The 72,089-nt window shown below is 30.8% G+C and overlaps 2 protein-coding genes across 4 annotated transcripts; both read right to left on the bottom strand.

The window, feature by feature from the left end:
* Positions 1 to 40,965: 40,965 nt before the first annotated feature.
* On the bottom strand, positions 40,966 to 42,485 carry LOC108782259 (small proline-rich protein 2B). 3 transcript variants are annotated; one of them, XM_018550487.1, is made up of 4 exons: positions 42,328 to 42,485; positions 41,992 to 42,132; positions 41,531 to 41,701; positions 40,966 to 41,223 (listed from the first exon to the last, which is right to left on the bottom strand). In XM_018550487.1, the coding sequence occupies exons 3-4, from the start codon at positions 41,687 to 41,689 to the stop codon at positions 40,999 to 41,001; spliced, it is 384 nt and encodes a 127-aa protein (XP_018405989.1). In that variant the 5' UTR covers positions 41,690 to 41,701; positions 41,992 to 42,132; positions 42,328 to 42,485; the 3' UTR covers positions 40,966 to 40,998. The 3 variants fall into 3 exon arrangements, with proteins under 3 accessions (XP_018405989.1, XP_018405991.1, XP_018405982.1); XM_018550489.1 differs by lacking the exon at positions 41,992 to 42,132; XM_018550480.1 differs by lacking the exons at positions 41,992 to 42,132; positions 42,328 to 42,485 and having other exon boundaries at positions 41,531 to 41,756.
* Positions 42,486 to 44,669: 2,184 nt separating this feature from the next.
* On the bottom strand, positions 44,670 to 52,920 carry numb (NUMB endocytic adaptor protein). The gene is made up of 8 exons (XM_018548851.1): positions 52,768 to 52,920; positions 52,226 to 52,297; positions 51,590 to 51,808; positions 50,217 to 50,403; positions 49,296 to 49,553; positions 48,520 to 48,705; positions 47,902 to 48,398; positions 44,670 to 47,388 (listed from the first exon to the last, which is right to left on the bottom strand). The coding sequence occupies exons 1-8, from the start codon at positions 52,903 to 52,905 to the stop codon at positions 47,089 to 47,091; spliced, it is 1,857 nt and encodes a 618-aa protein (XP_018404353.1). The 5' UTR covers positions 52,906 to 52,920; the 3' UTR covers positions 44,670 to 47,088.
* Positions 52,921 to 72,089: the final 19,169 nt, after the last annotated feature.

The following is a 72,089-nucleotide window of genomic DNA, read 5'->3' as shown; positions in this document are numbered from 1 at the left end:
ATTTTTATACATAAATAATTCAGTTATAAAAAAGTACAATTTAAGAAATGTAGAATTTTCAACATAAATTTTATCTTCAATGCAAAAATTGTCGAGATTATTATACATGCAAGATTTGTGCGAAATATAATTTCCCAAATATTATGTCAAAGGACAGCGTAGGACATTAGGAATAATGCTGGCATGCGTACGCGTACTAGGAATGCATCGCCTGCAGCACGTTCGAGGAATTACCAGACAAATTATCCTTCGAGCATGCGTTCGACTCCCTTCAAAACGGAATAAACAGGAACAGCGTAATAACGAAACTTTATTAACGCAAATACGGCTGAAATTAAGCGAATATAAGCTTTCCCTTTTGCAAACACGCTTGCTGCGCTTGAATTCACATGCCGCAAATCCATGCGCTTCATGATAGGAAAAGACTTCCATAAACCACGTTTCAAATATAATTTCAGCAAACATGTAGCATATCAAACGTTTATAATGGGTGCCCCAAATTTAGTCAGGTTGAAAGCTAAATTAAAATTTGACTCGTTTCATCTGCATGAGCTTTCATAAATTTATATAATCGATTTCTCTTTAACAAAAATTAAATGGTAAACTGACATGTTTACTCGAGTTATTTAACATTAACAATTTATATTAATTTTACTTAAAAATTAATATATAAGTTACAATATCTTATTTTATATGTATATATATGTATATTAATAAAAATGTTAAATATTAATAATATATTAATAATATATTTGTATTATGTGTGTATGATATTTCACATATGTTATAATTCGCGATTATAAAAAATCATCTTTTATTCTGCATAATTTACTGTAGATATACAAATTATGTTATAAAATTAATATTAAAACTATTTGTAGAGTCTTTTCCTTAAAGTTAATATCAGTTCCGCATCGACGATTTATTTTATTCAGTTTCTGTTGTACACTTCTATTCTCCAACTGCGATAATAACGCTACTGCGGCAAATACTATCACTGTTCCTTTGACCAAAACATGGCTTAAATTATTTTCGCTTAATTTTTCCTTTACGAGCGAAAAGCAATTATTGTATTCTGTAATATTTCACAAAATATTCTTTGTCTTATTGATTTGTTTTATCTTTGCCATTTAATTTTCATCATACGGTGTGTCATTTCCCGAATTTAATCGAACAAAATTATATAGATATGTATATAAGTATTCTCTGCATTATCTTTAGTTTTATGTTATATGTATATATATATATATTGTGTGCATATTATGTATATATATATATATCACGTATACTATTTTTAAATTTAAATTCAAAGGATTTTATAGAAAGTATCAATTCTTATTTAAAAATTCTTAACTATTCGTGATTATATCTTTTGAAAGTACCAATGCAACTGTAATGATCACACAAAATTTAAATCTTAAAATGTCCGATGTTAAATTTTGTTGTTTTATATTAATTCTTATTCTTTTTGGTGGCCACTGCCGTATCAATTTTATAGCATTTTTGAATGCAATAAAACCTATATAATCCGAATCAGATTAATGACGTCACATATATTTATGTTCTACTTTGATTTCTAATTAGACTCGGCTCTACTTTTGGGTTGACCAATCTGAGTTAGATTCAAACTCACTGTATTCGAAAACGTTATTAGTGTTAATTTAACACATAGTTCCTACTTATCTATGTATGAACCGAGAACATTTGCGATTTTATACACATAGTAACGGAAAATGAGAGAATTGCGAGTTAAGGGTAAGCCGACATTATTGAAGTATTATATATTAGAATAGTGATAATCTATTATTTCTCTCATCCAGTAATAATTTAATACACGCAGTGACATGCTATAACATGGAACGCATGTTTAAGATAGAACGCTGTTTAAGATAAATATCACTACGCATGGTTTCGATGATTTCGATGTAAGAGAAAATAGGGTTGCATATACCTATAGAAAAAGTTAAATGGCCGATTGTTGTTTAAAATTAAATAATTAGAATTTCTTTTGTATAAAAACTTCTATTAATTGATAAACAGAATATTATGAGTTTTATTTAACTTTTTCCTTAAGTATTCATAGTTCTCTCACTCTCCTCAATATTATGTATAAAGTCTAAGAAAGTACCATTTAATTTGCCAAAAACTTTTATTGAAAAACAAATTAATTTTTTTATTGGAAAATGTACTTTAGTATAAAAATTTATTTAAAATTATGTAAAAAATAATAGTGTAATGTGCTATACGTACAGGTGACCGTATATGATAATGAAAATCTGCAGTGTACTATAGTCAAAAAAGATAAAATATGATAATTTAAGCGAAATTTAAAATGTATCTACTTTCTTCTTTATATATACATAATATCTAAAATATTTTTTTTAATAACAATAAGAGACATTAAATCGATATATGAATAACATAACCAAATAAAAAAATACATACTTTATTCAGTCTGAGTTAGATTTTTCTTGTTACTTCGTACTTAATAATATTTTGGTGTAAATTTATATACATATCCAGTTCTGTAAACTATGGGTTAATTTAAAAAAAAAATGTTTTAAAGTAAATTTTGTTCGTACTGCTAAAAGCTAAATTTTCTTTGCCTTCGATCTGTCTACAGTCTATACTGTCGTGTTTGCATTTCGACTTAGCTAGCCTGTTGCAAGCGAGTCGTTATAATTGACGTCCGTTGGCCCACGGTAATTGGCTGCTCGCAATATTGCTACGCAGATAGTGACTGAAAGGGAACGCGGCTATATACACGTTGGCAGCTGCGTCTGGGGGATTATTCTCTGTACGCTAATGCGAACGTATGAGTCTCGGTTTACTATTCAATCAGAAACTGCTCGCAAAGCCTATCTCGGACTTTATGCTTCAAGCGCCTCTGATCATTAGAGCATATTCTATGAGAATGTAAAGCGCTTACAGACGAATATCATGAAAATTTATCGGTACATTCCGTTGTAATTGACTCCATTTCTCTTAATATTATCAAAATAATTTTCTAATCAACAAGAACATTTTCTTAACACTACATATTAATATATTATTAATATTTTATATTAACGTACATAGAAAAACAAAATACTGTATAATAAAACTTGATATATTTATCAAATCGGTTTAAAGTGAGGTCTAATTTAATAAATGATTGAATTGAGAATCCCAACTTAAAAACATTTTTCCACGCGAAGAAATGTGTATAGTTTCTGAATATAGTCTATATTTCTATTGATTATACTCAATTATCTTGATTAGAAAGTTGCTATATAATGATTGATGCAATAATAAAGTTTGTTTTAAAACAGCAAATAATTCATCTCTATTTATAATTATAATCAGTTAATGATTCACTTATATTGTTATGTCCGTTTTACAATTAGCTTTTTTGTATTTTCTAAAATTTACTTTATGATGACTTCTAAAGTCTGTGTAGATTATGTAACTTACAGCATGATTTCTGAAATCTTTACAAAAATTGATTTTACAACATACAACTGAGTTTCATATTTCTTTTTATGAAGAAACAGTCTGTACATACACAGAGATATATGTATCGTAATTTGCCTCTTGTATTCTGCAGTGATAAAATATGATAAGAATTTTATTTTGTGTGCAATATTCATTTGTTTTAATTAAATTTTGTTAATACAAGTTTTGATCTTTCTGATCTTCTTTCTCTATATTTTGATATTTAATATAAATTATAATAATTTTAATTTCTATATATATATATATTTTATCTCAAAATTAAATACTACGTAAAGCTCTAAATAATATTTAAAAGCTGAAAAATATTTCTACACGTATACGTATTTTTCTTAAGGTTAATGACATCATGTGTTAAATTTACGGACGACATATGTATCCAAGATAAATAAAATTGATCGCTTCCGTGACTCTCTTTCCCACAAACTCTGATTTCAGAGTGCTCATTTCTCTCGCGTCATACCTCGTTTACATCGTCGATGCTCTCCTTAAGAAAGATCGATCCTTCAGAATAAAATTTCGTTATGAGCGCTCCTTCTGCGAATCTCGATTTGTCTTTATTAAGATGTCGGACGCGTTGTAATGGCAACGGTAGCGAAATGACGGGCACACATTTCTGAATTAATATTTAAGGGAGAAAGAAAATGTTTCTGTTATTTTCCTTTTATTTTAAAACGCAGACGCGCTTATGTAACGCGAAACCTTCCAGCAATGTTTAATTAAGAATATACGAAAAGATCTGCTTATGAAATGCACGAGCAGATTTGCACGATATAAAACGTTTTTATATAAATTAAAAGAAAAATTTTTTATATTAAAATATCTAAAAAGTTGTTTATATATAATTTTCGCATTTTCTAATTAAACTTTTTTTTTAGCATATTACTGTTATTTCTATTTAAATATATGTATTTTTATCGTTTATAATTAATAAATGCAAAACAAATTTGCATTTTATTTTAAGTATAACTATACTTTACACTTGTATATTAAAGTTTGAATTATTTTAATTCGAAACATGTAACGTAAAAATGTAAAACCTTAACAAATATTTATTTCCTAAAAATTTTTACAAGATTGTAATTTGTAAATATACCTAAATACATTGTAAAATTGAAATTGTAATAAAAGAGTTTGTTCCTTTGTACTCATCTTTCGCACATCGACAACATGTCTGGGCAAAGTAATCCAATAGGAATTCGTTTTTTGTGTGTCAAAGCCTTTATAGAATTTTTCCATACCGTCAAGAACATCTCAAATGGAAGTATGCAAATATACTTCGAGTGATTTGGCCAAAATAAAATATTTGAAGCCTCTCAAAAATGACGTTATCATTATGTCAAATTCATCACAATTTAAATAATAAAAGTTTATTTGACATTCTTAGTTATACACCAAAAAAACAAAGATAAAATTCTAAACAAACCAGATAGTGAATATATCATATTTAAAAACAGAACATGACTTATAAGAGAAATTTACATGAAAAATCTGGCTGCTTAACCTATCATCTGACATGGCCATGAATCTTTCGACAGCAGCTTCTTTATCCAACATAGATGAAATTCTTTCAGGCGAAAGATTTCTATATAGTCATCCATCATGTTTGCGTTTATTTTAAATGCATTTAATGCATTTTACGAATTTCAAGATATTTAAATCTTATTATGCTCACATATTTAATTTTTTATATTCGCAATAAATAAAAATGTTTAAAATAAAAATTGAACAAACACTTTAAGATTTCCTTATGTCGCTTTTTAGAAATTTGATTAATGTTTGATATTAAAACGCGGCTTATTAATTAAAATTTTTTTTTAATAAGTACATATATATACGTATATTAAAGCAATTCCCTTTTTAAAATATTTTTACAAGAATTAATTATTAAATAAATGTTTAAATAAACCAATCAATACTTAAAGTTGTTATTAAATCAAGATTGTAAAATTGTAAAAAAATAAGTAATTTATATGAAATTAATGAAATTTATTCAAACAATAAGTATGTTAGAAGTAATATATGCATAATTTTTAATTGCTTTAATAATTAATTTTACGTTGATGCTGTATAATAACACGATTATGGTAAGTATGGTTTGAAACAAATTATTACTAACATACTAGTCATACAAACATACACTCTGACGATATTACTTATTTTAAAATACGTTGGCATATATAGAGAGCTTACGGGATGGTTCCCTCATTTAGGGTGGCCTTCGCGTAGAGGGGATTATAAAGGATTATTTTCCAGCGTTAAATGAATTCACTGGCGGTGAGTGCCACGGTAAAATCTGCTAATGGATGCTACAAACCGCCATGCATGCAATAAATGTAAAATGTATTATCTGTCAATCAAGAAAGAATTGCAAATGTTATCACCGTCTGATGCGAGCGTCCAACGAAAATTTAATTAAGTTTCAACATATGCTTTATCAAATTGTGCTCATATTTTTATGTAAAAAAGGCAATTGTAAAAGTCATTTTTGTTAAGCAAAATATCATTTTCATATTATTTCCAATGTTTATATACATAATTGTTAATTTTTTAAAAAATTTACTATATATTAATTCACCATAATAGATAATTTTTATATAAAATTGAACATGTCTCTATTAGAAATAGCGTTTAAAGCTTCTTGCAGATATTTTACGTTATAATAATTATATTTCATATAAAACATATATTACATATATATATTTTTAATCTACTGAGTAAACCAAGTAAACAAAATCTTATGTATTATTCATGCCAATTTAAAGATAGATTTATATTATTATATAAGAAGGAATATAAGAACCATCTTTTTGACTTCCTGAAACTTTATTTGTATTATAAAATACATAGCTAAATGTAATACATTTATAATCTGTATACTTTAAATATTTCTAAAAGATGAAATTTTGTAAAATGTCTAATTTTCCAAAAAGTATATAGTTTAAATTAACTTCCTCAAATTTTTTAATATAAAATTTCCATAATTACAGAACAATTCGTAACATCAAGCATTCAAAAGTTGAAAAAAGACGAGATACGTACATAACATATAAAAATATTTATACAATTTCGAAATTCACGTGCGTGTAATAAAGTATTCGTTTGTCTATTCAGTATTTTTCTTTCAAATATCGACATGGGACATACTCGCGCCCTCTCGTTCAGCCGCTCATCCCAGCTCATTCGACTGCCGCATTTTCAGATTTTCCATCTGCCGTCACGCGCATTACGTGGTTCCCGCGAAAAATACCTCGCCACAAGTCGCAACGGTTTATACGGGATTAATGTGGACGGCACAGAGTTCCTCCTGTTCCGCGAAATAATTCGGAAAAAGTCCCGCTGACGAGCCCGCACGGGATTTATTCCGGCGGCACCACAAGAGGGAATGCGTTATCAGCACAGGATGGTAGCGGAAAGAGAAGGACGGAGTGGAAAGAAAAAAGTTGACCCGATGCAGTCGGACACGCGGCGTAAAATACTAACGAGCATGGTCTCATTCACGTGAGTACATTGAAAGCGAAATATATCGCGGCTTATTCTTGTTGTATCGACAATTTAAGATAACTAGCATTGAATTAGCAACTCGTTATCCTTCTTTAATTTTTATATTTAGAATTTTATAAAATGTTATTAAACTGGCAGCAAAAGAAATTCGATAAATCAAGAATAGTGTTAAACATAACACTATATTTTAATAATCAATATTCTACGATTTAATATCAAATTTTAAGAGATTTTTATATAATAATAAATAATAAAAATTCATCTATTTAAACTAAATGATTAGAAGAGTTTCTGATATTTCATCAAGAATCCCGGTAATTCAGCATAAAAAGATAGGGATCCGAAAATTAAGTATTAATTTCACTTTTTTATCTTATAAAAATTGATTTTACCTTATAATGACTTCTTTTACTTTTACCAGAAACTTATATGAGTTCTGATACATTTTAAAAGAGCTTTTACGGAACTATCCAGAGCATGTCAATTTTTTACAAAATTTCTAACTTATATTATATAAACTCTGGAAAATATGTCCGCCGCTATCGTCACTATTATTTCTGCCGTTAAAAAGTTTTAATCCATGAAAACTTAAAAAAATTTTACACTGCTCTTTTTGAAGTATATCAGAAACTCTTTTTAGAAAAGAACGAAAAATATATTAATTATACCGATCTTTTTTAAATGAGGTATGAACTTCACAGATATTTCATTGTCTTAAATATTTAAAACTGAACAAAATTGATATAAAAAATATTTTTTTTAAAGAATAATGACATAATATAAATTTATAAAATGCATTAAATAACTATTTTTTATTATTATAACTAAAAATTTGTTACTTGTTTGAATGGTGAGACGTTTTGATTAAGAGATGCTTTATCGTTATTTATTAAAAACATTCTGTACCTTCAGTTGAGAAGATAATGTGTCTTTTCTCCTGTGCAGTTTAAAAAGTCTAAACAAAAACGCGTTCATGTGCAACGCATTCACTTTGGCCGATTCATCCGGGATGATCGTCAAGAGCGAGCAGTATAAATTCGCCTTAAGGCACCGCAGGAATAATTAACGGCGCTTCGGCCGGCAAAGGGAATCGGCAAGCACGGGACTACGAGTTCCGAGTTCTTGTGCAAGAAACACCGTGCGTCGACCCGTCGACGAACAATCGAATTATCAGGCGGTTGCGAGCGCAACGAGGGCCATTTTTCTGCTTCGTTTTTCCGAGGCCCGAGGGCACGCAAAAGTTTCAGTACACGCGTACACCCTTCCCCGTCCATGGTCGAGCCAACCGAACCGCGCGCGGCAATGCGGATCACGGCTGCACCGAAAAAGCGGAAAACACGGCTTCATTAATCTAACAAGACTGATACGCGGAACATATCTCGCCGCGGCATAATGGCCGCCTGGACTGGTTTATATAGCGAATGCAACGGTAATATTCCTCAAAATTTCGAGCGTAATTATACAAAATAATTAAAGTCTAATCCAGAGAGAACTCATAAAATTTATTTAAATAATTTAAAAATAGGCATGCAGCACGAGCCAAATATAGGTACAACATTCGGGAAATCGAATCCATATAGTAAATTAAAAGGAAATTTAATTTATATATTCAATTGTTATATAAGAATACCTGTTCTAATATAAACATTGCAGAAGGTAAATTATAATTTTTTAAATATACATTATTGAATTATTGAAAATTAGTTTGAAAATGCTCTAACAATCCTAGCGCGTATAACATTGTTACTATTTATATACAATAATCAAATTAAATACTGTTCGCGGATAAATAATGTTAAAGTACTTATACATGTACTTATATTTTTATTTGAAATAGTACATTTGATTATAATAGTGTTTTAAGCTCTTATACGTGATGTCAATACAAAATATATTATTAATTATGTTTTATACAAATAATTCGTAAATAGAAGGATGAAAATATTAGGGTATAAGAGAATATTTATACCCTAACATTTTCATCGAATTACACAAAAAGCCACAATAGATGCGCATCCGACCTTTGCAGTTTTGCATCAGATTGCGCAGCGTATAAAGCCCAGGCCCTAATGAGCACCTTGCTTCGAGAACTCGGAAATCTCTCAGTCGGCCCGCAAATGTAATTCTATGTGTGTAGAATGATAATGGCCGGGAAACTTTCAGCCGCGCTAATGCGATAATGAATTAAATTACGAGGATGGGTTGAGGTAACGTGTCTACCACGGTAGGTAATTACTTGCTTCCTTTTTTTCCTATATTGTATTTCGCCATGTATCAACGGATTTTGTGCAATACATATGATGTATGAAAATCCGTTGCTTGCTCTCCAGCCGCGTGTCCAACATCAACATATTTGCATTCGAACAGTGCAACGCACAACGCGTCAATGCGCTCTGTTAAATGTAAGCCGATGCTTATGATCGGCCTTCAATTACATTATTCTCGTGTAATTAGCATCCCTTGTGACGGGGGAACGTCAATATTACGGGTCGGTACCTTCGTCAATATTAAACAAGTTGCCGGCCATTGATGTTGCGAATTAATTAAAAGTACGCGAAAAGAGTCTTCTGTTTTTAATTAAAACTTGCTACATTGTCGGCTGTAATATCATGCGTACGGGAGTGTGCAGCTCTGATATCACATTATTTCAAGTATTAATGCTATGAAATAAGGTTTTTCGTCTTTTTATATTACTTTAAAAATAAGTCCTATTTGTAAGAGATTAATGTGCTTGAAGTCTTCCTAGTTTAATTTTCTAATGTTGATACTACGTCTTTAGGTTTAAATGTAAATTTTATTAATATATTCCTCCTTTTTTTTTTACTAATCAAGATAACATATTATTAAAAAGGTACAGTAAATAGAGAAAAATTAATATAATTTTTGTGCTTATTATATTAATCAAATCTTATTTTTAGTAATAAATTAAACTAGACTGCTAGAGAAATAATTAACGTAAATAACTAAAAAAAAGTTCCAAATATTAAATCTTTAGATTGAATCTTAGTACCTATAATGGTTTTTTTTTTTTTCATTTACTATTTAAATTTGAAATACATTTTTTTCTAAACTACGCGCTAACACAATTGTAAAAGCCCTAAACTGAAGTTGAAATACATAGTAATATCAGAAATCAAATAGATCGTCAATATATAGTAATGATATTGATACACAAGCATTTTAAAACACATTGAACAAAGAATTTAAAAAATGAAAAATGTATTTGGATTTTTATATACGTAGAAATATTATTAGGTATATATATCAAGTTCTATTTTCGAACGTATTTGGTGCTTCTTTACTTATTTACTGTATTCTCATTCAAATTTCATCTTTTAAAACATTATTTGTCAACATTTCTTGAGCTATTTTACCTATTTAAGAATTATATTATAATTACTAATTTTCTTATTAGAAGTAAAAGTATCATCAATAGAAACCTATTGCATGATAAAAGATCTTTTAGACAGAAGGATAGGAATTGAAGAAAATAAACTCTAAGCTCACATTTTGATCAATTCTCGTTTAGTTCACAATTCGATGTTCTTATAACAAAACAATAGATTTCGAATAATACCATTTCTGATATATTACGACGAATCCTTCTATCCCATATCGAATCCGAAAGGGTTTACCTCTCTTCGTAGTATATCGGAAGGGTTTACCCTCGGTTCGTGGTGCACCAAAATTGACTCGTTCCAAGGGATTAAACGTGCACCCCGTTATGCCCAGAAACCATACGTATTCCATCCAGGGAAATTCGTGGCTTCTCTCGTCGTCGAACGGATTCGTTGGCCCCGAAGTAAGCGACCAACAGCCAGTATGCGCATATGCGTGAAATCTATACAGATGAATATCTAGACAGATATATAAAAAGCACATCTTCGCTATCAATTGTATTACTCTTTGTAGATGCAGATTCTACGAAAATAATGTATAGACTGTTAATAATTTCTGAATACTTCCTTCCTTTTTTAATTACTCTTTTTTATAAACTATTTACTTTGAAATGTTTAAAAAGCCAAACTAGTGAAAAAATGTATTAAAAGATTAAATAAATTTTTACATATATATTCAAGGATATATTATATAAGATGTTCAATAATAGTAATCTATCAATGTTTCAATATATGCCGATAGATATCTAACATCACTTATACATACAACATGTTACTGGCTCAAGTCCATGCGCATTTGCTATCGCAGGTTGTTAACTACATGTAACATTAAGTATTTCGGCGCTCGACCAACAGTCGTGTAACTGGTCGACCGTTTAGTATAACATGAGATCCCATTTCTCCTTTCCGTTTTGCTCATTCATCAACCATGAAAGAGCTTCGCGTGCGCAGTTTCAGTCGCGTGCCGCTCGGGGAATCGCGGTCTCGTGCTAACGATAAAAGACCTCATGAATGAAATGCTTATGCTAAATTATTTTTACAAGAGTTTTTACAGTTTATAATTATTTTATCGTTTGGGAGCCGTTACGACGAAAACTTTCTTTTACAAGACACTCTGAAATGACTTTAACAAGTCTTTCCATCTTTTCGAAATCCGATTTTCTTTCAAAATATTAATGTATTTAAACATATATATTTAAAGTAAAGTAAATAAAGACATTGTTATTTCGTTACACACACACACACATTCATCTGACTTAAATTATATTACGTATAAAATTACATAAAAATACTAATATTTTATTTTCAATAATATCAGTAATATTAGTTCTCCAATGGAACAATAATCTCTGTTTCACAGAAATTCTATAAATGTTGTTGAATATAAGAGTGCTTATGTCTTTTTAAAAAATAATCTTCTTTATCTTCTACATTTTATATGTAAATTGATAAATTTATGAAATAATATTTGATTATATATCAACTTTACCGTAAACAAAATATTATACATTTAATCCTTACGTAATTCCACTTACAATCTATTCAACAATATCTTTCTCTCATTTCTACTATTATATATTTATTATAACAAACACAGGTCCTGAATGAATAAATTAATAAGTCAAACTACATGATTCAATATTATGTCTTCCGTGTTGCATGCAAATATACGTTATGTTCTCGTTCATACATCATATTAATAATTCTATTATATTATTATTGTTACCATTATAATTCTTATTACTATTGCCATTATTACAGCTATTATTACAGCGCTGCAGTGTATTGATGTTACGGGTCATCTAATTGTACATGAGTTACACAAGCCATTAATAATCCATAATTATTTCAATAATACAAATATTACAGTCGCTTTCTAAAATTTCATTAAAATTTGGTTTAAACATATTTATGTGCAGGCCAGATCACACATACAGGCGCGTGCGCGCGGAGGAGAAATCTAAAACGATATTTTAAATAAAATAATGATATGAAATAAATATCTTCTTGTTACATTTAACGAGTAATAATATAATATATAAGTTTTTTGTTATATAACAATAGAAAATGGAATGCCACTTGAATATGTCTATATATATATTATAATAGAAACTATATGCTCTCACAGAAAGGATTTCTAGTACTGAGGAAAAAAATGTTCTTGACGTACTTTATCTAGCTCAACCTTATACATTATAAAATTAAGATTATTCTAGATCTTGGAGTATTAGCGTTGAATACAGAAATCTTTTCTGTGAGTGTGCAGACAAAGCAGCTCAATGAATACTCTCAGTAATTCTTTATTACGATTAGTTTCAACATTTATAGATCCAAAGAAGAATTAAAGGTAAAAACTAATCGTCATAAAGAATCACTAAGCACTCATTGAGTTTCATCTGCCGAACGCAATTATTATTCAAATATATATATATATATATATATATACTTACTACTTAAATATACTTATTAATGGCATTCTATTTTCTATTGTTATATATAAAGAAGTTAATATTTAAATTATATTTTATACTGTATTTCGTACTATATTTCATACTATATTATTTTATTTAAAAAATCTTTAGGTTTCTATGGCTCTTCGCGTATTAATATGTAACGTAAACGTTTTAAATATTCTTCATTTATTTACATAGAACACAACTCGCGTTAATTCTCATAATAATTAATGTTAATGCAAACGATTATTTAGGAAATTTTTGAAGTCACCATTTTGACTTGCTATGTAAAAATGCAAGAAAAAACGAGATTTTAAAATCATAAAAAATTTTATAAGCTACATACAAATAAAAAACTAGAAAACAACATAACAGAAGGGTGATCGATGAAAGTCGAATTGCCTATAACTACACCGAGATTTTTAAATTATTTTGATGTCTTATCGAATCTGTTGTTACATAGTAAACGCTTAGGTAACTCCCCACGATCGCCCAATGATCCTCTTACAGTTTCGACTTCATTAGGCACTGTAATCATGTGTGGTAGTAGATACTGATTAAATATAGACATAGTGCGTGATGCGCGCGCGTTGTAATCCGCTTACGGGCGCAGTTGTGCGTGTATTTTAATGTAAAACGCCATCATTGGTTGGTGTGTCATTAGCGATTGCAAAGTAATCGGTGTTGCGCGTGTTTGCAACATCTGTAACAGTAGCATTTCACTGTGAAAGAGCACATTGACTAATACTGATAGCGAATATACGTATAAAATAATGAATTAAGAATATACAAAATATACCATAAACGCGCGTAATTCCAAATTAATTGCACTGGTAGCTTAAATCCTCCTACATTATTTTTTACTCGTTTGATATGCAGAAAGCTGAATTCATGAAAAACATTTAAATAATCATCGTGTATATAATTTCTATATTTTTATATAAAGCCAGAATAACTGTTCTATGTTCATATTTACGTACACCAAAATAAACTAACAGCTTAATATATATATTCGTCAATCATTTCCAAATTATAAGTCATTGAAAAAATTTCAATAAATTCTTTTATTTATATATTGCGTTTGTGATTAATTTCACATTTGACGAAGCAATAATTATTTATAAACATAATTTTTCTGAATGATGTCTGATTGTAAACAAATTACTTCGTTTTTTTATAAGTAAATAATGTATTCTCTAGCTTATATTAAAATGTTACAAAGATTATATAAGATTGTATAAGATTAAACCTGTGCATATATAGAAAATTTATTACATGGCAATAATGCGAAAATATGTTATATTTCTTGATTGAAGTAATCTCATTATCAGAGTTCAACTAATTGCATTGTTCTATTTAATAATTTATTAAGTTTACTTAACTCAAAGGTAATGTCGAATTTAACTCTGAGATTGAGTTGGTTGTATCATCAATTAGAATTGCTTTAACTGATTTTCGAGCCTATAAATTATTATTAAACTTAATAAATTATCAATATATTATGTATGTATATAACGGAAAGATTATCTTTGAAAAATATCGGAATAATTTTTGTAGAAACATCTAACATGTATTTTATTTTAATCGATAAAATTTTACAACAATCTTGTATATTTATAATTCAAATTGTTACGAGTTTAACGATATCGTATAAAATAATGTAGAAGCTCTTAATCACTATTGCACTATTATACATAGTCTGAATAAGATAAAAATAATATTTAAAAAATATTCAGCTTTGTTATATATGCCAAAAAAGACTGTGCTTTAAAATACATATTATAATAAGTTGTGAATGTCTTCAACAAAATCTAGAAAATAACGTGAATGGCAAAGAAAGGAGAAAGAGATAAGAATTTCTTACAGATGGAAAATACGAAGGTGTCATCTCTGGCGATTGCACCGTAGCGACACTCGAGCATTTCCTTCGAGACGGGAAGATGTCTCGAGAGTCTTACCAAACTCCGGCAAATATTTGTAGAGCTTTTGTGCACACGTGCGCTACGCTTATTATTGTTGCCAACGCTGCAATGAGATCTACCACATCCCTTAAATTTTGATATTAGTCTAACTCTTTCGTTTCGTGTTATCTCTATATGACATCTTCGCAAAAAGTTTTCATGTCTTTTTTGTGGTGGATCTTATTTTTAAAAAATTGAGGCATTTATTAGAATTAAACTGAATATGTATTAAAATAATTTTTTAATACATAAAGAATATTTAAATATCAGTAAATAAGTAAGACACAATAGAAGCATTTCTCAAGTCGTTTTATAAATGATTCTTTTTTTAATTATGAGTAAATATTTTTATCAAATACATATATTTTGCAATATTTCTAAATAATTTATGATATAAAGGTATTCTTTTAAAGATTAATATGAACAAATTTCTGTAAACAGTTTGTAAAAAAAGTTGCTGTTCTTTAATTTGTTAAAATAAGGATGTCGTCAATAATTTTTTATTATCTATTAATTATTGTAACAAATACCGGGATTTAATAAAATCCAAATTTTAATTTGTCCTGGTTGAAACAAGCCAAAAGAAATGCACTCTCTCTTGTCGAGAACATCTCGGCGAATATTTTAAACAATCTTCTCTGTCTGCCTTTCTGCCCTCGAGTATGTCGTCAAACAGTCGACTAGTAATTGCGCAAGCATCACCATCACCCCGTCGTCTAGTAATAGATAGTAAACCAAAAAGTGTCCTTCGGTCTGCTTCGTATTCGTCTGCTCAAGGATCAAGTAATAGCCGTTTGCATTTTATTCGTGTCTTCACTTTCCCGTTCCTCATTTTCTCTTATAATTCTCTTTTCTCATTCTACGAGGCTACCTGTCGTCTATACAGTGCAATTATTACGTGAAAAACGTACAGCTCTTTCTCTTCTATAGTATCTTTGACAATATATTAAAAATAATTTTGCTTTACTAATGAAAAACGATGATCCGCACTTCACAATCAACAATGTTTTGTGTTAAATGTATATACATTCTATTATATATCAAATGTTTAATTAAATTATATATCAAATGTACATTTGTTCTCTGTCAACAATGTTGAACTTTAAAGACATAGAAAATTTAAACCTGTAAAAAATGCAGTCCAACTTCTACGACAGTAAAAACTTATTGTTTACTGTAAAAATTTTTCACATTTTTTCTACAATCTAAAACAATATAAAAATCTGCAATGAAGTTTAAAAGTTACGGACGAAGAATAACAATTTCAAATTGTAATTTCTAATAAAGAATTAATATTTTTTTTTAAACTTTGGAATACATAGTAGAAAATATAAAATTTACTTCCAAACTTTTTTTAATTATATTTTTGAATATCCGTGACTAACAATAAGTTGAATATGACAAGCTGACAATAGTATAAACGTAGACATGAGAAGTTGCTCAATTACCGGCGGAAATTCGTACTTTTGTCACGAAGAATACTTTGTTCCATTCTACATACGCGTGTATTCGTATACAATCGCGAGCTCGAATATCGTGGATGTGAAGAACTCATCCGAATCCGTACCGGGGATTGTGAAGTTGTAAATTGGAATGAAATTGCAGTCGCTAATGCGCCGATTTAAATGTAAACGCGCGGAAATGGAGACGTTATAGCCATTCGCAACATCGAATCGAATAGCGATGCCGCCTTTTTATGACCGATTCCCGCAGTTGAGAAGAATACCTCACGCTGACGTTGACGTATACTTTTGGGCAGTTACAACGGTTTCCAGAGAGAATTTCAAGTGTAATTGGATTCTATGTTTGGCTGCGCATGTAAAGCATATGCATTACTTGAATCTAGAATTGAATATTAACATCTCTCATAATATTATACATAAATAATAAATAAACATCAAAACCATTCTTATTAAGTAAATGTATGGATATAATAAATAAAATAAACATTTAAAGTTATCATTGCATAATGCACTGTATATAGCCTATACACATTTCTGAATGATTAACCCAGGAATTGTTGTATAGAATGATTTTATATACTTCAGCGGCATAAAAATTACTGTTACATAAAAAAATAGATATTGTTTAACGTCCCTCCTCTTTCCTTTCTAACAATTCTATTGTTTACAAATCTGTAAATATGCAATTCCATCAAAAATCTGCAATAAAAAAAGCATTTTATTAATTAACTTTTTGTAGAAATATTTCCATAATAAGTTACTTAATAAATTCATATATGTAATATTTATTTGATTTTTAATTACCTTTCAGAGAATTGTGAATAAATATACACACCACACATATCCATAATATTTTTAAATACTAATAAATCGGAAAACAATCAATAATATCAAATATATTGTTAATAATAGTGATTTTAATTAAGATGTAAAAACACTTCAGATGATTGTTTATCTAAAAAAAATTAAGTAGCTATTACTATGATGAGTTAAAATTAATGATTAGAATTGAATGAATATTTTAAGAAATATTCTGAATATATATATATTATCTTAAATAATCTGCATGTAAAAAACGTTTTTACTTACATTGATACAGCATTGTTATTATCATAAAATCTATATAATAATTTTTTTACAAATGAATATTTCATTGAGTATTACGTCTAAGATTGTATGTATCATTGAAGCCAAATTGGAATTTTCTGGACTAGATGATACAATACAAGGCCATTATGCAAATCAATTGAAGCTTATTGTATTTCTCCCAGCATGCAATAAGCGGTATTATAATGGCTTTACGATAAGCGTTCAATAAAGCAGTTCTGTTTGTACCAAACAACCGCAGCTGATAAATCGTAGGTATATGAGTCGATTAAATACAATTCGTATTGACGTAACTTTTAAAATGCATTTAATTTTCTATGAAAAACTTTTTTTATCATTTTTCTTTTATCCTTTTATATTTGAAAAATGAAAATAATAATTAATTTACGCTTGCGCGTTTCCTTCAAAATTTAAATCAAGAAAATTTATCTCTTAGAAATAATAATTCGCTTGTTCGTAGAAATACTATAATTACAAAAATGTATGCATATTTTATATTACATATCAATAATAAATTATTTCCTGATATATTAAAGGATAAATTCAAACTTTGAATATAATTTAGTTATGTATCGTTGTAAAGTACGAATCTATAGAAACCAATTCTATAGAAATTCTGAGCAGCTTCGACGAACTGCTTTGATCGGGTTAGACCCGCCGCGTAACATCTCGAGTTCGCGATAATAACGGGAGTACGATTTAACTTGGTTAAAGTGCAATTACTCAGCGGTTAACCCGAACTACTCCTTCATCTCTGTTTACTGTGTACTCAAGAAATCAGTAGCTGAGTTTAGTCACCATGCTCAGAAATCGTGCGCGACGGTTTGTGCATGCATTAATTAATTGACTTCCCCGACTACGGGTGTTTCTACCGAAATTATAGTAACGACGAATACCGACGCCAAGAAAGCGTTTAATAGAAATATAATTTAAATGTTCTAAATTCCTATAATTTAATTTACATTAATAAATTTCAATTGACAAATATGAACATAATATTATGCAAATAGAAAGCGGCTTTATTCCGTCAGAGTTGAATTTTATGACAACCGGTGGCAATTGACGTGATATTTTCGAATACACATTGCTTGTCATCTCGGTGTTGCAATTGAAATACAACATGGTGTCCCAAGTATGTAAGAAGTATTATTGAGAAACATATGTAATATAATTTATTATTAACATTATACAGTCTCTCTCTCTTTCTCTCTTTCTCGGAAAAGATTACATTATCTACAGGTACTCTTAAAAATAGTGGTGTAATATACCGTGTCTATATAATTTTCACTGTGTTGGTGTTAAGTTAATATCAAGAGTGTTAAATCCACATCGACATTGTTTAGAGTGTACACACACACATAAAAATTCGTTTAATCAATTTATATAAAAAATATTTAATAAATTAAAATATTAGAAAATCTTTTTTGCATATTATGCCTATGTGACATAAAGATTGTAACATAAAGATACACGTTTGTTCTCTGAAAGATTTAAATTCAAATCCAACCAAAATATGTCATTTTAGTTAGTCATCACCTCTTGCATGACAATAATAAGTCACCCCAAAGAATATCTTTACAATGAAAACTTTTTCTATTATAATAGATCGTTCAGAATCAGCATTAAAACTGTAGGTCTTTGCAAAAATATGCAGGAAAGATAATTACATCTCTGAAAAGAAACTATGAACTTACAATTAAAAAAAGAAGAGGAATATAGGATAATTTCTACGGGAAATTTTTAATAAATAATCTCTTGTGTAAACTCTCGTGTTTTGATATGACTTATACTATTGTGAATTAATGGAAGGGATATATTATTATTATAATTTATTCAAAATTACACATTATTTAAAATGCTTGCTGATACGTACCAACCGGTCGAGAAAGCATTTTCAATTGCGAGTCAAACGATCAAAGGATTAATTCTTGAAAAATATTGCATACAAAAAACTATAGGAAAATCTATAAGATACGTCTCATATATTATAACATTTTCGTTGATTGCTATTGAAATACAATCGAATTGAGGTACAATCGAAATCAATATTATAATAGCATTATAAGCAATCGGATGTTAATAAAATCTTGCACATAAAAATTAAATTATCGACTTCGATATTTTTAAATAACGTTTTGAATAATATCAACTCCTTTGTTCTAGAATGACAAGTGAAACTAGGTCAAACGTTCAAAGCACAAAGACAGCCGTTTCAAAATCAGTATTGCGTCGTTGGCACTTCAATGTTCGCAAGTTGGAGCTTCAGAAAGTTGGTATGTACTAGGTATATGTACGATGTGCCGGGTGTACGGAATGCGCTCATCTTTATTAATACGAGGGTGGACCAGCGAGAGAGTTTTAAGTTGGCCTACCCGGAGTAGCTCAGCCAATATTTACGTTTCATTTTGTTGAAGCTCCGCGTCCACAGCCGTTCTCATTCGAGGTTTGATGAAAATGCGTAGCAGCGTTACAACATCACGGATGGTCATTCCTCATATGGTTCTACCTTGTTTGATCAGCATCATTCTCTAAATTTGCACTTTGCGTTTACCAGATTAAATCTTACTTTATTTAATTGCTTACAATTTTGCGTCATCGTCGCAACAGATTTATAATATTACTTTATATTGTCGATATATTATAATATATATTTGAAACTTAATAATAAATATAAGCAATTGTAAAAAAATTTCATCCTTACCCTCTTCTAATAATGTTTCCATCCCTTGTTTGAGAGAGCAATTAGTGGACAACAAGTTTAATAATATGACCCTTAAAATTTCCCTTGATTATCGCAGACTCTAATTTACGCTTTGGATATATTCATAAAATTTAATTAAGGTGTATTTCGGCTATTTATAATTTCTATATTTGTTACAACTTAAGAGGCATCTAATACATAATGTTTAAAATTATTATATATAATAGAAATTTTTTCAATATTTATTTCTTTATCTTTTATTATCTTATCTTTATATAATTTTACAATCAAAATTAATTAAATTTTGTCTTTTAAATACATTCAGAAACATCAAGATTGTTTATTATCTAAAGAAGCATAAAAATAGTGTTCTATTGAATATAACTTTTTATTGAATCTATTTAATAATAGTATTTGATAATATATATATTAATATGTATTGTTAATGCAACAATGTTAAAATGTATTTTAAAGATTTAATAAAATCTTATTTTGGATCCGATCTATTGTGTATCAGAACAGATGTTGAAATTAATATTCAAGAAATATGTTTCCTATTGCTGTGCTCTTTAAGAATGAATATTGCTCAACGTATCAGCACGCGCATCGTAGTCCGAGACGCGTCCAAGACGGAGTTTTCCAATTAGTGCGTTTATATTAAATTACCCGACGGGAGCGCAGATAATGGCTTGCCCCGTAATGAGATTGTCCCGTCGAATGCTCGCTGGTTATATCTCGCAGCAGATAAGGCCACAGTCCCTAACAACGAGACGGTTTGACGGGTTAGAGCCCGTAGAGAAGACGCTCGGTATTCGAACGATCTCGTTTCGGAATAACCGGGAGCGACAGCCGACGAAGTTATTGGAAATTTAAGAAGAGATATTCCTCAATCTACTCAATGTTGGATAAAATTCCTTTTTCTACTAATAGACGGGAATGATCTAATTACAATATGCTAAGTGTATAATTTAAAATATGATAATCAAATAGAAAGTTCTATTCTTCGACCAGCTTGAAATCGATCTTCTTGATTTAATATTATAGTTACTGAAAGGAAACCTATGTAGATAACAACTGTAATTTAGAAAAAGTGATATAATAAATCTCTCAATATCTGTTATGGATTTAGCAGTGGTTATATTGCCTGCGGACATCCTCTACTCCATAAAGGAGATCGAATTGGCACATTTTGATTTATCAATTTTGAACACCCTCCGGTTTTACCCTTCGAGCTAAACTTATTCATTCTTTGCGAACGCAAGAAATTCCGATTGACACATTCAATCTTTTCTTTGTCTACAATATTGCCTCATATTATAAAAACAATTCCATGTTAACACTAATAACACTATGAATAATGTATAACAAACTACTAGTGTTACATCTGATTGTAATCGTATCACACTAATTTTATTAAAAATCTAATAAAACTTATTTATGATATAAATTTATTTAACGATATTGGAAGTTTTATTTAACGATCTACATTTTTATATACAATATTTTAAGAAATAAGTGTCCATTTATAGCATTTCAAAAACGGTAGAACACATAAGTATTCGCCAGAAAAACGCATAGCAGAATGGCAACTTAAAAAGCAATGTAATTGATGTACGAAAGAAGAGATCATTATCCATGGCAAAACTAGAATTATAAAGTTATGTCGACTGAAGGGATCAGCCAGTAAAGTCCGATAATCAAGAATCTCACCGGTCTGAATTCGTAATTCCGTAACATCATAACCGCTTGTATTTAGGAAGCAGCGTGAGCAGAACCGGGATAAATTATGAGCGGCGACCGTTGGAGGTACGATTTACGATGACCGAGTTGTTTGGCGAATGCGTAATGCGTTCGCCTGGTGATTCAATGCGCATCCACCGTCCCGTTTGTACATTAACGTGTGCGGCGTCGACGACGCTAATGATTTTCGTTCTCAGCGTGACACGGTCGTCAAATTGTAAATCTCCCTTCGAACGTTCCAATTTGGTAGGCTTCCGTTTCATAAAACGTCCAATGGAAAATGTGAACGACAAGCAAAAACGACAGAATAATGTCCGAATTATTCTCACAAATGTTCTCATTGGGTTTTGTGAAAAATTACTGAATCTGACTATCGACTATTAAAAATTAATTTGTCCATGCATAATGCTTTGCATTAAAAGACTGAAAAGGTACAACAATTGATACTCTTTGACTGTACATCTTGCATTTCAATTCAGGCTAAAGTAAATTTTAATAAAATTTTTATGAAATATGTTTTAGAAGGATATCACAGAGATGTTTAATTTTAAATATCCAACACATTTGACTAATTTTTTATATTAAAATTATAAATAATAACTTAATACCTTTCATATTTAATAAATATTATATTATATTTAATAAATATTTAATAAATTTTAAAGCAATAATCTTAATTCCTTAAAAAGTTATTAAATATGAAAAGAACCATATTGTTGTTTACTAGAAACAAAATTTTAATATTTTAGTTTCATTATCTGATTCATTAAAGAGTGAAGGCGGAATCACGTCCAAGTAATGTAGTAATTAACGTTTCGTAGCGCTTGGGTTACCAAAATGACCCGCGCTGCACTTTCTATGTAGACCGTTTGATAATTTAACCGTAAAAAGAACGTATAAAATACTTCCTGTTATATATTATCAGTGAATATATTGTTTTATATTATCAGTCAATATAATTATGTGATACAATATTGATACACACATATTATATCTTTTTCACAATAATATATTTTGTAGCATAATGAAATACATTTTACTTAATAAACATAATACACACATACTAGGATATCATCGGTAACTCACGCAGTATGAAGTCACCTAAAATTGACGCAACATGTGTTAAATAAAAAAAAAAAATGTAATATTTAGTTTGTATAATATATATATCAATATCTTATTAAAAACAATTTTGTTCTACCACGGTAAATATTGATATAAATAAAATAAATGTTAAATTATCAATATCATAAAAAAATATTATAAAAGGTCAGATATTAAATAAACGAATAAATAGATATTATTATTTGGCAGTCGTACTAGCAGGAATTACTATTTCGTGTAAAAGAGACGGAAAATAGTACATAAGAGAAAATATTGCTATAGGTTATATTGCAAATATAGAGCTTTTATTATTGGCCATGCACCAGTAAAGAAGCTCTAGATATTTCATGTTACTGCCTATGAAAACCTAATCCACAACGATAAAGCGCCGTCGCAATATGTTACTGTCGCAGAGTCCGAGCCTCGATACCTATATTACAGTTGTATTTCTCGCCTCATGACAGTGAACGAGTGATACAAATGGAAACGTTGGAAACTAATTTCTAGACCGTACAATTTCACGCAATTCCATAATTTTACTGTATATACCTATATTAATGACTTTCGAGTACTTTCACTATACATTGCTGCGCAGTCTATAGATACAATTAACTTCTTGTATACTATATTTTATATATGCATATATTTTAAGTGACTACTTATTTTATTCATTTTATTAATTCGTTGAACACGAATAATCATTGATAATCCATTACTTTATCCATTATGTTATCCGTTGTATTATATTTATGTATCAACAAAAGATTACAAAATTAGTGAAATGAGTAACAAATTTAATCCTGCTTATTGATTATACAATATAATATTACAGACCACTGCGCATCTTTATGAAATATTCATCAGTATGATTGTGACATTCTGTAAATAAAATAAAAATTTAAACATAAACAGCAAAAATTTGAACATAAACATTTTTATTTCTTTTAATTTGTGGTTTTCAATTTGCGATAATAAGAAAAATCACTCCAAGCGATAACATTACATCGTACATTCAGCAACGAATCATTCAAGGTAGATACAAACGGCGTGAAGCAAGTCTTCGTGATCATCGGCGAGAGTATTGTAAGTAGCAAAGACGCTAGTGCGGGAGGAACAAGCAAGGAAAGGCATTGTGGACTGCGATTTATTTGCTCCTTTGTCTCTAACCAGCTCCCGAGGGAGCTGCATCGAGCGATACCGGAGAATGAGAGGATTGTTTGTGCTGTTGACTCAAGGTGGACTTCTTCGGATCTTACGTACTATCTGTGCACATATGTGTGCAATCAGATGCAGTCAATAGGGAAGAATCGCCCTTTCGTCGAAAGTAAGATAGTAGATAGTAAGTAATAAATTTAGATCAGAAATTTTTCTCTACATGATAGTTTATGCACGTCACTTCTACCGGTGAAAATGCAATAATGATTTTATCAAAATTCGCACTTAGGGGTGCCAACTTCACAGAGCTGCTCTGTGCTCTGTGAAGTTGGCACTCCTAAATGCGAATTTTGATAAAATCATTATTGCATTCGTTTGACCACTGTTTGTCCACGCTTGTCCACCCGTTATTTTCATTTGTCCACCCTCCAAAAAATATATATAAAATAAAATTGTAACACCCCCAAGTGATTAGTTTTCATAATTATGTACGGGAATTGTTTGTCCATAACGCGCACGTGATTGTCCACCCATTATTTTCGTTTGTCCACCTTATTTTTATTATATTTTTTATAATAATAAAAAATAATCACTTGGGGGTACTACAATTTTTTTTTGTGTATAACTTTTTTTTGGAGGGTGGACAAATGAAAATAACGGGTGGACAAACGTGGACAAACAGTGGACAAACGAATGCTATAATGATTTTATCAAAATTCGCATTTAGGGTTGCCAACTTCACAGAGCTGCTCTGTGAAGTCGGCAACCCTAAATGCGAATTTTGATAAAATAATTATTGCATTTGTTTGTCCACTGTTTGTCCACGTTTGTCCACCCATTATCTTCGTTTGTCCACCCTACTTTAATTATATTTTTTATAATAATGAAAAATAATCACTTTTAGGTGCTACAATTTTTTTTGTGTATAACTTTTTTTTGGAGGGTGGACAAATGAAAATAACGGGTGGACAAACGTGGACAAACGAATGCAATAATGATTTTACTAAAATTCGCATTTAGGGGTGCCAACTTCACAGAAGCTGGTCAATGTAAAAGGTCAATGGAATTAACCAATGAAGCTGAAGAATGTTTTACCGCAGGCGAGAAGCGATCAGTCAATCTTCTTGAGGTCGGAGCTTATGACGAAATCTATGATGTCGACGTTTCCTTTTCGGGTGTAATTGGATACAAATGTATAAATATTCGAGATTACACTTGATTCATTTTATCTCTAGACAAATAAAATATTTATTTTGCAAGAGATGCACGGGAAAATATTTCAATTGTAATCAAACGTTAATTTTTTCGGTAATTAAATAACAATAATAATAAGTTATTCTAGACCGTGAATAAATTAAATAAGTAGAAAAGATTCAATAGATCTTTTCGATCGAGACTAGATCGTGCTGCCTAATAATACATAAATTTTTAATTTACTTATTATTTTCAATTTATGATTGTGTTTTTCAAATCCGATGAACTAAAAGAGTGCGATTTGTATAACTAAAAGGTATATTTATAATTTTCGTATAAAAAAATATTTATAAACGCCAAAATCTAGCCAAGATCGACTGTATTGATTTTGTTCTTACTTATTTGGTAAATAATAACACCTATTCGAAAAGAACGGTTTTACTAAAGCAGCTAAAAAATTTAGCTAGATAGACATCTAAAAATAATTTTTTTAAATTATCAAAATAAATCATATAAAACTTTTAAGCTAGTTACTAAAATATCCAAATTTTTTGCAACATTGTTTATCATGTTTACGCTTCCTACATAATTATTTTAATAATTAATTCATTTAATCATTTTCAGATATGCATCTAGCCAATAAATTTGTAAATATTTCAGCAAAATTGTTCTTTCCGTATATTTTTATATTTAATATATTTTATTACATATTTTCGAAAACTGTAAAAATAAATGTATCATATTGATTTTAAAATACAATTATATTATGCAACTTTTCTTTTATTGAACATATGAATCATATTATGCAGAGTCACGATTATGTATATACTCTAATAATATCACTCTGTTATAATAGCGTGGCAATTACAAAACTTACACACCATCCTAATATATTGCAGGGTGCGACTTAAGAATTCGAAGCGTCGCGCGTCGCGTGTGCCGTATACCCAACACACACCGTTCGACGCAAAACTATCTACGCGGTCCACGGCGTATAACTCCCCAGGCATGAGCCTCTCTCTCACCAAACTTTCTCAAGACTAGTAAACTACCCGAAGATAAACGAGCACCGCGTAAACTACAAGAGGAGACGGTACGGGTATGCACGTACGATGAGACGCGGCGGGTGTTCAGAATTATTGTTAGACAGAAGAAAGAAGACAACAAATACGAAAAGACGTACAAATAAAAAAACGACGATAAAGAAAGAAACATAGTAATTTGACAAAAAGAATAAAATTAAGAAATTCAGAAGTAGAATATAAACGGGAATATTATTAAATAATCGTAGAAATATTATAATGCAGGCAAACATTTAGAAGAAACAATTTGGAATAAATATTTACTTAAAATTAATTTGTGATTGTGGTATATATATAGAAACTAATAATTCTTAAAAAAAAACAAAGATAAATTAAAACTGTGAAACATTTTAATTAAACAATTCTTTTAGGAGAAATGTATGCAAATCTCGCAAATTAGTGTACATAAAATATATGAAAACTTCTGTAAACGCACAGTTAAAGAATGAATAAATAAAAGTGGAATTGAAAAAGATGAAAATGATATTCAGAGAATACCAGATTCTACACAGCGTCAGACGTGACTTGTGAAACAATCTGGAAAAAGATCATCCGACACGCAACAGCAGCAGATAAAAATTGCAAAATTGTCTTGCAATTCAAGAGAGATATATTTGCAAATCTGCATTTGCGAAACATGTATCTTTTCATTTTATACAACGGAGGTAATGATGTTGAGTAGCATAATGATATTTGGCGCACATGCATCACTAACTCGAAAAGATATAGGTCCGATTAAGCTAACTCTCATGATCTTCCTTTTAAAGTTGTTTACTGCTTCTGATTTGCAATTCACATATTCTATTTAAAAAAAAAAAAAGAAATATTGTATTTTCTACAGTCAACAAATCACGAGAGAAAAGTAAGAGAGAGACAGAGAGAGAGAGAGAGAGAGAGAGAGAGAGATGTAGGTAGATCTAAAATGTAGCATAGCGTTAAGTGTGTGTGTAATTGTGCGTGTATGTATATGTATAGCTGCCTAGCATGCGAGATATTATGATATACGTACACAGTTTGCATTATTAAACTGATGAAACGGACCTCATTTTCTGAGTCAGCTATTCATGTGCTTTTTGTTTGTTAAATATTATTGTGCTACTCAATTTACACTGTACACTTTCCTTATTAGTAATAGGAAGAATATATCAAGAAAGCAAAATAAAAAAAATAAAATCTACAAGTATATGAAAACTGCGAGAGTAGTTCTCAATCTGACTCAGAAATAATACCACAAATATCAAACTAGTACGATTTTATACAAATTTGGAAAATTTCAGATAGACGCGTATCAATTCGAAACGCAATTTATACAATTTTATGTCTGCAATTGAAGAAATGTGAGCGGGTGCATTGTTATGGTGGAACCAAAAGTTGTTTTTATACTCGAAACAAAGAAACTAATGAACGCATCTGTCTGAAATTTTAACAGTAATCCTGTGAAGGATTAAACTTGTATAAAACTATAACAATTTAATATTGTATTTGTGGCGTCATTTCTGTGTCAAGCCGAGAACTTTACAAACTACTTTTATATAAAAAATATAATATATAATTAAAAGTTAGATACAAGAACGAAGTATAGCCATGAAATTACGAACAGAAACACAAAGGACAGACAAGACTATATAAAATGAAGTAATGCCTGGTATCCACAACCTTGCTTTAATCATTAGGCTTTAAGATATAAGAACTAAGAAGTATGTAAGCTATAAATGTTACAAGCTTAACATGTTACATCAAGTAGTCCACAATATGAACATAATTTTTAAGACATCAGTACGTATCAAGCAGCGAGGTTATATGCAACTTAGCAGCATTTAAATATAAATGTGAGATCAATAATATAATATAATATAAGATTGGGTTTGCTTTGACATATTTAACGAGAACCTGGACATCAATTCTGTCAATTTTGCTTTCCATGATGTCAAATATTGCAGATCCCATCACTCGCGATACACTGACATTTAAAACCTCATTACGTGTTGTAACCGTTATTTCTTGTCTGGTTGATGCACATATCTAGGACTTATTTAGCGTTAAGAAATGGGAATTGCCGATTTTGTTACAACTTGTGTTTTACGGATTAAAGTAAGTTTAAGGACGGATATGACGTCGCCTAGCGCTTAAAGTTTAACGCTTACGTCCACTTAAAGCAAGATTGTGGACCGACCATAAGTAGCAATGTAGAATCGCACAGTTTGCGTCATCGCATGACTTCTTAAACTCCACAAAGCATAACGGATCAGCTGCAATGAAACTTATTCCATCGCTTATTTAATGACTTCACTGTGTATCCTTTTCTGCGAACAACACCCTATTGTGAGTATCTTTTTGTCTCCTGCGATTAAATGACTCCTCCGCGACTCTGAATTTTCCAAACTTCAATCGTGAGATTCGCGAGACTTTATAGCTGGTAATGTAAATTCCATTTCTCCATTTTAGCAATTGTACAGAGATACAATATTACCGCAAGATATATCTGAAACGTTTCTATCTCAAGATTGTTAAAAAATCATTTGCCACTTTTTAAATGCAACTTATTATTGAGATGATGAGGTAATGCATAATAAAGTTTATAAATAACAGCCTTTGATTCTTAGTTTTAATTGTCAATTCTTTTTATTTTTTTAAATTATAATTATGAATTTAATACAAGCAAAGAGAAGAAAAAATGCAACTATTATTAATCAAGAAAAATCTAAGTATGAAAATATAGATCATTGATATAATTGTATATTTTTCTTTCTTTCATCGACACATTTAATTTGATTACTTTGAAGAATTGAGAAACCAAAGAGTACTCAAATCTCTTTAGGATGAACTGTGTTACAAGGCATAGGAAATTGATTACTATTTATGTCGCCTGTAGAGACAAGAGGCAAACGTCGAGTCGTGTCCAACATCGATATCACTGAGACGTCGTCGTCGGCTGCTTTTTTCATGCACGCGGCTTTGTGCTCTTATGCTATTACATGGCAGTTCTTTATGAACGAGAAAATGCTTTATGCATACACGTTTCATTGCACACAAAAAATTTCAGTTAAGGCCGGATACTGCGTGTGTGTCAATTTCTTTGAAAATAAAACTATTCGAATGAATTGGCAATGTGATGGCATCAATCAGTTTGCTCGTTAAAAAAAACGTTTCCATCAGTAAAGGTTACTTCACTTTTCAAAAGCAAATGTCGGACTACGAAAACATATCAAAGAGCTAGCAAGAAAGGAATAAACTTTAGAGAATTACGTGACCGAGTTGCTTTTTTAAAATGGAAACCTGAAAAGCTCGATATAGAATTATTATCAGAGTCTATAATGGTCTCATTCGCGTTTGACGGAGATATATAATCTCTACACACACACACACACACACAACACTTTATTCAATGGACATCCTGAGGACATTCTTAGAACGTAATGACATCTTCCAAACATCTTTAGGTCGTCTCTCTTAGTGGCTTCTGTTAATAGGTTCTAACTTAAAATACTTAAAATATATAACTACGTATCTCTATTTTACCGAAATGAAAAATAAAATGTTCCGATGTTATTTTTTTATAAATTTATAAATTTATTAACATATTGTCATATTGATTAGGTTCAGCAAGCTCAACTTGTTTCTAACATGTAGCGACAAGCGTTGAGTGAGCGATTACCAATTGCTGAACGATTCTATTCTCTTAAGTCACATGATTTATATCATTTGTTTACTGTGGTATGATTTTATTTAGGTTAATTGTCATTTTCATCGTTTGTATTGTTTATTCAATGAACATGGATTTATTACATTTGATATATTAATTGCTGCCGATGATGCGGATGATGTGAGAGGTATAAAATGTGTCCATTTAGGTTATATTGTTTATACGTTTCACAACCGACAACATGTTGAGCTCAGGTAGCGGTCTTAAAATATGATGGAAAAATGGGGTCCGCTCAGTAAAGATGTTGCGTATCGGAGACTGATAACAGTGCGTTCAGCAGCTTTTCAATGAACCGTTGTGCAACTGTTGCGCTTGCTGAACGTAACCTGTTTATTGCCATGTAAGAATATACAAAAAACTATTTTTTGAACAATTATAATAATTTATCTACTTATCTATTTATCTCCACAATGTTTAACAAATAAATAAGAATCTAAATAACAAAAATACGAAAAAACGTTAAACAAAAGATTACAATCGATGTGTATACTCTATAAGACACAGTTGACTATACAATAGTAATTCTACCTTCCAAAGAATTGCCTTCTTTTTATCATAAGCATAACGTGACAAAAATATAAATTGAATATAGTGTTTCAAAATATGAGACACAGTTACAATAGTATTATATAAACTACGGAAATTAACAAACATTACTTGATATGTAGTAATATAAAGCAATAATTTCCCTGTGAAATATTAGATCATGTTCTGTAATTGATTTTACTGACAACTAAATGCACACTGAACAATTAACATAAACAGATCACATGATCTGTACGACATACTAATGCTGTTTGTTGAATTGACCGTGTAAATACATTATATTGGATACTAGGTCATATTAGATGTGTGTGTGCACCACAGTTATTTTATATACCTACTTGATATTTTTTAGAAAATGTAAACTAAATGTTACGAGTACACATTTTTTTACCTCAAAAATGAATCACAGATAAATCAAAATTGTCTATAATAATCACATTTGCAATTGTCATTTATTTATTTTCTAATGTCTCTTCTTAACTATCTACTGATTCCGAACTACTCTAACGCAATGCCTCCCTCTTCATTAGATTTTTAGATTTTACATAACTTGACTACGAGAAATCTTATTTAATTGACAATATTGAAGGAGGGGATCAAAACTTTCATCTTTCTATATGTTTCTCATCGTATTAAAGATTATTCGAAAAAACTAGAAGTCGAAACGTCTGCATATCTATATTGTTCGTATTATTTTTACGAAGACTATGTAATTTGTTAATGATTTGTTAATATTTCGGTATCAAAAACTGCTGTGAACAATGTTTAAAAAATAAAATGTAAGCTTCATTTTCTTGCTGCTGGGGTGTGAAAATCACCTCAGGTGACTATTCCTGGATTAAATGAAAGTGATACATATTCTTTTAATATATTTTTATTTATTTTTTTTTCTAATTTTTGCGTGCGCCACTATCTTTGATTAAAACAAATTCATGAACATCTTTTTTCTACATCAGTTAAGCGTTAACAGTATCACGCAGTATCGAAATCGCTAAGCCATAAAAATACACGACGACGCAATGCCCGCGGCGCGCTTAAAAATCTGTTCAGCAGGAGCAGAACAGGTGTATATTTTGCGGACGCCGGTCGCTCGAGGGTAAATTACGTGTAAAGGGAATCGCGGTGGAAGTGAAACCTAATCGGCCGGCAGCAAGATTCCGCTCTGCCGGAATTGGATCCACGAAACTCAACGGAGTCAATTTACCCAGCCGGTTTCGCGTGGAACCGAACGTCCCTTTCGTAACATAGCAATCCCTGGTCCGCCCATATTCGTACGTACTAGTAATCGTAAAGATAAAGGATTTCTCTTGCCACTAATTACATTTCTCACGTTGCCTCGAAAAGGGAATTTCATGCATATTAGTGGTCATTTATCTTGTTAGTGTGTATTAAAACTGATATATACTCATACGCGAATCAGAACTTGAAGCTTGAACGTGATATATCTGTTCTTGCTACATGTTGTTTTAATACAATAAATTTAACTTTTCACATAATATCAATCTTTATAAATTGATGTATGAAAAACGTTATTTAATATATACACATTACCATTATAGTATTGTTTTATTAATACAATATATGTCATTAATTATATACATAGATATTCTTTCATTAACAATTTATTATTCATACATTTTAAATAAGCCATTAAAATACGTATACGTATTTAATATTATTAAATCACTTCTTTCAGTTAATCTACGTTTAATTATATTATACGTTGATACAATATAACTAAAATTCTCTCTAAAAGTCTCTAAATATTAATTATTATTGATTACTTACTATGTAACGTGACACTGTAAATTATACGTCTTCATAAGTTCGATCCGTTCTGTCTACAATGTGAACGCGATGCTGGAGGGGTGAACGTATTGAGAGACTTCACAGGGCTAATTACGTTGCAAATACCTCCTGCGAAAGGGAACGCAATATGGCAGAAGACGGGCGAATTCCTCAGACGAATACTTTGAAGCTAATTACTGATAAATATTTGCAATCTGCTTGTGCAGGTTGCGGATATCCAATTTTAATTAATTACTTGTTAGGCAGTATAATATAGTCGTAGACAACTAAGATCAACTTTACTTTAAAATACCGGTTGTGTTACGCAAACTTGAGATGCTGCGTATCGCGTAGATAATATATAGGCTTCTTCTGATGTAAGAAATATTCTGAATGCCATCAATATTGAGCATGTAAGGAAATAATTTCATTGACAAATGTAAATCCTACTGTTGAATAAATTAAACGTATTATTTTATAGTATATAGTGGTTAATTTAGAAATCAGCGATTTTATTAAAGATATGGTTTGCAAATACGAAGTAAAATATACGATGCTTTAAAAATTGAAAGTTCTGTAAAAGGAATAAATGTGTTATTAATAATGATAATTTTTTACATACTTTTTAAAAACAGATATTAAAAGAGTATAGTAAAATTTGTTACAAAGATATTATATATTATTAAAACAACTATTTCGTTATTTCTAACAATATTAATGTTATACTTTTATTAATTATTTATATTAACAATAGTAATATAAAAGACACGTAGAAAGAATTATATTTATTAAATTATATAATTATTAATTCTTTTGTTAAAGAGAAATCTCACTTATTCATGTAAATATCATGAAATATGATAAGTCGAATCATTAATATAAGCTTTATTCTTTATTTACCATGAGATACGCGGATACAGTTAATTTTATTGTGAACATGTCCAAGGCCCGATTTCTAGTTTATTAAATAGAAGAGGCATCCTAATGGCGTTCGTCATATCGTCATGAAAACGCGATATAATACGCCGATGAGCAGCCGCGTGCCTGTCAGCATTAGTGACAAGCACGAAGCATTATAATGCTGCGTCGCCTTAACGAGACCTGTCCTTTGAAAAGTCCACCCTTCCTTCCTTCCCTCTAGAAATCCCTTCTGCTGTCTATCAACTCTCGAGAGGGATCCCGGATTTAATGAAGCATCGTTTAAATTGCGATACGCTATATACTGGATAAAATGTACGAATTTTCATTTAAAAAGAATCGGCGCTTTTTGATATCCCTACTATACAATTACAAAAGAGGATGATTTTACATAATGCAGATTACAATACAAGCTGATATTATCTCGAAATAATGATGTGATATTCAATTTATATCCAGGTAATCGAAATTGTGAAGTGAAAATATTACGTATTTGTCAGAATTATTATTCGCAATTGCAAATTTCCGTCTATATAAAAAAAGTCAGAATTCAAAGTATTATAACTGTATGCACCTGTTCGAAATGTATAAATGAAACGTGTTATTAATAACGATGATTATAAATTTATAAATATATTAAAACTGAATATATATATAATTTCATAAAAGTCACATATTTATGAAAACGTGAGAATGTTTTATTTATTTGCAAATTAAAAAACTGTACGCATACAGTCTAAAAGTGTACAATATTATCGCGATGCTTTCGTAAATGGCTCGATTCTGGCGTAGCCTCCTGGGAATCCCAACTATCTTAGGGGATTCCGGTGCGGATCCCATTCACAAAGACCTCGACAGCCGATATATATTAAATTTGCATTTTCCGCGTAATTGAGATTGCACGTAATATATCTTCACGCATTGTCGATTAAATTCCATTTTGCCACCCTGCTTCTCCGGCATGCGTGGCCTTGGGAACGGAACAAGACAATATGGTTTGCTCAACCACATGAGAGACTTGCTTGCCAACTGCGTATCTACTTGAGTAACTAATGCAATGCTCTGTTCTATTAAAGAGAAGATACCAAAAGCGATGCAAATATTTGGATATTTTGAAACATTGCTATGTATGCTACTATTTGTATGCAACAATTAAATTTATAAAAAATTATTTATGAGAAATTTGATATAAATTATAAATCACTTATAGTTTTCAGAGAGAAACTGAAACGTTTCCTAGGCTTTAAAAATATTCGATATATGGGAACTTACTTATGGGTTGAATTGTTCCATCTTTCGATAAATTTCAGCTTACTTGCTCCTGTCTTTCTTTCTTTTCGCTGTTTCTTTTATCCATTAGATAAATTACTATATAATTTATCCAAAGATGAAACCTATCATTCCTTAGTAAATAAAACTTACTTAACAGATGTACAAAAGAGTACCTCAGATATATAAATTGTAGCAACTAAAAGATCTCTCTGAGATTCCAATATTGTATTACTAATTATGGTCTACTAAGTTAATCTTAAATTTATTATTTATTCGATTTAAAAACCTTAATTTTCCCAAATTTGAAATTATTATGAACATTATGACATAATTCGACAATTACATATTCTATTTTAACATTCTCTTATTTGAATATTATATTATCAATTATAGTATTTAATCAATCTTTAATTTATCATTTACTTGATATAAATTTCAAGCCTCCATTTTCGTTTTTTTACTGAGTAAATAAAATAAGTATTTTAAAATTATTATTACAATTGAATTTGACAGTTACATATTTTATTCACTTGCGTGCGAATTCGATTCACGATAACGCGCAAAGGACGTGACACTGAGCGAGACATCTTCGCGAAATATGTCGATCTAATTTTCGTCTGCGGCAAATTTTTCTGTGTGGCATGTAACGTCGACAGTCTCTGCGAATGAAGTGACACCTTTCTTCCGGCTTTTCAACAGAAATCCTACTACGTAAATCAGCGACCGATTTACCGTCGATAAACGCGACTAAAGCGACGAAAGTGGATGGCAGTCTTCGCTGGAGAACGCAAGTGAGTTCTCGTGGCTTCTCTGTCGATTTCCGGAACACTCTGCGACTCCCACGTGGATCGGGCGCGTCGCGTAAAGTATAACTCGTTGTCGAACGTCCGTCCGCAAGATCGACAGGTAGGTGCGTTCCCCTGTATCCCCCTATTTCATCGCATCCCCTAGTTTCTTCACATAGCGTAAAGATGTTACATCGTCTCAGAGCCGTCGGGGACCAGCTTTCGCTATGAGAGATGGGAGAATTGTTTTGGCGCCTCGGGACATCTCTCAGAGAGCATAATTGTGTTTTTCAGGTGTATCGACTGTGTCTTTAGTTGAATTGTACAAATAAGTAAGCATTTTTTTTTTTAAATTGTTCATTTGCTGTAAAATTAAATAATTTCAGAACATAAGATGGTATAAGATTAGCCGACAATTAAAACATGTAAAACTATAATTGCATTGTAACAATTACGAATTTCTATTTCAGTTTTTTTGTAATAATATTATTTTTATTGTATTATTCTAATGATATCATTTCCTTTTGCATTTCAAAGACTTTTACGCTTAAACGTATAAAGTGTGATAAAAATTTGTTTAAAAAAGCTATATAATTATCAAATTTACAATAAATTCTCAATGTAATACAATTGTAGTCAATAAATGGAAGAATAGCGTTTATGTATATAGTATGTCAATATTTATAAAAATATCTATTTCAATAATTAAAACTATACATAAAATTAGGCACCAAATTTAATTACAAATTTTACCGGAGAGATTAGGAGGATAACGAATTTAATTACAGCTTTAATTACTTAATCCTTTGAGATTCGCTCGTTTCGCAAGGAAGCCATCTGCTTGAATGCTCAGCTCTCGTGCACTACTGGCTTCCTTAGAAATTCATACCGTTAGAGGTGTTACTTTACATACAAACTTAGTCCTAGAAACTTGTAATCTTCTGCAATTTAATCATTATGGTTTAAAACTTATTTCTCAACATTTGAAAGTTGCTTATGCAATTTTTTTTATAACATTTTAATTTATTCAACAATTATGTGTATATGGTATATGTACACATACACACACGCGCGCGCGTTTATGTATGTATGATGACTGGAATATATTAATATATTCAATATTGTGTGTATAAACGCAAATATGTTTTCAAAAATATAGATTTTTATATAAATAATTAAAATAAATGTTATACTTTGTAGTATTATTCGGTTTTTTAAGTTATAATTCGCATATTTAAAAAAAAATGATAATTACAATGTCTTGGATATTAAACTTTGTTAAAATGTTTGCATTATATTATAATTCTACTACTTTTATCTATATAATTAAAATTGATATCTATTAAATGTGTAGGAAGGAATCATATTAATATCATTCCATATTTTAAGAGATTGTAATAATTATTACAAAATCTTATTTAATATTCGCATAGTATTATTATAGAGGTCTTTTGCAATTTAAAATGAATTAAACGACGGTCTTAAATATAATGATAAACTATATATGATAGTCAAAGATTAAAGATTAAGTACACGAAGATTATATCACAAATAGATTCAAAATGTAAAAATTAATACCTAATAAAAGTTACTAAATTAAAATTTGTTACTAGTACTAAAGAGAAAAGTAACTGTAATATACAGTAACGACATTACAAGTAATGTATTGTCTCTCATTTCTGCAAATATGATATGTATAATTTTTTTTATATCTGCGTAATATTAAAAATTCTCTGTGGCACTTTACGTTTTCAAAAAATAAGATCCATATTTTAAAATATTCTGAATGTACAGATCCAAATTTATACAAATGAATACCGATTTATGAATATTAAGTTTTAACAAGCAGGAAGAAGAATATATATATTTTTGTTTTTAAAAAATCACATTTAGAAAGACAAATTTTTAAGTTATGTAAAATCCCAAACAGAAATGCGCACGTAAGATTGTTGAAAAGACGTTGCTAAATTTGTATTGTTTCCTTATCTTCTTTTCTGTTTGAGAGTGAGTTTCTCCATGCTTGTACGAACTGTTCATTCAATGGTAAGAGAACTCGAGTTTCAAGGACAGTGAAGAAGTGCACAGCTACTGTCTCTGTAGTTTGGTTTGGTTCTCGATTGCATTTTCACTGTAAGCTTTCTTTTGTTTGCATGCGCAATGCAGTATGTACAAAAAAGATACACGTAATCATTTTTATAACATTTTTTCGATTCTACCATAACAGTTAATTGTAATCAAATTGAAAAATTCCCCAGTAATTAACGAATGTATTCTAATAATCACGAACCTGCAACCATAATCAGTACTATCTTAGTCTCTATTATTTTTAGAAAAAGTAAATAAAAGATATTTGAGAAATCAAATCATAATCAATAAAGACTATATAGAAGGATATCTGTAAAAATCTGCAAATCTCGAGACAGATATAAGTTGAAACTATTTTACGTTTATTAAAGGTTAATATACGTAATTATAACATTTACGCATATTTAATGTGATAGGAATTTGGAAAGATAAACTTCATCCCCTCTCCTTTATATATTTCACCATTCTTCTAAATCTTACATTGTGTGAAAAAGTGTTGTTTGCAATGAGACAAGAGTAAACCGACAATCTTAATTATACCTGATGACTGGTTTCTGTACTTTCCCGCCTAAACGCTTTGACATTTTATGCAATTAGCGAACCCACGGAAACCAACGCACTTCAAAGTGCCTTTTTTCGGAGCACAGCGGTAAAGGATACGACGCGACATAGGAAGGACGAGCAGAAGGGAAACGGCTCGTCTGGAAAATAACGTATCCTTCCCATTTGGCTGAATAATTGGGTCCCGCACTTTCTCAGTGTAGGCGTCCTCATCCTTTCTATCTCCCTTTCGTCCTCTCGCTCTCTTCACTCGACTTCGCCAACCTCGCTCGAAAGACTCTCACTTTAATGCACTTATTGTTAATGCGATTCCGCCGGGTTTTCCGCCTGATGGTTACCTACCTTTCGTTGACAACGCAACATCGTTTACTCCGTCGCTACAGCGACGTATGTATATCTACGTGCCTTTTTCATCTCAATCCATTCTAGGTCCACACACGTCAGAAAAATTGGATTTGGAATGTCGAGAGTTCAGATATTCACGAGAAAATTCTCAAACCGCAAGGAATTGCGTCATACTCAGAGATTTTCTTATTTTTGCATTGATAATATTCTCTAATCTTGCAATTATATAATAATCTTAATTATTTTTTTCAATAAAATGGCGTAGAATGTGCGCGTGTATTAAAGAATTAATACATAAAATATTTCTCGCTAAACTAAAGTGTATTAAAAATTTAATTAAGTTAGATCATCAAGAACTGATAGATATGTTCTTTATCTTTTTAAAAAAAATTGTCTATATGTTTTAAATTTTGTTCTTCATTCTTTTCTGTACTGTGATCCTTTTCTTACAAAGTTACAAAGGAAGAAAATGTGTATATGTTGTATGATCATACTTTAAATAAAATTACCCTTAACTTTCTTTATCTCAAAGATTCACGCGGCACGTCGTTGCACTCGACAAAATCCTAATAAAAATCATAATGTTTTATACGAGACAAAACCGACGATTGCCAATAATGGGAAAAGCTCGAGAACAAAGGATCTCTCGTCGGAGTGAAATAACAACGACCAAGGTTTTCCCTCGGCCATTCATTTTCCATTTTATAGCCGGCCACAACGGTAAACGCGCGCGTGCCTGCGAAATCCGAACCGCATAAAAGCACTCCATTCAGTCTATAATGCGCTGTCATGGTCCACGCCACCGCGGATTCAGCTGCATTGACGGAACCTTTTTTTTTTTTAGCGGAACTTCGGGGCGCGGTGGAATAAAAAACGCGTACCCGACGATAGATGTAAAATATGTAGCAGCCGCGTCGTCGGAACAGAAACGAATAAAACGGCTGGGCCGACGGGGAAGGGGAGGGCGAGATCCGGTGTAAAATCGCCGGTCGACGCGCGCTTAGTGACAGATAATGCGGGTATTATACGAAACGGACGATGCTCGCCATCGATCCCGATCTGCCTCGCGCGTGATTGCGTTAATCGGCTTAACGGTCGCCTGCGCGCCGGCCAAACAAATTGCCCGTAAGCGACGTTTCCTCGTACACCCTGCATATAGTCCTCTACGTCCCGACACGACGCGACGTCACCGCGATACTGACATGGCGAAAGAGGGTTTTCGTTTACCTCGGATCTACAATAGATTTTTAAGCCTTATGCCATAAGAAATGGATGAATTACAATTAATTATTCTCCTTGTATTTGACTGTAATTGGTCAGTTTCTTACAGCTTAAGGCTTAAAGCTACCTTTTCTGATATATGCTTTATTTTTATTCAATTTATTTTATTGTTTATTATAGAATTTTTATGCCTATAAACTACAATAAAATTTATTGAAATATTGTGCATGATATACCCAAAATTTGTTAAGATTTCTACAATTTCTAAAAATACATTAATTTGATTTTTTAATATATAATTTTTTAACACTTTTAATATATAATCTTAATTAATATTGTTAAGATTTTAATTAATTATTAACATACTTTCTTTTAAGAGAAAGATGTAAAACACACTTTTGAAATTTTAGTATGTTTAATGTGTTATTATGTAGATTACACACACGTTTTGCAAAACAGTAAATTATATTAGCTAATCCTTGTATATAAGGAAATAACGTTTGCGTAATTGGACCAATGCCAAACTCGAAACTTGGAGTATTAGTTGTAAAACTCATTAGCGCGGGATGTCAACTAATTTTGATAGAATTTCTTGTTAAGTGATTTACTAAACGGCACCCATGATTTATGTCAAACGATTTGTATCAAATGTTTTCAACAAGATGTCACTTCAACAAATATAATTAAGCAGTAATTAATTATGATATATATTACAAAAATTGATTGGATTAAATTGTATGGATTTTGATTAATTGTAATTGGTTTTTGATAAATTGCTGAGTCTTGTGTTTTTTTAATCTTTTGTATAATTAATTTTTTGTTTTTGATAAATTGCTGAGTCTTGTGTTTTTTTAATCTTTTGTATAATTAATTTTTTAGTTCAATTTCAAAGAAATGAAACAATTAAATAAAACTAGAATAATGCTAGAATTAGAATGACGTACTAGAACTGTTTCTTTTTTTGTTATTGAAACTAAAAACACTCGAATAATTTTTAATCTTTGAATAATAATAAATTTAAATATTATACTTTCTATTAATTATTATGTCATTTTATTATTTATTGAGTCTTTATCATAAATAAGCTGAAGTAATAAATAACAAATTTCATTATTCTATAAGAACATTTAATACTTTGTTACTATAATACGATTATGGTAACAATCATATAACTTATTTTCTCGTGGGCAAAAACGTGAAAGATGAAAAAATTTTCTCCATTACCTACAATAATAAAAATTTTCATTTCTCGTGTTTCTGCTTCATGGAAAAGTTACACAATCACCTACCCAAATAGTAATAATAGAAAAAGCTGCTATATTAAATTACAGTTATAAGTTCGTTTTATTTTCAAAAAATTTAAACTTAAAACATTTATATATTCTCGATTCTGTATTACCAAATATGCTGTTAGGTGATCCTAACAGATATTGCTAGGACATTTTGGTAAATTAGACCAGTAGCAAGGATAGCAACTTGATCCTTTGTTTGTGTATCGAATGCAAAATCGAACACAGGAGGATGGAGGCAATATTTTTGGTGCTGACGGGCTACAATATGATTTTGAAGCTGTTTGTTGTGGACAAGGTCCAGCGATGCATATAGTAGGTGGTAATGGCGGTAGCTCTGGTCTTGGTCTACAAATCTATAAAAATAAATTCTGATATTGTAAAAAATAATATTATAATCTCTTTATGTATACTTATCTATAAACATATAATGTATTCTTCTTTATTCAAAGAAAGGCAAAATAATCATATTGTTATCATATTATAAAAATTGTAAAACAAAAGTTATTTTTGCGACAATCTTACTTTTCTTGCTGTACATTAATTAAATTCTATTTATTTAATATTTATCCTCAAATTTCATTTAAGGCAACTGTATGAATTATATAAACTATATCAAATTTACACTTTCATAATATCCTTAAAAATGAATGTTATTTATACCAATGGTGGACACGAAGGTGGGCAATGACAATATTTAGGAAGACTTGGTCCTGGGAACAAACAGCCATTGCTTGTACAACAAAATGGTTTGCGGTGATAACACGGTGGAGGCAATGTACTTAGTCGTTTCTTCTTTTTGTAACCAGTGGAGCAGGACATTCTTATTTTTGACTTGAAAAATTTAGATGTTACATTTCATGAAAATTTTTAAATATCTAATCTAATATTTCTGTCTAATCGATTAACAATCTTTTGTTTGAGAAAATCGATATGTTCCTTTTTATAATATACTCTGTGTAAAATTTACTTTTTTTTTTTAAATAATCTTAACATAACTTTAAAAATTGTCTGAAGTAAAATTTTTTATATTCTAAAATTAATTATACTAAAATATTTTATATCTTTCCTTTCGATCTTTTCTAGGCAATAATATTCTCATATAATTATTAATTGATGATTACGCATGATTATTTTGACATGTTAAAACTGGTTTTCCTGTACAGTCAAACCACTTGAGACAACAGCACGTTACTTTCTTTGACGGTTTTTCAGGAGTATGACAACGCGGAATAGCAGGGAAATAACAGGGAGAATAAGAAATTCTATAAAAAATAAATAAATATGAAAATCCATAAAATATTATAAATTCTTGTAATTATATATGTTATTTATAATTTTAGTCTACTTTTAAATATTATCTAAATGCACAAAGCAAAATTGTTAAAAATTTAATGTAGCTATCAATCTACTCGCTTAATGTAATGTAAAATATATAAGAATTATTTTATATAACATACCTGTCACAAGTATATGTCAACTGGAATTGAACAGCAGATTCATAGGGACGCGATGATACGTCAAATAAATATTTCGGACATGCATAATCATCACGATGTAATCTTGAAGAACATCGTGAAGGAACACTAGGTGGAAATTTTGCAAAGATGTCTTCAAGAGTCGACATGTTAATTTTAATCGTAATATGTTGCACTTTTCTACATTGTAATAATTTTTCGAAAAACAGATTAATTTTGATTGGGCAAATATCAAATGTCAAAATTAATTTATATTGTGTAGCTTGTGGTTTTGCATTATCATGAATTTGGCGAGATTGTGTATATATATAATAATATATATATATATAATATGATAAATTAATAATATCCCCCAATAATTTATTTTCAACGTAAAGAAAGACTTTAATTGAACATAGAAAATGTTGTCATATATAATTTTCTTATATGTATATATATCACCATCTATTAAAAACTATACTTAAAATATATAAATAGATTATATTAGTTTAGTTCTCTATATTTTAGTGTATTATAATGTAATATAATGCTATTAGTAATAATAACTGATATTATCAATTGCTTAACAAAGTGTACAATAAAAATGTAATCTTTTAATCTTTATGTTTTAATGGGAGGAATAACATTAAAAAATTAAAATGTCTTAAACATGAAGCATTAAATATTATAAATATTAATACTTGCATAAATGTGGAAAGAAAAAGGTCATCTTTTCTTCATCTCTTGTGTAATCAATACAAAGATAAACGTATGTCGAGGAAATGAGATTGACACTTCTCGTTAGAAAAGTGCACATTTTGTGAAAAAAAGGAAACAAAAGGCATGTTCATAATCACAACAGATATTATATAATAAACCGTATTTTTACAGTGGCAGATACATACAATGTAAAATGAACAAGGATACCTTTACGAAATATACACGCATTAAGTCGTATGTTGATCCAGGAATCGACCGGCGATACTATGTACAACACAACCACGTAAGCGTGCGCGATGTACCACCATCCAACTGGCAGGCAACGCGGTTGCACTTTTGAATTTGGCACGCGGTGCATCTATTCACCTATATCCTTGTCCCGGCGTCTCCCTCTTTCTCTAAGTACGTGTACCTATGTGTATATGTATATGTGTACGTATGCCACTGTTATCCGCTTGTCTAAATGCACTCGCCTTCAGTCAAACGAGACACCGGAACGTGCGTCTTGGCTGATCTCCTTGTTTCCCAGAAGTGGAAGGAAAAAGACGTCTAACATATTGAAACTCGTTGATTGTGTCGATTAAAAAGTTATAAAAAAGAATTCAATTTCCGAATAAATTATAGACGTCGTAGATGTAGAAATCAGCCAAGACGCCGCTATCGCTCCTCCTCGATCCTAGTCAAATGAACCGTATAAGTTAGCGTACACTGCGTACATCGACTAAGAAACGTAAAAGGAAAACAATAAGTACATAAACATGATAATATTACAACGAATCGTTATGTTGTATTATATATATGTACACGTTTTCTTCTCATACACTTCCTCGGGAAATGTACAGGGAAACAATTGGAGAAACGGAAGAAATGTCAGTCCGAAGAAAATAAAAAACAATAAAAGTTACAAAGACGAATAAAGGAGAAGACATCGACAACGTGCGTCGATTAGCAACGATCTCGCTAACAACGATCTACGTGTGTTAATATTTAAGTACATTGATTAAACGACATTTTTCATAAGTACCACAATAAGTACCTAAGCGATCGCTTCCTTATATGCTGCTTTACAATTATTCGTTTAATTTCCTTCGCTTAACTTTGTTCCTCCTTGTTACCTTTTGATTTTCGGGACGGACGGAAGGTGGCTCGAAAAACCAAGTCCATTTTTGCCGAACAACTCGCAATGACGACGGCGATTTTTCTTATCGTAAAAATCGTATCGTTCGATTTACAGTTAATCAATGATAATTTCTTTTAATCGATTATCCAATTTAGTCTCTTACAATCGAAGCAATAATATTTTAACACTTTATCTGTGTGGAAAAATAGTAATATATGCTTCGATATTTAACGTGACTAAATAAATTATTCGATGCGAGTTAACGACATCAAAAATCGCGCGATCAAAACGATGCTGCATAAATAAATTTATAGTATTGCGGAAATATTTATATATATTTACGTATTCATTTGTTAGAATTACTACGCGTGACAATCTACTACTCTTAAAAATTATCCAAGAATCGAGACCATCACCAAACATATAATTTATATAACTTATAATTTATAATTAATATTTAATTTATAATTTACAAGTGCATAAATGCATTTATAATTTACGGCTGCAGATCTCTCTTACATAATGCAAAATCGTAGCATCATTGTCTTCCCCACATATCGTTTATAAAATTATAAAATACTATTATATAGTACAATTCGATTATTCGCTTCGATTGAACTTGAAGAAGATTTTCTCTCGCCTCATTGCTGAGTCGCCGGCTTAATGAATGATACACGCTCTCTATAACTTCTTCATTCTTCTATACTGTCGCGTTACATTTTAAATAACTAATCTATATACAATGCATACACACACGCCTCAGTTATCCCTCATGTAATATCTCCCTTGGCCTTCCTCGACGTTTACCCTCGATCCGTTTCGAAAAACCGAAAGTGCAGCCATTAATTTGAAAGACAAAAAGCTGCGAGGCGCAATACTGATATCTCACGGGATATTATCAATTACTATACACGGGACTGAGGAAATTCTTTTACTAGCTACGATGTACATAGCTGAGCGCAATCAGATCGTAGATATGAACTCACACTCGAGGATCGGCTCGACAAGCGATTTTCGCAACTATAATTATTATTACAGAGCGGAAGCACCGTCTAAACTCTTGAGAAAAATTGTATTTCGCAAGCTTTATCCTCGTGCGAGAATTTCTATACGCTTTTCGTCATCTCTCTCCTCGGTCCTCATGATAAATGCGACACGATATCGTATGTATAATAGACAACGATAGTGTAAGACATATCTCCGCTAGTCTTTAACAGCTAATCTTAAGTAATTTACGGGGTGTTTTATTACCGGCTAATACGGGATGATAGAGTCTATGGTACCCGAACTCACGATCACTCATTCTGTGCTACCACGCGGTGCGATGACCTTGAGCAAGTTCCTCATGATACTTCGTAATCCGTTCGACCCTGTTCGCTTAAGTACTAGCCACTTCACATCAATATCACAGTCTCCTCGTGGATGTTAACCCCTACTGCATATCCTACGTTCGGTAGAACGTATCTATCCTTTTGAGCCGGGTGAGCTTGCCGGAAATGCAAGTCCCCTTCCTGTGGAAGGTACGATCACCTCACTTCGTGATTCAGGTCACGATTCGATCACGAAGTGATAACTACCCTATGTACTTTTCTTTTCTTTTCTTTTTGATGAAAAAAATAACAGTAAGGGTGCAGCGTAATCTTGAGTGCATACAATTTCGTTTTTCATGCAGAACGACGATAATCGCTCAGTTTGAGCCTAACTCTACTCAAGATAATTAGAATATTCAATTATAATATCGCGTGATAGACATTTAAGTGTAAGATATTATCTGTACTGTCGGGAACTCCGCTTATACGCGTACTTCGCGACATCTATTGCTTCTACTTAATCGGCTGACGAGATGTAGCCTGTTATTATCGGTGCGTGAAACTTTGTGTCCCGTGTCACGTCATCCGGGCGTCTGCTTATGCGTATATGCGTGTTTTATTTTTATTCTTATTGAGGTCGTTAAGGCTGTGCGCGTATATACTTACCTATCTATTAAGTATATTTTACGCTGATATTTGTGCTGGTTCAATTCGCTCCTATCGTCGTTGCTACTAAGCGCCAATTTGACAAGAATAATCTTTGCGCTTTTTCGGCCCAGTTTCTTGATGGATTTCACGGTAAACTTATATCTACTAAAATACAATTGAAAAGTTCCCAAACTAATGCTATCAGGTGAAAAACCATCGGTGTTACAAGAATGGAGTAGAGACCACAAATCTCATAAGTTAAATAAGCTTAATAAGCCATGTAGTATAATGCTGTAATTACTGAATATAGTATTGCTTGCGGTTCTATTCATAAATGTAGGTGCTGTGTGAGAGAGACACAAAATTGGAGTAAAATGTATAATACATCAAATTCTGCACGAAAACATCTCCAAAGTCCATCAAACATTCGATCGTTAAATTAATCTATTGATTCGTGAAGAGAACAATTGCTTAATTGTGGTTTTTTAAACGTTTTTAGGAGTTGTCCATGCAACTCACAAATTTTTTCTAATTTCCAAAGACTTGTGTAAGCATTTGATAGTTTTAACTTCACATAAAATTTACATGCGCGTTACTTCAGTTTTTCATTACCACTACCGTAGATAAACACTTAGATCGTCGAACAAAGGGCAAACATCATAGCGCTTAATAATTGCAACATCATACTACCAGCATATTGATTCATGAGATTTATTTCCACGTTCTGGAATATTCTTGTACTATCGTTCGTTTCCATCTTGCGGTATCAGTTCGAGAACTTTTTAATGACACTTTGCATACCGTTACTACCCATTCGGAAACTTGACGATGTTTATGATCGGGTCGAGGACACGTGGCTCACGTGTAGTATTTTCGATCGTGTGCAAGGTCGGAGCGCGGGCGAACGTGTAGCCGCTATGTGCTTGAGTGGAAATACTTGGCGACATTATTAATAAACTCCTGACGCTACAACTGCACTTGAAACGCCTGCGTCGCATTCGGCATAATAAAGGGATTCGTCGTGGTCGACTGTTGCATATTTCTGGAAGCAATTTCCGCCCATTCTACGTCGAAGGGATCAGAAGGTCCTCTGGAAGTCAGACTCATTGCAGCCGAGCCAAGCGAATGTGCCCTCGTATGAAGAGGAGGTGCTCGCCGAGGACTAACAGTTACTTGCTGTGGTGCCGATGATGGTACAGAGCCAGTTATACTACCCAACCATTGTTCTGGTTTCGGTAAACCAGCTGCTGTAGAAAGCGGTTGCACCTGTTAGATGGAGAAACTCGTGAAAGGATGGTTTAAGTCAATTGAAATTTACGTTATAATATAATCAAGAAGCTAATTTTTATATTGGCTAAAGAATAAAACGAGAAATTTTTAAAGATTAAAATTTAATGCATTAAATATCCATTTTAGAAAGCTTCCAAAATGTAAACGTTCTCAAAGATTATAATAATACTTTGTATTTCAATAAAATTTTTTTCTTTAATGATTTCTGTAAAGATTGTTCAAAGTTTATATATAAATAACTTTAATAAAAAATTTTTAATTTATATTTTAGATATATATGTATATATGTATATCTATACATATATATATATATATATACACTTAGAAAATATTTATTGGAAAATAATTTATATATAAACATAAGTAAATAAAAGTGTTTATATATTACATTTAATTCTTACTTAATCTTGTTAATATAAATTTAACACAACCAAAAAGTTTTGTTAAGATAAAAAAATTATCTTTGTATATAGTAAGTATTTAACTTACTAAAGCCGTCGGGATTCCGGTTGCCGATGAAACTTGAACAACATCAGTCGAGATTGGTACCGCCGGGGAAATAGACGCTATGCTGGTACTAGGAGAACTTGATTTTGGCGTTATCACGGAATTTATTGGGATCGGCGATCTGTTCACGGCCGGCGTAGACGTATTTCCTAAAGAGGACGTAGAAGCCGTGCTGAAAGCAGGACTTGCTGCCGATGGCGGCGTGCCGAAGGCGCCTACACTAGAGGAAACAGGTGCCGGTGTGCTCATAACGACCGGAGTGGGCGCGTTCGTCCTTGGAAGAACGGGACTCAAGTTGCTCGCCTTAAGGAGAGGCGTAAGCCTGTGATTCGACGCGAGAACAGGGGATGCAGACTCTTGCCAACTGGGCGTAACATGATTCAGATTATTGAGCTCTTCATTCTTGTCATTGTTATCGTTGTTATTGATATTGGGACCATTCTGCAGTTTCATCTCATCCAACGAGTTGCTACTCGTTACTAGAATAGGATAATGATTTATTTGTAAAAATTATAATATGTATGAAGATGTCGTCTACATAAGATTATTGAGATAGAGAATTAAATAAGTAACTCTCACAATTTTGTTGAAAAGTCATACCTGGAGGAGAGTTAGTAGTGGTACTGGTGAAAAGCTGTTTAGCTACGGAGCTCGCGGCAGATTGGGACGACGGCAATGGTCCAAAGTCATCGCTGCTCGAAAGTAGAGAAAGTCCTTGAGAAAGCTGCTGACACATTGCGGAAACGCTGTCGTGATCACCGGAAAATATTTCTGGTATTGGACTCACTGTGAATAAAACAGAAGATCACGTTTATCAATACATTTAAGGCATCTCTAATTTTGTGACATGGGTGCTAGGACGTATTCTACAAGAGGCATGCTACAGGACGCCTAAATGTATGTACATATGTTGAGTTATGTAATATAAAGTGAGAGTATGAAGAACGATGAACATACGATGTAAGTTGAATATTTTTCAAGCACAAACAATATAGATACACGAGGGGCGGTTTAAAATTACAAGGGTTCTAGCTACACGCTCGCAGTTTCGTGATACCAGTTTATGTTTGTTAATTGAATTATATGGTGAACCGTGTGCATGGAAAACGAGCATGATGTTCAAGGGTACATCGACAAGCAAGCAACAATAAAGAACAGAATAAGGAGTAATGACCTTCGTCATATCCTTCGAATTCTGTTGTAAGACAAAAAAGTATATTGTTATTTATCGATCAAATTGATTTAAATTAATAGTACATAATCAACGTAGTTGTGCGTATCATATGTTGTAGCGTATTCTCTCATTTATTAATACTTAATTTAATAAGATTGTAAATAAAATCGAAATGAGACATTTCAGAGCCGTGAACGCTCACCTGGGGGTTTCGAAGGTACAATATGCGAATGAGCTGAAGGCATTCGCGCCAGATCCGTTGGCTCAAGACTGTGACTACGTGTGCGTTCAAGAGTACTAGGAAGATCGTTGACTCGTAAACTAAGTTGCCTTTTAAATGGGGATGCTTGACTTAGCTGTGAAAAACCCCGGAAGGAACCTTGCCGCTCGAGCATAGATAAAGTAGCGTGCGGTCTCTCAATTGCAAAAGGATTATACACTTGCCTAACCGGAGGAATTTCTGAAACAAATATTTCACATTATAAATATTAAAATATAAATAAAAAATATATTGCTAATAAAGTAATGAGCAATATTTTTTATAATTTATAGAGATCATATAATATATTAAAAACGAATTAAATTTTATTTAAAACATTTGAAATATTGAAAATATGCTTAATTTTAATTCATTACATTATATACAGGTAATTATTCAAATTGTATAAACAGGCCATTATCGTCCTCTCAAAAGATTATTCACCGCCAATAAATCTATCCAAAACTTATTTCGTGAATTAAACGCTCCCACCTCTTCATCGTCTCGTTGAATGAAAGAGACAGAGAAAAAAAGGGTAGACGTTAGAGCAATCAAATCACTGAACGGAGCTCTAGCGTTTATTTTTATTGTTTCCTCTGTTTCATTCAATGAGACGGTGAAAGCGTTTATTCATGAACTAAGTTTTAGACAGTACTGAACTTCACACCTACAAAAAGTCCAGTACTTCATCGCTTTTAAAATGCATGGTACTATGACTGTTAAATCAGAAAACCATTAAGCATCAAAGAAAGAGAAGACTGGCCTACAGATTAAACTTTTCTTTTTTTTAATTCGTCTAACTATAACTTTATGCATATTGTAGTCAACACAACAGGTGGACGTTTAGAAATTTATGTAACCCACCTGCTGCACGATCACGCGCTTCTTGTAACCGCTCCGCGAGATTCGGTTGCCTAAAGCTGCCACTTCTCGTGAAGATGGAAGTCTTCGAATCGAAAGTCATTGTAACTCCGCATTCTTTGTCTCGCCGTTGCTTCCTCTCCAGGCATGCAGCAAAGGCACAGCCTACTGCATGACTCAATCTTTCTCCCTTGATGATAAAGAACAACTTCATTAAGAGATATGCCCTCATATTATCCTTATATAAGAGTCTTTTAAAAATTAATATATTATTTATATTTTTAAACAAACCATTAAAGTAAACCAAGATTAAAAATGTGCACTTTATATTGTAAACAGAAGATATATATATATTGAATTTTGCATATATATATATATATATAATATATAAAAATTTCAATAGCAATATATAACAACATCCTAGCAAATAAATTGATAATTTAGTTGTTGCCGGGTTGACATTAAGCTGACTCAGAGTTGATGACAAGTACGGTGTGCTATTTGTAACAGCAATAAACTCGTATTTTGCTAGTAAAGCATGCATATTAACCAGACAAATTGACAGTAAAAACCGAAAATAAAACTTTAGTCGGTTTTGGTTTTGATCGGTTATTGCCGTCAAATTGCTGTCAGGTTGTCAGTAGGCTTTACGGGGTTTTACCAACAATATATTCACACACATTGCATCAGCAGATTGTATAACTGCTACTAATTTGCTAACATTATTAAGTATATTATAGAATTTGCGTTAAATTTGGTGCTTTTTTGTCGATATTTGTAACAAGCATTTGATAAAATTTGTTTTTAATAGACTTGGTTGACTGGGATAGAACACGCATTACAATTTTACAAAATTTCCAATTACACAGAATGCTACATTTACGTCTTAATTATCATACTATCTGATGCTATATTCGCATTAATTAGATCATAAGAAAAGTACTCTCATTATCCATGTAAAAGTCCTTTAAAAACTAGTATGTTATTTATATTTTTAAGCAAAAACTGAAACTAAAATATACATATTACATTAAAAACAGCAAGATTTCCAATAACCCAAATAGTAATTATCAATAAATCTATTAGCAATTAGAGACTTATATATATATATATATATATATATATATATATAAAATATATTATAAAATTAAAATATATTATAATACATCTCAATTTAACTTATTTACATATTGGGTTATCATATATATACATATGTATATATGTATATACATTGTGTTATCACCACCATACCGTCTGATGCTGCATATATTTGCAATTCGACTCAATGAATACCCCTTATCGACAGAGTACAGCATCCCTTATGTATATTGGGGATAATTTTCTATTCGAATGGAATGAAATGGCATCTAACTTACCGATTCCTTTAATGCTAAAAATCCGTGGCACATCCACCGCCTTGTCGTACCATCCCTGCAAATGTAACTGAATCCCTTCTCATGATTCCTATCCGGCGCACAAAACGACACCTTTTCGATTGTTTGATCGACAATTAACCCTTTTGTTTCGTCCTCGACAACACGCAATCCGTCACCAGATACGTGAAGTACTGCTCGTACTGGTCTTCTTCTTGAGTTCTGAAAGTTTAGTCACGAATTATCTAGGCCGTCCAAAGTTGCCCTTTGACCTTTACATTGATTTATTTTCAGGTCGCTTTAGTGTCAATGTCGACTCTTTATATGTAAGCCATGCTAAATATAGTCGAGGCGAAAGACTCGGAGAATGTGACATGCTTGGCTTTCGCAAGGCTTATAAAACTTTCTACAGAGCTTCTTGAATATTTGAAAAGTACCTTATGAAAGAACGGTCCAGTTAATTTTAGAAATCATTTATTCTTATATACACAAAAAATAAACTGAATGAACAAAATATATGACCAATGACTATATGCTCGCGTGACGTAGATGGATATAGTTATAAAAGTTAATACTTTTAACTGATCTATAAACAAGTAATATTAACTCCAACAAAATTATTTTGTATAAAATACTTACACGGAGAACTTTAAGGGCTTCTTCGCAAACCTGCATACCCCTCGATTCAAAGACTTCTACACATCCTAGATACTGTCAAAAAATCAATTACATTATTCATCTATTAGTAAAGTATTTTATAGATAAAAATTGATTTTTATAAGGTCTTTGTATAGGAGAATTAACGTTTAATAATTAATACAGCAAATTAATATAAACTATAAAAATACTACTATAATTATACATTCTTGAAACAGAATTATTGAAAAAATGTAATTATTTTAAACAATATTATAAGTAATTCTACGTAAATAATAATTTCTAATAATATTAGCCTGAGAATTAATTAATTAAAGATTTATATACAATTGTCCCTAAAGCAGAAAAATCATGTTAAATAACTAAAATAACGTCAATCATGACGCTAATTAAATAAAACTAATTAATTCTTAGCTCTCATCTTAATAAATTCTTTTATTTCAATAAATTATTAATAATTCTGATACATCTGGTTAAAGATAGTATAATTGATGTACACACTTGGTATCTTTATTAATTTTTACCTTAACGTGAAAAGCACATGTAGCTGAACGCACTGCACTTTCATCCGCTTGCCATTGGTGAGGTTTACTAGACTCGGGCACATGAGGGTCTTTCCGCCGCCGGAAACTATCCCGGAAGCTTCGTCGAAGCCGATCCATTCTTTTTCCCGGCGACCTCTCGCGCTTCTGTAAAAAAAAATAGCGAAACATAAAAACACGTTTTATTTCCTACAATTTGAACAATAGGTCAAACGGTATTAAATGAAGAACTTTCCCTTAGCTATGACAAAAAATGAATTGCCCATGACAAATAAATTTAGAATTGTCAGATGCTAATTTTTATATAATATAAAAATTGTTCGATTGCATAAAATTATCTAATATGCAAAGATATAAACAAGATATTAACTCAATATATAAAACATTAATAATATATTTATTATAAAAACAAAAACTAACATATAATATATATGTATACATATATATGTAGTACAATATTTGAACATCATATAGAAAATATCCAGAATAATTTGACCTCATAAATATTCCCAGTAAACACTAATTAACAGTAATATAATATTATATAATAATTTCCCACTTAACAATATAAATGCAATGCAGCACTTATATTGTTGAATAGAAAATTATATCATTGATATTATATTACTGTTAATTAATATTTACTACGATTTTAATACATAACCATTTATCAAAAAAATTGACAAAATATATTTCTTAAATTTTGTAAGTTTTAAGTCGTGTGATAAATGCAGTGTTATATAAAAATGTTCTTTAAAAAAAATTAAGTAATGTATTACGATATTACATTAAAAAATTTAAATAAATTTTAATTTGAATACAGATGTTAATAATGTTGCTGAGATTACATTTCACCTGCTCATTGTCCAAATTGTAAGCAATTAATAAAGGTCAAGTCACTAGGGAAATCTCGAAATTAGATCAGAGCAACAAACATGGTGTCCACAAGGAACGACGTCTCTGTTAGTTGAAATTATCTTTTGATAAAATTCAACATTCGACAATGTAATCAGTCAAAGCAAAAGCCGCGAGCAAATTCTCAAGGGATGCGTCCAGGATCCACCCGATGAATCGTTAAGAGTGGAGCTTGAGAAAATGTCCAAAACGGCCACTGTCTGGCAACCGTTGCGCCGAATCGCCAACTTGGCAAAGCCCTGTGATCGAATCTTGAGACCCGTTCCCAAAGAATCCTTTATATCGGAACCCTCCTTTATATCGGGTCTCCCCTAACACCGACCGCGGATCTACCCTTCGAATTGGCGACACCCCTAAGTCGACGGATTGCGAACGGAGACACGTTAAGACCTTTCTCGTTGATGTTCTACGTTTTTTCCCTTCGTCATCGACATCTCCCATGCTTTTCGTTTCTTTATCATAACTTTGCAAGGTTAATTGGACAATGTTATGTCACCTAATCAGAAATATCATTACACAGATTTTTATATTATTAAAAATAAAACTTAAATTAATCGATTAAAAACTCGTGTTCTGTTTATATTAATATCATATGATGTCAGGAGACACTACCGCGTCTTCTGACATGTTCAAAAACTGAAGTAATACTCATCTTTCAATTTTTCTAATCAAATTTTTTAAAATCATCTAGATATATTACAATAATTTGATTTTTCCCTTCTTCCCTTTTTTCTGTAAAAATATAGTGAACTTACATATTTCTGTAAATTATTGCTGTATCAAATTAACACATGGTACATATGTACGTAAGCATTTCCACGAGTTTCTGTTCTAGAGAGTTCGTAGACTGACGATGATTAATGATTGGCTTAATTATCTGCTTGTGAAAGATACACTGCGCAATAATAGGTATTTACTGCAGTATACAGAATATATTAATATTATTCATTTTCTCTCAGGATTAAATAACTTTACCAATTTTAAAGTAAATTTTCATTAGCAAAAACTGAATAAGAATCTTTATTTATCACAATTATCTCATTTCAACATTACATTTTTTTTAATTCTCAAAATAGGTACATATTAAAAATAAATAAAAATAAAGATTAACAAAAACAGAATTTAAATAACTACTTTTTAAAATTTTAAAATTTATACATCTTAAATATTAAGTACATAATATTAGAATTCTGTATTACGTGGTATATAAATTCACACATTATAATAAGCATAGTAATCTAGCTTTGACCGTAGATGGCTTAGTAAATCGTAAATTATTACGGTTTCCTTATTCTTGTTGTTTAAGTACATAATATTAAGTGTTTTATGAAGTGTTAATAGAAGAAATTCTAAACTTTTGAATTTTTAAAATTAATTGTAAGAAGAAATATATTTATATGAAATTCTTCAGTGTACTCTGCATTTGTGATATCACTCGCACGTGTTTTGCACAACTGGTCATATAGATAGAATTCGGATGACATCATACATTAGATGACAAGCACATGTATTCTAAGTTTGCGATGGATGTCCAGATATTTATTCGATACAGTTAGACGGGTGTTACTCATTAGAATGTAATTATTCTATCGAATTATTGTAGTTCACGAACTGAGCTGATAAATCGTGAGACTAAACACGAGTAATAAACTTATATAAGCACACATAGATACATAACATATTATAATTTTCGCGTTACTATCCTATTTAAAAACAATCATAAAAAATCGAGAAGTACTTAAGCCAATAAATTTAAAATCGTTATTAAATATATGTATCGTATGCGAATCTTGCACATGATGAATTTATTATTTAATATTATATTATGTGAGATAAATTTTTGAAAAGTTTCTGAAATCTTACGTAAAGCTTCAATGATAGCTTAAAAAAACCACTATCTTATCTCACCCTCGAAATATATGAGGGCGCGGTTTAACTCTATTTTATACGTCGCTCCAGATAATGAATATCAGTAAGAAGATCTAAATATGTCCCTTACGACCGCATCCCCTAAATAACTCCTGGATATGACATGGGAACAGTTATTAAAGAAGACGCATACATTTTGGATTTGTTCCATTTAAATTTCTATAGTTAAGTAACAAAATACACCTTATTTGTATCGGCATTTTAAAAATATATAATGACGTGGTGTTTTTTAACAAATACAAGATAATTTTTATTTAACTAACTCAGACGATAAGTAATTTAAAAAAAATAGTTTTAGTACTTAAATACAATATTACATCCAAAATTATCATCTCGATAAGTGTAATAAACAAAAAGCAGTAACAAATAAAAGGTTCTTAAGATATTTAAATTATTACAAACATTTTAAGATATTTAAATTGCTTCTTTCCACATACCTACATATAGAAAAACAATTTCTTTGAATTTAATAAATTTTATTATATCCAAATAAATTTGATATTTCAAATGGTCCAAACAAATCAATGTTCGAATCAATAAGAACAATTATTTAAATTTGAAATAATATAGGGGGCAGTTGCCAAATAAATATCATCTATTTTTTATTATAATTTCGATTTGGCATTGTTTTGTCAGCAAATAAACGTTTGAAATTGTAGTTTAAAGTTAATTAATTTCGAACGCTTATTTTACATGGTTAATTTTTTACTAATAACAAATTTTAATTTGTTGTAAAAAAATATTATGATTTATAGGCGATCAGTATGCATTCGGCAACTCTTTCCTATAGCCTTGTCTAAAATACCTTATTTATTATTAAATAGACAATGTTTACCTTCGGTATTCGTACGACCAATTTGTACTGTAAGTACATAATTGATATAGCACATACTACTCGTTTAATCTTGTTGTTAAATGTATAAACCGTTGTTTCTGTAATTTTGGCTAATAAAAAATGTTGTTCCAAGAAAGCATTTGTATGTAACAATCTCTATTAATATATTTTGCCATTTTCAAATAAATAATTTATTTTATTCTATGTACTCATTGTATAACCAAATAATATATTATTTTATTAAAAGATATTATTTCAAATAATAACGTTATTTCTGACAAACAATAGATATTTCTCGAATGAACCAATAAAAAGTTTTATTCATACAAATAATGTTTCATACAAGTATATGTCGTTTCAATAAAACAAATTTTGTCAAGTAGGAATACTAAATCCAAAAAGAAATCTTTTTTCTGTGTATCATATACCTAAATGATTTGGTGAATTATATGTATAAACTTTGAATAAAGTTTAGAGTTATTTTTTATTGTACAAAATAACAAAAGTGATTATACATCGATTGACTGTAAATAGAAAACAAGTCGAAACAGTATTTAACACGCAACGAAAGACATATGGTATGTAATAACTATCATTTTAGAATCAAGACCAGACATACACAAGACATCTTCGATAAAGGATATGATTTGCTCGTAAAAGTTACTTTCACCTCGGAGTCTGCATATCACAATCATGTAAGTCTCCATCGGGTAATCAAAACAGAAATGAAAAGGATTGTGTGTGTGTGAATATGTGTGTAGGATAAGATACACTTGAAACAAATTTAATCATACACACACACACACACACACAGAAAGAAGAAAAATCTATATAAATATTTTATATGTATATACAGTAAATTCGGAATTTATAATGTCAAAGTGCGTAATATTGTATTTAACAAAAATTATACAATAAAATATATAAATATACAACCACAGTAAGAAACAATTTTATTACATTTCTATAATAAAATTTACTAAAGTACAGTTATTTCAATATTTTGATGCAAATTATACGAAAGAATTGTTAAGAATTTAGATAAAAAATTAATGCTTTATAATAAGCTTTAATAAAGTTATTATCATCATGGTTATTAAATCGAGAGCACTATCACGTCAAGAGAGACTAACGAAGGTACGATAAAGCGCAGTCCATCAAGGACATCGGTAGATTTTAGATTGCATGTCACGTGTCTCCCATGAAGGACCATCGAGGGAACAGATCGGCATTATCATGCACGAGTAGCTGCATCCCAGGTTTTTTTTCCGAAGCAACACTTCTCCGTGGAAGCGATCACATCTGGGATCTCGTACTCAATTAGAATAATATCACCCAATGAAAATAATCAAACCCCCATGCAACGAAGCGATACCATGCAGCCATCGCACGATAAACTAGTAATAGCTATAACGTGCGAAAGCAAACGCTCTCAACGTAATCGGTTTAGCGAGACTGTTTACTTAGAACGGTAACAGGCTTATCGAGATGCGCTAGGTATAGTAAAACGACTGCATGCTCTACGCACCATACCGTTTTATTCATCACTTCAACGTCATCTGTCATGCGAGAGTTGTCTATCGCGTCTTTAGCAAGCGAGTACCGATCAAGAGGCATGATCATGTCGAGCGAACAATACCACCATCTAGCACCGTACTAAACGGCTTTGATCGACCAAATTAGTCTGCGGCGTTGTAACGCTTTGCAGAGATTTAATTTAACTGTGACGACGCATTTGAATGCACGCATAACTGCTTTTTAATTGGCATGATGGGGAACGTGGCGTTATACTACAACGTAATGATTTGTTGCCTTCTCAATATGATGATTGCGACATAGTAATTTAACAATTTGCCAAATTTATACTCTAATAAACTCGTATAAACATGGGAAGTAGGGGAAATATTACTAATAAAATAAGAAATTTATTTAGATTCGCATATTTAAATAAATGCTATAAGAATGAAAATAATATTTTGGATCAATAATACAACTTCTTCTACAATGTTTTCAAAATCGCTAAAATATTCTTCAATGATATACTGAAAAAAGAATTATTTATTTGACTAAATTAATTTAATTGGTCTTTATTTCTGTAATTGGAGAACGTATGTATTTAAGTGAAAAAACTAACTTAATTAATTTAGTCAATTAAATAATTTTATTCTCAATATACATATATTTGTAAATATAATTGTTAAAAGTAAATAATATTTTTGTTCAATAGATAATAGACATAGACATAGATAATAGAAATAGATAATAGACATTTCTTTATTCTGCTTACTTTTAAGAGTTATTTGAAGTTTTATACTTAACATTTTTATCACCTCTTTCTCTGTGTATTCTCTAATTTAAACACTACGGAGCTCTATTATTATGTCATAATTTATTTGTGACGTAGAATAGGTTATGCTAGTCCGAATAATATAATATGCATTTATAGCATAATAGAATAAATTATATAACTATAATCAATTATTCACTGAACAATGCTAAAATTATTCAATATGAGCTAAATTATTTATTCTGTATGCAAAATCATAATTATTATATGACACAAATGTGTGCACCATTCAATTACTCGTTCATTAATATTACAATATTAAAAGTAAAGATATTACACAAAAAAAAAGATATTCGTCTTCTACGTAAAGTACTTACACGGGATAACGTTATACATGTATTGATCGCGTTCCTTTTTTTATTACAACGTGGATATACATCTCCAACGATCAGGGAAAGATTATAAATATTCCGCGCAAACATAGTAGTCAGGTACCACCATGCACAAACTAAAACTGTGTAAAACGATATTCAATTCCAAAATCGATAAGTAAATTCATTACAATAGAATGTAATAATAAGTAATCATTACAATCGAAACAATTAATTTTTTGATGGTACATGAAATTAGTTTAAACATCACATAGAGATTACATCGATTAATTCCGAATCAGTCGTGTTATTCAACGTATGATATCGAGAAAATCAATATCATAATCAATGCGTATATCCACTTTCGTATATTAGCTATATTAGGACAACTGATTTGAAATTAGTATATACATAATAAAAATGATCTAATATAATTACTAAAATACTACTTAATTACTAAAAACTATTAAAATTAATTCTGAATTTTATAATAATAAATTTAGTATTATAATATACATATAAATATAATGTATACGTATATATATTTAGTACTTATGTATATGATATATAAATCATAAATATATATACAAAAACATTAAAATAATTAATTTTTTTAAAATGTTTCATTTTACATCATCAAGTCAATTTACAAAAAAATAAGAATAATACTTTTTTTATTAAATGCACAATATTACATTGTACAAACAAATTAATTTACATAAAATCACATAACATATTTTAAATATTAAAACATAATACATATACATTTTTAATATTAATTTTCTATCATGTAATATACTACTTCATTATCTTATCCTTTAGTTATTTTATATATAAATTTGTTTATATATATAATATAAAATCAGTTGATTAATAACATTTCAATGATTTATAAGAATATAATGTTATGAGGTAAATGCAAGGATAATAATGTTCTTCGTAGAAAGACATGACGTCAATATAAGAAACTGAGTGAATCACCATCTGAACTTCTCTGATATACTTTCCTTATATTTCGTGAGAATACAGCTTTCTTTTCTTTTGAACATCGTATCAGTAAATAGAATGATGACTAAAAGTATAAGAATTTGAAAGATCCGTGAAATTTATAAAGTTTATATATAGCTATCTTTTTGTTAGAGCATTACCACTTTATTTTATTAATTATTTACTAATGAGATTCATCTAAGTTAACATTTTACATGTAAAGAATTAAAAACACAAGCAAAATAACTAAAAAAACTGAAAGGAAAAATTATTTATGTTTGTGTTATATATGGCACGATTGTGAAGATAAGAGATTAAAACAGGAAAGAGTTAAAACAGGAAAGCGTAGGTATAATTTACAACTATACCAACAAGATTATTGATTATATCGTATAATATACTGACACAGGCCACTTTTAATAGAAGGCTGTCTGTGACGTACTATTTTTAAAGATGGCAGAACAAAAACGTGGATATATATATTTAAACAAAGACTTTGTCTCAATACATACTTAAAAAAAAAATGTTATTCTATACTTTCAATTAATTTTTTTTTTACGATTATAATTATCCTCTTTTCGATTAAATAATTTCTGTTCATCCTGTAGGTATAGAGTAAAGGAGTTGAAAGACAATTTCTTTCAGTAGAAATATACGTAAGATGTACATTAAGTAAGATCCACAAATTTCTTATCCAAGGATGTAAAAGAAATGATACCAATGAAACGACTATTTCCATTTTTTTCACTATAATTATTTTCATTTCAACACTACATGTTTTAAAACAGTAAATTAATTTTTCTAGACTATAGTAAAAAATAATTTGTTTTTAAAATGGTTTAACACCGCGGAAATTATTTTAATTAAAAAATTTTATTTTCTATATTATGAAATCCGATTTACGTAAAAAATATCGATTATGAAGAAGTTTCCACAATTTTAAACCATTTTAAAAACGAAAATTCAGAATATTTTTTAACTGTAAAAAAATTAATTTATTGTTTTAAAAAATATATAAAATAAGAGATATAACTACAAAAATAAAAATGATTGTTTTATTTTATCATTTTTCTATATTTAAGGCCGGAAACTTTTTCATCTTACTGCATACTTTATATGCATGCAGGATAGTTGATGAAGATTTTCCCGGGAAGTGTCTCATGTATGATAATCAACGATCAGAACCTTGAGGCGTGAAAGGAAAGATGGTAGCAAAGAATGAGTCTTTGCATATCATACGTACAAATAGCGTGTACGCGGCATAAAAGTATATAAATAAGTACAAATCTTACGTGATAATTTCTTGTTCTGCAAGCTGAGTGTTAAAGCTGTATTTATGATACTCTTTAAAAAAAATTTTTAATATTATTATATAAATAATTCTTTTATATGTTTTTTTTTATTATTTTATAATATGAACGTATTGCATGAAGACAATATACTCCAATATACATTACAAAATTGCTCGATGAACTTTGTAATTATAATATGCAAAGTCTGCAACGTATCATCACAAAATGATTCCCATTCGAGAATGGTAGAGATCCGATAAACAAATCAGAACTGTAGTCTGTTTCTGTCAAGAGTGCTTTAATGTGAAAAATACATGCGCACTATGACACGCCCTCTAATCGTGTGCTTTTATCAAAAAAGTTTATTTTAATAGTACGGATATGTAATCTTCTTATTCGGTTACAATATTATCTTATTAAATTATAAAGAAAAAATAATTAAATAATGTATTATATATATATTAAATTTCAATATAAAACTTTATTCTAAATACTCATTTTAAACGACTAGAACAGTTTCGTGAATGGCAGCAATCTAAAACAGTCAGTACAAATTTTTGGCACTGCCTGTCTAAGCTATTGGCATCTATTTTTAATCGTATAAAGCTAAGAATGTCTCGAAGCCAAAAATCTTCGAAGACTAATTGAGATATCATGACCTAGAAGAAGTTAGTGAAAGTAGATACATAAGGTAAATACATAATAAAAATATAATAAACTGTAAAATTGTAAAATAAATTTCCAAAATTCTCTCTTTTTTGTATAATATGATTAAAGACGTTTTTTTTTCGTTGTTGTCTCAATATACAAAGCCATCTTATTTCTTTTTACTAGTTGTAATTAATGTAAGATAAATATCCACAATCTGCAATTTACATTTTGTGACACAACAGCTGATTTTTCAGGACAAGAATTTAATTCATAAAAATGCTGTTCTTATCAATGCGCTAATAATAATACAATTAAGATTATCTACACACTCCATAAATTTGAGTATAATATATAAAAATGATATGTTATCTTTCTCTATATACAACTCATACATGTATAATTTCTTACATAACAATAAAAATTTATATATATAATATTATGTAAAAGTTGTAAAATTTTATTTACAATTCCTTTTTACAGTATTAATATTACTAAATATTAATAAAATTAATTTTACGTTATTTTAAAATAGCTTATTATAATACAAAATCGTAAATTTCAATTTATTATATTTTATCTAATTTATAATTTTGCTATAAATATTGTATTGTAATTCATTTTGCGTTTAGAAGGAAAATTCCCCTAAAATTAGTTCGTTTTTAAATATAAAAATGAAAACGTGAACTGGATATAAATATGATTATATATAATATATTTTTTCAATGGGATTGTCTGAAAAGTTTTGGATAGCACTGATAGAACTAAGCCGAGCAACATTTGAAGTTTACATGCAACCAAGGGTAGTCCGATTATGAGAGTTTCATTGTTCGACTTGATGAATAGTAGGAGTCAGGATTACAAAGCTCTCGCACGAGGGAGCTATATCTCACATTAAATAACGTCAAGAAAGTGGAAGCTATAGAGAAGATGGCGCATAGAAAATGCGGAGTCTATGTTCCCTGTAAAGACACTAGATAATATTGCCATAATCGAACGAGAAAGAATAGTCGAACGTTCGATGAAAAGTACAGAAAAATAACCGCGTTTAGAATAGCAGACATTGGATACGCCTAGTTCACGCATCTCGTATAAATCTACTTTGAGTCCTTTCACCGCGGCAGGTGTCTACGCATACAATAACAGAGGCGGATACGCAGAAAAGTGCAACGAGTGGGCTTTCACGCGAAGCAATGTAGCGTGTTGTCGCCGTCCTGGCCGTTCAACATGGAAATACCAAGTGTAGGAATGTGATGTGTGGTTTTCAACCTGCGCAATCGATTTCCTTTGAATCGAAGTATAATTAAATGTTACATATGAAGCAGATTGATTAACATGTTAAAAGATTGAGAAGGAGAATAAGTGAATGCATTTTATTGGTACTGAAAAAATAAAAGTAGAAGTTGAAGTTTTTACAAAATTAAAAAAATGTATGATCTCTCTCTTTCTCTCTCCCTCTCTCTCTTTACTAAATATAATATAATTTAAAAATACATTTAAAATATTTTCATACCTACTACTTTCTTTATTTCTCCCCACCCTTCTCTCTCTTTCTTTCTCCGTTGAATTCAAAAACTAGAAAAATTTAAAAATAGAAAATAAACTTTATATGCATATTTTTCAAACGTTCAATAGGCAAAATAACAAGATTATTAATGTTAAATATTATGAATAGAAAATGTACTAAATTCTTTTCCTTTAAATTCTTTAAAAATAAAAATTGCACTTTATTGCAGATTGTCTAATTGAAAAGAAGAAAAAATCATTTATGTAGAAATAATCGGTAATAGTTTTGAACAGCTTAGCAAACTTCTGAATCTCTTTCGCTTTATCGTTGAGAAGCAGCGCTACATGCAGCACCAGTTATCCTTGAGTTCGATCCTCTCGATTCGATTGGACCGCGAGTGTGCGTGACCGCGGGCGTACACGCATGAAAGTGTGGATCCATGCGTACGATTAAATTTATATGTGTTGACTGTGCGTAAAACGTGATTTGAATGTAACCGCGATACGCTGGTCGATCAGTCTAGGCTCTCTGTAATTTACATGTTACTGTCCTCTTCCTTGAAATAAATTAGCTTGAAGTAGTCTGTGTGTGTGTGTATATATATATATATATATACTTGTGTGTGTGTGTGTGTGTGTGTGTGACTTTATATTTTTCAAATGTGTTTAATCTTGCTGGCTAAATATACTCTCTACAACTTTTAAACCAAATCTCACTCTAATGAGTAAAATCTCTCACTTTTAAAGATTACTAAAAATTGAGCTACTTTTTTCAACTTAATTTTCACTCTTTAAAGTAAAATTTCATTTCAAAAAATTAATATTGTATGTTTTTGTAATTAATCAAATAACTTCATATAATTTAATGTAGCAGATGAATTAATCCTAGACATTAATTTTAGACAATAAAAAAGACTATTATAAAACATTTTTACAACATTTTTAATCTGGGATTGTTATTATTCTCTTAACATTTAATAACAGTTTTTATTATTCTAAAAGTTTTTATCAGTTTTAATGTAACAATCATAGAATTAACGAATAAATGTTTTAAGTCCGTTTCATTATGGGTATAATAAATGAATAAATATTATTTTATATACAGAATTATGTAATTATACAGACTTTGTAGGGTAATTTGTTATGGTATTTTTTATACTATTTATACGCCACGAGAGTATTGCTGATTCCAAGATATCAACTTATCCGCGAATATTAAATTGCTTGTAAATGAAGGTGAATAAATGTTAAAGAACGAAAAAGGAAATGAGTCGTTCGTTGTCGCGACTGAACTAAATATCGTAAATCCACTTGACAGAAACAAAATTTTCGCAATCTTGACGTCATCTACTAATTCCGCTAATTAAAACGCGTAACAGACATAATGTAATTATACTCCACGATGAATTCGAGAAAGTGCAACATCCAGCCATTTCTATGACCACTCTCCCAAGCTTTAAACTATTTCGCTTGCCTTTTAGGGATTAAATATCAACGAAGCATCAAAAGAGGCAAAAGCTTTTTCATCAAATAAATGAGCGTCAAATTCACCTCGAAATGATGCTTGTTTGTCTATTCTGTGATAAACATGTTTAATTTATAAAATAAATCCGCGATGCTTTTCAAAAAAAATTTAGCTAGTTTTCTTCTCTATACGCATTGTATAAAAATAAATTTTTTCGCTTCACGCGTTGTATCATATCGCAAAGCTGTCATGTCATAGCATCAAGAGGGTATAATATTCTCACTTCACTTTCATAAAATGCATTTATATTTTGCGAATAAATTATCGGCATGTTGAAAATAAGATATAATTTATATAAAAATTTTTTATCGATTTTAATAAAATTATCAGATGAATTAATAAGCATTGTTCAAGTTATTTTATTACGCATATATAAAAAATATTATGTATACTCTCTCTTATTAAATTTATTAAAATTACATTTAATAACGCGCATTTTCAAAATAATAATTATATTAATACGTTTAAAAGAAGCACTTATATATCTTTATAAATTATGTATGTGTTAAGAGACAAATTATATATTCATACACATTAATAAAATGTTTTTATAAATTTGAAATAAAATAATAATGGCAAGAAAAAATATAGCAAACCAGTTTACTATGACTTTCCTTTTCTTATTTTTTCCTAACTTGTTTATTACATCTTTCCTTGCCGTTATCATTTTATTTAATAAAAGTATATTTAATTAATATATATAAATATATAGAATATGTCTATTTCTTAAAGCATACATAATTTATAAACATAAATACGTATTATATTTGTTGCAAAACTGCGTTGTTATTATAAAAAATAAAAATCAGAATGAAAATACATATAATAAACAAATATAAAAAGTAAAAGAATTAAAAATGTTTATCTCTTTGTATAAATCTATTTCAAAAGATATTAAGTTCTACTAAATCTTACATATGTAAAGGTTTGTTAAATATGCTTCTCAAATTTCATTTTGTGAAAAGCATAATTATTCGTAATATTTGTAATAAATTATTTTAATGTGCTTCAAAATTAATTTTCAATGTTTACATAATATTCAGTATGGTGCAGATGCAACTTCTCGCAGTCATAAATTGAATGTTGCGTTTACAGTATCCAATGGATGAAACGCCGGTTCGGACACGTGCTTGCGAGCAAAGGTCATTGAAACGCGAGCGCCAACCGCACCTCATTGTATCGTCATTTTCACTGTTGAAACCGTCACGCATGAAGTACGTCATTCCATCTATGAAATGGGGATTCACAAATGCAGTATAGTGAACTTACATAATTCGCATGACGCGTATTGATAGTCTCAGTGCGATGAATACCAAGGATTTATGTCGCGCGCAAGGATTTCCAAATGCTTGGGAAAACTTGATTGTCACGGCAATTGAATTCTCACAAGCTGTCTGTAATGTTCTCGATGACACCAAAAGTCCAGTGCAAGACAAATAATACATTAGTCATGCTGTGACCAATGTGATTGACGTCATGCGTCGAAGTTAATGAAGTTCCTCGTTACAGAAATACCTGAGGCGTACAGTCAGCGATTTTAGGAACGAGAATGTATACAGATTTTATCTTCATTCAGTCGCATAAATTTTTTAGCAGGTTCATAAAAGTTCTACATCTATGGAACAATTAAATTATATCCATTATTCCTAATTTTAAAAAAATTGTCCCCATTTAGAAAACTAATCTATGGAAAAATAATATAATTGTACTATTACACAAAGTAAAGAGAAAGTGTTTTAAATTTATCTATTTATTTTTTTTTTTAAATATTTTCATTTCTGATAAACAAAGTTTTTCATAAAATATAATATGTCAAAGTTTATTAGATCATAACAGATTCTTGATCACAACAACGATAAACATCGGAGATAAATTATAATACTTATATATTTATTCATATATTTCTCAATGTCAGGAATATCTGATTTTTTTTTTTTCTTTTATACTTGCATTATGTACGTACAATGAAACGATAGAATCCAGAATTAAGAAAAGAATAAAGGTAAAGCATTTTTAATATCTAGAAATGTGTGAAATATACGTCATTACAAAGAAGAAAAATTTCAAGAGAACGAAATGAGAAATAAGAATGCATAAGGGGTGTGACCGAGGGTGAAAAATGGAAGTAAGAAGGGCAAACCGTCATTTCCGACGGCTGCAAATCTCGGATTTTATGAAGCGTGGAATAAACCATCCTTTCGTGTACAAAACGTTTCGCAAAACGTTTAACAGGAAAACGTTGATGGTCACGCCATGACATGCGATTTATGTTAATATTCATGAATATTTTATGTTATCGTAACACAATTATAAGTACGTAAACAAAAATTTTAATAAATACAAAACAATATGATCAAAATATATTTTTACAAAAAAATTCTTACAAAATTATTCTTTGGAGCTTTTGCGATTAAATTATTTTAATAAAGCTAAATGTATAAATAAAAACATATTAAAATATATAATACATATATTGAAAACGCATTCTTTTAATTGAATGTTATAACTTTTTTGTTTAATTCTACATTTTTTTGTATTTAATTTTAAATAATTCCATATTCATAAATTTTCAGAGAATAAATGCTAACGCTAAAAAAAATTCTGTCAGTGGATACTACCATTGATATGCCTGCAGAAGCTAAATGCCCTAAACAATACCATATGATTACAACTGTCACACGTGTACTACATGCGAGTGACAGTTCCGTCTCATATCAGATACCAATGACAGAATAATACGCGTAAGTAATCGTAAACGTTACATTTGATGTAAAAACAACATCGCGACGTACCGAGAGGCGAAGACCATTTCCAGCATGACTGGTAGCCCTCTCGAGTGGCTGGTGGGCGGACGGGTGGTTTCCCATTTCTCTTGGACGACGATGTTTTCACAACGAGCAATACCACTCGCGTCAAATATCCAAATACAACAGATCGTTGGCAGTTCCACGTATCTTTTGATGCACCATACGCGATGTCACTGACGTCTAATGACATCCACACTCAGTGACACAGGTGTGGCCTTTATGTAGCACACTTATCTCTTGTACAAAATAAGAGAAAGAGAGAGAGAACTTAGTAATGTTTCTTTTCAAACACCTCATATGCGAGCACTTCACTGAAATTTTGACAGATCTGTTAGAAACACTACGTGAATCTGCTTCAATTTGTCGACATCGACTGATCCTTAGATTTTTTCCACTTTATTACAAAATGTAGATTCTAAATTATTATATTATATATTCATAAATCCTTTCAGTGACATTCCATAAACTTCCCACCAAAAATGACATTAAAGGTACCAGCGTAGCCACTTGGTGCAAACACTATCATATCACGAAATCAAAATTGGCTCAGTCTCACGAGACACTCATTCGTACACTTGATGTATCACAACCGTTCGTGTATCAGGTATTACACACCTCACAAGTCGCGATCAGTCTCCGAAACGCTCCACGCTGGAGCTAGCACATCGCTCACGCGTAGATTGTAGCCGACCAGGGTAATTTTAGTCCGGCCACTGAATGGATGCCGCGAATAGGCAGAAGGAGTAAGCGAGAAAGAGAAAAAGAGAGGTAGGGGCAAACGCTACTACTGGTGATGGATGTCGCGATGCGTGGAGGACATGGCGGCGCAAGATGCTCCCAAGAGCCGGCCGGTAAAAACGTAGCCAGATAGACGTGAGATGGGAGGCTGTTGCCTTCTCCTCTTTCTCCTACTCTTCCTCTTTTTCTTTTTTTTTTTCTTCCTCACTTTTTACCAGTGACCGTCCTGAACTGGTCATACGACTTGCTCCAAGCTGACGTCAGAGATTCCACCTAGAAGAGTGGGATTCTGATCAGTCTCTCTCTCCGTTTCTGGTCTCGCGGCTAAGTCTTTCCTCTCTCCAAGTAGTCCAAGTACTTCACTCTCTCTTTCTCTCTCTCTCTCTCTCTCTCTCTCTTGGGCCTGCTGGTCGCAGATGTTGCGAACACCTCGCGGATAACAGTGGAACACCACGTATTCTGCTGCACTTCGAAGCTGCACAATACAATCGGGTCTGTCTTACGATCGCTTTCTGTTATTTTTAAACGATGACTGTCTGTGTTCTCAATACGTTGCTACAAAGAGCACCTTAAATTCCAATCGTATTTTTCTCGCTCTCTAGCTGAATTTACTTTTCTTTTTTTTACCGTAATCGTCATTTCCTCAGAAGATGTGATGATGGCTTCGTCATCAAGAATATTTTCAATGTAAATTTCACGAATTGTTACAAATTATTCAATTGTGTAAATGTCGGACGGACAAGAATATTACAGAATATGAGACTAGAACCAGCTTCATTTAACTTTTGAATCTGGCATTTGTACGTTCTACAGATGAGTCATTTCTCTCAGAGTGCTTCTCACTCGAGGATATTACGTTTAATCAATTAAACTAACTTCACGCACTGTTTTAATGCACCAATTAATCACGGCCGAAAAGACTTCAGTATATTTTACAAACTAGTTCTCCTGTGAATTTCCATAATTTAATCGACACAATATTTTTCCATCTAATCAGCCGTTAAGTACAATGCTTCCTACGAGGCAATTAATGCATTAGACACCAGAGAAGCATAAACAAGTTGATCTTTCCAGCCGTTTTATTGCCTTTTTTTTAGATCTTTTTTTATAAGTCTTTTTTTATGTAATTGTCCTTATTATTACTAATGAGAGATTGGCACACGGTATCAATGTAGAATAAAATTTCTCGCGATGAATAAAGACACTTGTCGTAAAGAATATAATGCAATTATCCTCGAGGTCGTTTAGCGTGCGTCAACTAATGGAGCAGCGACGAAGCGCAGCTATACGCGACACAAGTTCCCACGTTTTTCCGTTAACACCGTCGCCGTCACGCTCAGCTACTTCCGGCGACCCCACCGGAACTCAAAGTACGTTTAATCTTTCGCATGGAGATTGGAGAATCCAGTTGAAGCGTCCAGGAGTTTGGCACCCTTGTAAACCATTTTCGGAAAAATCATCTGTCATTTATTTCCACTTCAGCAAGATGTATACAACATAATGTATCAAGCGAACAAAAACGCACGATCGCACAGCACGATAAAGTTCTTCAAGTTAATTTGACAAAAAATTAACAAAAATATTCACGTTTAAAAAACTGTTCAAGTAATTAAAGTAGAAAAACAATTTTGTAGGTAATCCAACGGGCGGTGCCACGGCTTTCGAACACAGGCTCAACGTTTTCACGATCTGATGAGCGCGCCATCTAGATTCACAGGTAACACAGGTAGATGATTCAACAATATAACAATTTTATAGAGGACGCGAAGCGTAGTAAACACTTGTTAATAAAATTCAAATTTAAAAAGGGTATACCGTCGCGCTGTTTCACTTTTGCCGTAAAAAATGATGCAACGGAACATTGTAGCAACTTTTACCGAGCGATATTGATGAGAAAAGTTCGTTTGAAGGTATACTCTCGGGTATAAACGAATCTGACCGGCGAATATACGATAACCCCCCCTGAGAGACTCTAGACGCGAATGCCGAGGGTCCAACAGACCCAGGTCGCTCTATCCCACTTTGCCGTTCGCCAGGGACAGATATAGATCTTGTAGGCCCTTCCTTTAGAAAAAGATATTTTCTTGTAATGTTTTCTCCTCCTTTACATTTTCTAAATATAAAATATACTCTTGCTATACGATATAACTACAATAAAATTTATAAAATATATATTATTTAAATATATTCCATTTATACATAAGGTTAAGTTTTTGTTCCGGGTTCTTCTTGATAAACGTTTTTAAATCCTTTATTCATAATATATTTTTCAAATAATAAAGTTCTTCATTTTTCAGTCGATAACAAATTTTGTAAAAATTACATACACACACATAATTATTATATATGTGTGTGTGTGTGTGTGTGTGTGTGTATACGCACAACGTATTTATGTACATATTCAATTTAGTATTTATTAATTTTTTATTATATATACTGTGTATATAGATATTGTGCTTTTTATTTCTTGGACTATATAACGACAAATTAATAAAATTTAAAATTGAATTTTACAATCAAAATTTAATTTAATTAAAAATTCTATAATACTTTTGGCTAAATAAATGTTTTTTCCGATGATATACAAGTATACGTTGTATATATCTTATACACAATTTCAGGAACGTATATATAGGAAAGGACAGCCCTCTCACTTGAAATTAGTCGAATAAAAATCAATCCCTTCTCTTTCCTCCAACGTGAATGCCTTGGCCCCGAGTCAGACCCAAGTTGCTACCTCTCCCTACCTTACGAGAGTCAGGGATATAGTTAGACTTTATAGTACCCCGATCATCGGCTTCCGCTCGAAGTTAAATCGACGAAGCAAAACCGGTTTTTCACATGATTACGCATCATTTGAGGGGATGACTCGGGCTCGATTTCTGAGCTGTACCAGAAAAATTTACATCGGCGCAGGCAATATAAAAATCGATTTTGTAAACATTAGATGACGTTGCCGTTGATGATGGAGAGTTTAGGTCAACTGAAAATGAAAAGAGAGAGCCGGGATGGATATCAGAAGTTTACGGTAGTGAGAGAAGCAGCTGCCGAGGCAAATGCTCGTACATCTGCTGAGACCGAGAGAAGTTTACCACGGAGCCTGACGCATCTTTCCGAAGAGAGAGCTTTCTCGTCGAGCAGAATTTGTTTTCTTTTAGAGTACAGAAACTTGAAAAGTATTGAAAAATTATGTTATTTGCTGCTGCTAAAGATTTGTCAAAGTAATTGATTATATTTTGACAAAACTTTTGTTATGTAAATTCTAATAAAAGATATAAAACAGTTCTTAAAATAGAAAAACGTAATAGCTTACTTATGGGAATTTAAATCTCACTCAACGGGATTAAATTTGCATATTTCGATGAAATAACGGATTAAAAGAGGAACTCATTAAATAATAATCTGATTTAAACGAGTAATTAAACATATTATTTATTAAAAAGAATTAAAAAGCTATTAATTTA

This window comes from Cyphomyrmex costatus, unplaced genomic scaffold (assembly GCF_001594065.2).
Source record: "Cyphomyrmex costatus isolate MS0001 unplaced genomic scaffold, Ccosl1.0 scaffold123, whole genome shotgun sequence".
Lineage (NCBI taxonomy): Eukaryota > Metazoa > Arthropoda > Insecta > Hymenoptera > Formicidae > Cyphomyrmex > Cyphomyrmex costatus.
Note: the sequence above shows the minus strand (reverse complement) of the source record. Positions and strands in the feature narration are given on the sequence as shown.

Excerpts from the sequence above, each read along its gene's own strand:
- LOC108782259 (XM_018550487.1), bottom strand. The coding sequence starts at position 41,689 with ATGTCCTGCTCCACTGGTTACAAAAAGAAGAAACGACTAAGTACATTG. Across the intron at positions 41,224-41,530 it reads CACCTTCGTGTCCACCATTG|ATTTGTAGACCAAGACCAGA; the intron begins GTATAAATAACA and ends TTATTTTTATAG.
- numb (XM_018548851.1), bottom strand. The coding sequence starts at position 52,905 with ATGGATCGGCTTCGACGAAGCTTCCGGGATAGTTTCCGGCGGCGGAAA. Across the intron at positions 51,809-52,225 it reads AAGCCCTTAAAGTTCTCCGT|AACTCAAGAAGAAGACCAGT; the intron begins GTAAGTATTTTA and ends CTAAACTTTCAG. Across the intron at positions 49,554-50,216 it reads AGCGCGTGATCGTGCAGCAG|AAATTCCTCCGGTTAGGCAA; the intron begins GTGGGTTACATA and ends TATTTGTTTCAG.